The sequence below is a fragment of the Artemia sp. Qi Xiang Cuo genome, chromosome 10, assembly GCF_049724085.1.
Source record: "Artemia sp. Qi Xiang Cuo chromosome 10, ASM4972408v1, whole genome shotgun sequence".
Taxonomy (NCBI): domain Eukaryota; kingdom Metazoa; phylum Arthropoda; class Branchiopoda; order Anostraca; family Artemiidae; genus Artemia; species Artemia sp. Qi Xiang Cuo.
Genome location: NC_142803.1, coordinates 10,659,068 through 10,731,156, shown reverse-complemented (window position 1 = coordinate 10,731,156; position 72,089 = coordinate 10,659,068). Strand labels below are relative to the sequence as shown.

General features: G+C 37.5%; 2 protein-coding genes across 2 annotated transcripts; one reads left to right on the top strand and one right to left on the bottom strand.

Annotated features, from left to right (window-relative positions):
* Nucleotides 1-34,933: 34,933 nt before the first annotated feature.
* On the bottom strand, nt 34,934-35,800 carry LOC148947457 (protein CFDP2-like). Its single transcript, XM_089095890.1, has one exon. It carries the CDS (start codon nt 35,798-35,800, stop codon nt 34,934-34,936), a length of 867 nt encoding a protein of 288 aa, XP_088952016.1.
* Nucleotides 35,801-36,989: 1,189 nt separating this feature from the next.
* Nucleotides 36,990-41,586, top strand: LOC148947456 (uncharacterized). The gene is made up of 3 exons (XM_089095888.1): nt 36,990-37,055; nt 38,720-38,900; nt 41,417-41,586. Exons 1-3 carry the CDS (start codon nt 36,990-36,992, stop codon nt 41,584-41,586), a joined length of 417 nt encoding a protein of 138 aa, XP_088952014.1.
* Nucleotides 41,587-72,089: the final 30,503 nt, after the last annotated feature.

The window sequence follows — 72,089 nt, the reverse complement described above, 5'->3', positions numbered from 1 at the left end:
GAAGAGTACCTCAGAAAAGTCCGAAATAGTAAACCATACATCCCAAATCATAGGTTTGAGAAAACACACACCTACGAAAGGCTAAGAAACCTAGCTCAGAAAAGTCCAAAATAGTAAACTAGACATCCCAAATCATAGGTTTCAGATAACATATACATAAGAAAGATTACGAAACCTAGCTCAGAAAAGCCCGAAATAGCAAACAATACATCCCAATTCATAAGTTCCATACAACACACACATACGAAAGGTTATGGAACGTAGCTCAGAAAAGTCCAAAATAGTAAACCAAACATCCGAAATCATAGGTTTCAGACAACACACACCGACGAAAGACTATGAAACCTAGCTCAGAAAAGCCCAAAATACCAAACTTTACATCCCAAATCGTAAGTTTCATGCAACACACACCTACGAAAGGCTAAGAAACCTAGCCCAGAAAAGTCTAAAATAGTAAACCAAACATCTGAAATCATAGGTTTCAGAAAACACACACCTAGGAAAGACTGGGAAACCTAGCTCAGAAAAGCCCGAAATAGCAAACCACACATCCCAAATCATAGGTTTCAGATAACACACACCTACGAAAGGCTAAGAAAACTTGTAATATTTTTGCAATGTCATGTCATGATTTACCTTGTCACAGTTACCCTCTCTTGATGTTTCAAGGTTCACCATGGAATTTTTTTTTCATTGAAGTGTAAGACTTGGAATATTTTTGTAGTGTTATGTTGCGATTTACCTGGTCACTGCTAAACTCTGCTGAAGTTTTAAAGTGCATTTTGGAATTATTTTCACAGAAACGTATGACTTGGAAAATTTGTGTAGCATTATGTTGTGAATATTTTTGTAGTGTTATGTTAGGATTTACCTGGTCCCTCCTAAACTCTGATGATGTTTTAAAGTTCATTTTGGAATTTTCTCGTTGAAACGTAAGGCTTGAAATTATTTTTCTAGTGTTATTTCATGATTTACCTTGTCTTTGATACACTTGCTGATGTTTGAAAGTTCATTTTGGGATTTCTGTCTCGGAATGTAAGACTTGGAATATTTTTGCACTGCTGTCTCGTGGTTTACCATATCACTGCTACATCCTGTCGGTGTTTAAACGTTCATCTCGGGATTTTTCATTGAAATGTAAGACTTGTAATATTTTTGTAGTATTGTGTCGTTGTTTACCATGTCACTGCTACATTCTGTCGGTGTTTCAAAGTTCAGTTTTGAATTTTTTTGTTGAGCTGTAAGACTTGGAATATCTTCTATAGTGTTACCTCATGATCTACTTTGTCTTCGTTACAATCTGTAGATGTTTCAAAGTTTCATCCCAAATCATAGGTTTCAGACAACACACACATACGAAAGACTAAGAAACCTAGCTAAGAAAAGCCCGAAATAGCAAACTACACATCCAAAAACACAAGTTTCATACAACACACCCGTTCGAAAGACTAAGAAACCTCCCTCTTTAAAGGCCAAAATAGTAAAGCAAACATCCCGTATCATAGGTTTCAGACAACACATACATACGAAAGACTAAGAAACCTACCTCAGAAAAGTCCGAAATAGCAAACTACACATCCCAAATCATAAGTTTCATGCAACACACACCTACGAAAGGCTAAGAAACCTAGCTCATAAAAGTCAAAAATAGTAAACAAAACATCTTATGTCATAAGTTTCAGATAAGACACACCTATGAAAGACTAAGAAACCCAGCTCAGAAAAGCTCGAGATAGCAAACTATACATCCCAAATCTTAAATTTCATACAAAAAGATATATTTCCCCTTTTTATAAACACCTCGTCAGAAACTGTCTCTGAAAAATCAATACTCTCCGGGGATTCGACTCTAATGATGCAGGTGCATTGAGAAATTAGGACGCTTGCTATGGCTTCCATAACGTTGAAAGGGCCTTTTGTTATTCATTAAAAGTATTTCTCTAATACAGAAATTTAGGAATGTTTTCTTAGTTCTTTCGGTTAGAGCGCTTTCCATCGGAAGGGAATGACCTTTAGAGTCCTGGCGGGGTCAAGAACTATAGAAAAAAATATGATAGGTGTTTCGAGCGGAAAAAATTAAACGCCGATAATAGAAAATGTCTTGAGGCTTTTGGGCGATAATGTCAAAATGACATCTTCTGGCAGTGATGGATGCGCCGTCCATGCGTAAGATGCGCTGATCTTACATAAAGTGTGTCGCCATTAACTTAATGAAAAACTCTTTGGGTATTTCGAGTGAAAACGAAAGTATGGGAACACTTGGCAACTGCGTTCCCTTTAATAGAACCGGTAACAAAATTGCCTAGGTGTGACGGCATGAGGGGTTGGTATATCCAGTTATCTGACCCTTTAAAGGCGAGGGTGTGTCGCTTGATATAACATGTGCTTCAAAGGGGTGTGTGTCACATGACGTCAGAGGGCTTGTCATAGAATAACAAAGGGGTGTGTTACATGACGTCAGAGGGTTTGTCATAAAAAAACAAAAGGGGGTGTACGGTGTCGATACATGCACTAGAAATCTTGCCTAGAAACAAGACGAGCGCTTGAAACGGGGGTGTGTCACATGAAGTCAGAGGGCTGTCCTGAGAACTTGATAGGGGTTTTGTGACGTCAGAGGGCTTGTCACAGAAATTCAAGGGGGTGTGCCACATTACATAGAAACAGGGGTGCATGACGTCAAAGGGCATGCGTTTGAAATATTGCCTAGAAACAGGTCTCCGGCAGGAACAGCTGACTGCATGGTACAGGTGCGAGAGTGTGACGTCAGAGGGTTCTCATAGGAAATGGGATAGGGCTCTTATAGAACCTTTTATGAGGCCCTCTGGTCACTTTCGACTAATAAAAAAGTCACTAGTCCTCTCAGTTCTCAATCGAATGAGCCCTTTTTGAAGCTCTGAGGACAAAATTTTCCAGAAAAACCTTATATGCCCCAATGGTATAACTTACATCCCTTGTCCTGAGGGCTATAGCGGGATGGTTTTAATCCTCAAAGATATAATTTCCAGACCTTTAAACTACTTTGAACAAAATGGCCATATCAATATATTGGTCGAAAATGTTTGGGGAAATGATGGCCATGGGGAAGGGGTGATTCACCCTCCGATTACTTTCGACTATTAAGAAGGACAATAGACCTCTCAGTTTCCAATCTATAAGGCCCTTTTTGAATTTTTTTACGACAACACTTTCTATAAAAACATTTAGCCCTAAGGGCTGGAAGGAGGGGGGGTGTTCTCATACTCATAAACATAATTTCTGGACCCTTAAACTACGTTCAACAAAATTGCAATATCAAAATGTTGATCGGATTTGGGGAAATGGTGGGCGTGGGGGGGCATTCACCCTCCGATCGCTTTTGACTATTAATAAGAGCACTAACCATCTCATTTCAAAATTGAATGAGCCCTTTTTGAAGTTTCTATGACAATGCATTCTATAAAAACCTTATATACCCTCAGGGCATAACTTACAACTTTTGCCCTGGGAGCTGTAAGGGGCCTGTCATCCTCAAAGACCTTTGAACTACGTTGGTCAAAATTGCTATCTCACAATTTTGGTTGAATGTGTTCTGGAAAATGGTGGGCATGAGAGGGGGGTTAGTTGTGCTCCAATCACTTTCAATTATTAATAAGGGCACTAACCCTTTCAATTTCCATTTTAATGAGCCCTTTTTGAAGTTTCTACGACAATACTTTCTATAAAAAACCTTATTTGCCCCCAGGGCATAACTTACAACCCTTGCTCTGAGGATTGTGGGGGGGGTCATCCTCAAAGACCTAATTTCCATAACTTTAAACTACGCTGAACAAAATGGCTATCTCAAGATTTTGATTGGATGTGTTTGCGGAAGTGGTGGGTGAGAGAGGTTAGTTTGTTGCCCTTCGATCACTTTCAACTAATAAAAAGATCACTAGCTCTCTCAATTTCCAATCGAAGGAGCCCTTTTTTAAGTTTCTACAACACCACTTTCTGTAAAAAACTTATATACCTCCAGGGCAAAATTTACAACCCTTACCCTGAGGGCTGTGGGGGGTTGTAATCCTTAAAAACCTAATTTCTTTCACTCTCAAATACGTTGAAAAAATGGTTATCTCAAAATTTTGATTGGATGTGCTTGGGGAAATGGTGTGCGTGAGAGGGGGAAAAGTTGCCCTCCAATCATTTTCTACTATTAGAAAGGGCACTAGCCCTTTCGATTTCGAATCGAATGAGCCCTTTTTTGAAGTTTCTACGACAACGCTTTCTATAAAAACAAATCCTTGCCCTGAGGGATGTGGGGGGAGGGGGGGGGTTATCATCCTCAAAGACCTAATTTCCAAAACTTTCAGCTGCATTGAACAAAATAGATATCTCAAAATTTGATTGCATGTGTTTGGGGAAATGGTAGGCTGAGAGGGGGGTTAGTTGCCCTCCAATTACTTTCGACTATTAAATAGGGCACTAGCCCTTTCAATTTCCAATTGAATGAACCCTTTTTGAAGTTTCTACGACAACACTTTTAATAAAAACCTATATGCTCCAAGGGCATAACTTACAACCCTTGTCCTGGAGGGGTATGAGGGGTTTTTCATCCTCAAAGACATAATTTCCAGAATTTTCAACTACGTTGCTCAAAGTGGCTGTCTCAAAATTATGAATGAATGTATTTGAGAAAATGGCGGGCTTGAGAGGAGGGTTAGCTACCCTCCAATCACTTTATAATCTTAAAGAGTGCACTAGCCCTTTAAATTTCCAATCAAATGAGCCCTTTTCGAAGTTTCTAAGACAACGCTTTCTATGAAAATCCTTATATGCCCCCAGGGCATAACTTACAATTGTATATCTCAAAATGTTGATTGCAGGTGTTTGGGAAAAGGATGGGCACGAAAGGGGAAAGGGGGGTACCAGCCCCACGATTCACCCCTGCTGCCACCTACAACTTTTTTTTACATAATTTATGCATGTTTTTATGGTTTTTGTCAGTGAGAATGAAAAAACAGGAACTTTCTCACATTTATGGATGGATGGATGGATGGATGGATGGATGGATGGATGGATGGATGGATGGATGGATGAATGGATGAATGGATGGATGGATGGATTTATGGATGGATGGATGGATGAATGGATTGATGGATGGATGAATGGATGTATGGATGGATGTATGGATGGATCTATGGATGTATGGATGGATGGATGGATGGATGAATGGATGAATGGATGGATGAATGGATGAATGGATGGATGGATGAATGGATGAATGGATGGATGGTTGGACTGATGGATGGATGGATGGATGAATGGATGGATGAATGGATGGATGAATGGATGGATGGATGGATGGATAGATGGATGGATGGATGAATGGATGGATGGATGGATGGATGGATGGATGGATGTATGGATGGATGGATGTATGGATGGATGGATGAATGGATGAATGGATGAATGGATGGATGGATGGATGGATGGATGGATGGATGGATGGATGGATGGATGGATGGATGGATGGATGGATGATTGAATGGATGGATGAATGGATGAATGGATAGATGGATGGATGGATGGATGGATGGATGGATGGATGGATGGATGGATGGATGAATGGATGGATGGATGAATGGATGAATGGATGGATGGATGAATGGATGGATGGATGGATGGATTGATGGATGGATGGATGGATGGATGGATGGATGTATGGATGGATGTATGAATGGATGAATGGATGGATGGATGGATGGATGGATGGATGGATGGCAGTGAGAATGGAAAAACAGAAACTTTCTCACTTTAATGGATTATTGAGTCTAATGGGGGCAGGTCAATGACACTTCCTTCATGTTGTTGCTCTCAGCGAATGTTATGAGTTTCCCGGAAACCGTTAGATCACGTGTTTCCTTCTCAGCCAATCAGAGGGCTTGCTTACATAACAATTCGACCTTGAGATTTCGTATATAACGGGCATGCAATGTAATTAAATTATCAGAAAGTATTTTGACACAATGGATAAATTTGATGAATTAGAAGCCATGCCAACTTCAATTTACCATGTAAGCTCCGTTTTTATTTTCAAAATAAAACTATTTTCCTTGGTAACCCTCCAGTATATTTAGGTAAGTACCCCCCCCCCCTCAAACCTAACCACCTTGCAATCTTTATACTCGATGGAAAACGTAAAATATATTCTTTTACCCTCAAAACCTAATCCCACCCCATTTTTTTTACAATCAAATTCTCGCAAATAGAATTAATTATCCTTTCGTTAAATTCTTGTTTTGTATTTTCAAATAGAATAATTTTCCTTGGTCACCCTCCAGTATATTCAGGTGGTCACCCCCTCCCCCCATACAATACAAACATCATTATACAATCTTTATACTCGGTGAAAAACGTAAAATATATTCTTTTACCCTCGAAATCTAACCCCCCCCCTTGTTTTACAACCAAATTCTCGTAAAAAGAAATAATTCTCATTTCGTTAAATTCCTTCCTTCTATATTTCCAGCTAAAGCGACCACTGACTTCTCTCATTTTTTAATGAAAATGCCGTTCTGTTTTGACACAAGACTCCAGTGCGAGGTTAAAATTAGCTGTCATCCCTTTTCCTATGTGTTTACGAACGCGGCAGCCATAGTCAAAAGGAACTATTTCTCCGTCAAAATTAAAACACTTTGAGGCAATTGTAATAATTAGGCGCAGACGCAATGCGCTATTTTGGAGAAGTGAAACAGATTATTTTCAAGCTTTCTTTCGATAAAGTTTCTTTTATATTCACAGGAGGGGAGCGTGAATCCAGGATTTTTTCTGGAGAGAGGGTTAGCGCTTTTATTACTGACAAAATAGAAATGAAAGATTGTTTTTACCTTAATTGTGTTCAACTTCAGTGTCTAATCATTTCTCTTTGATATTTTAGTGATTTTAGCTATAGCATATGAATAAAAGCTAGTAAGATATATTCTTTTTTTATATGCCTTTCGCTTGAATATATCGCAAGATTAACTCAATGAGAGGGATGGCTTAATTTTCCTAAATTTAGGGGGGGGGGCGTGAATCCAGGATTTTTGTTGGGGAGGGGGTTAGCGCTTTTATTAGTGACAAAATAGAAATGAAAAGATAATTGTTTCTTACTTCAGTGTCTAACCATTTCTCTTCGAAATTTAGCGATTTTAGCTATAACAATTTTCCTAAATTTAGGGGGGGGGCGTGAATCCGTGATTTTTGTTGGGGAGGGGGTTAACGCTTTTAATGGTGACAAAATAGAAATGAAAGATTGTTTTTATCATAATTGTTTTCTACTTCGTTGTGCGAACCATTTCTCTTTGACATTTTAGCGATTTTAACTATAGCATTTGATTAAAAGGTAGTAAGATATATTCGTTATTGATCTGGCATGCGCTTGAATAAAAAACTGAACGTTCGTATAATAATGCTTTGAGTTATTTCTGAGAAAAGTTGAATTTATTATAATCAATCTATGATTTTCAGAGATTATGTTTCTTTTGACAAAGAATTCTCTTTACATACGGTAAAGATCCATATTGTGATTGATCCATGGTCTTTCCAAATATGATAAAAGCTACTACACCATGCTTCAATCTCTTTTTACGTATTTAAACTGAATATTCGTGTAACAATGATTTGAGTTATTCCTCAGAAAATTGACCCCTCCAAATATTTACTCAGAGGGGCGGTTGTTGAAATGTAAAACGTTACTTATTTGCCAATCATTTTCACAGTTTTCAAGTTGGGATCTTTGAAGACACTCCCTCCTTCTCAGTTTATTCTATGAAAGTGAGCTGTATTTGTTAGAGTTTCATAAACATTACATATTTATTTAATTTAAACACTTTTTTTTCAGATATAATAATGTTTGGTGTGATTGACACGGAAAATATTGGTCTTAAATATTCCTCAACTGGCATTATTTTCGAAGCAGCTTTCTTACTCACATACAATCAACGACGTGAAATTCATTTCTATAAATGGAACATCAGATACAATATGTATAAGTACGAGAAAAACAGATGGGGTCCAACACTAAATTTTATAAATCGAAATCGCTTTTACGCTAAAACCATACGACCACATAATGAAAATGGCTATGAAATAAAACACGTACAAGAGGAAATTCAGGAAATAAGCAGTTTTTTCTGTGGGCAAGCTGTTTATGTTAAGGGAAACGTGCCAACTGATAAACTCTTACTAGAAAAATGTGATAAAGACAGCGTTATTCAATTTAGAAGACTTCAAATGTGAGAAATACCTGCATTCAGTCCATGACCCAGAAGATGAAGTTAGATATTTCGCTCAATGGATACCGGAAAAGATACCTGACATGGAAAAATGCATCAGATATCCAAAATCCTAAACTTGCTCCTCGTCATATCAAATGGATTAAGCTTCTTTTTTTAAATATGTCATTATTTTTTTCAAATGTTTTTAAATATGTTTAAGCAATAAATATTTTAAGCCTCAACCGTTTTATTCCCTACAATAGTCTATCGCAATGAAAAGTATACTTTCAGATTCAACATGTCAGGGACCACACTTTAAAGTTCAGCATGCGGGAGAACCCTAAATACTCACCCCTAAAAAGGTAAGTTAACCCTAAAAGGTTAAAGAATATCCCTGAAATTACACTTTCAGATCCAACAGATCAGGGTATAAACTTTTAGGTTCAGCATGTAGGAGAACCCTAAATGCTCATCCCTAAAAAGGTAAGTTAACCCTAAACGCTTAAAGAATTTCTCTGAAATCACACTTTCAGATTCAGCATGTAGGAGAACCCTAAATGCTCATCCCTAAAAAAGGTAAGTTAACCCTAAACGCTTAAAGAATTGCTCTGAAATCACACTTTCAGGTTAGGTAGGACCCCGACCCACGCTACCCCAACCCCGAAGTAACCCCCCGGCCCCAAACCCCCCCGGGCCCCCCAACACCCTCCCGACCCCCCCATACTTTTAAAAAGGCTTTATTATATCTTTTCAGAACAAGTTCTTTTCTTAATATCCTTCCCAAACCTATTTTACAAGTTGAAGTACCCATAATTTTCACCCACAACTTTACTTTACAGCTTTTGAATGCTCCAACACCAAGCAATACTTTTCAAATGGCATTTCAGAACAAGTTATTTTCTTAATGTCCTTCCTAAACCCATTTTACAAGTTGAAGTACCCATCCTTTTCACCCACAACTTTACTTTACAGCTTTTTGAATGCCCCAACACCAAGCAATACTTTTCAAAAGGCAATTCAGAACCAGTTCCTTTCTTAATGTCCCTCATAAAACCTTTTTACAAGTTGAAGTACCCATCCTTTTCACACACAAAATTACTTTACAGCTCTTGAAGACCACAACATCAAGCAATACTTTTCAATGCATTTCACAACAAGTTCTTTTCTTAATGTCCCTCCTAAACCCATTTTACAAGTTGAGGTACCAATCCTTTTCAACCCACAACTTTACTTTACAGCTTTAGAATGCCCCCAACACCTAACAATACTTTTCAAAAGGCATTTCAGAACCAGTTCCTTTCTTAATGCCCCTCCTAAACCCATTTTACAAGTTGAAGCACCCATACTTTTCACCCACGACTTTACTATACTGCATTTTTCAATGCTCCAACACCAAGCAATACTTTTCAAATGGCATTTCAGAACAAGTTATTTTCTCAATGTCCTTCCTAAACCCATTTTAAAAGTTAAAGTTCCCATCCTTTTCACCAACAACTTTACTTTACAGTCTTTTGAATGCGCCAACACCAAGCAATACTTTTCAAAAGGCATTTCAGAACCAGTTCCTTTTCTTAATGTCCATCATAAAACCTTTTTACAAATTGAAGTACCCATCCTTTTCACACAAAACTTTACTTTACAGTCTTTTGAATGCGCCAATACCAAGAAATACTTTTCAAATACATTTCAGAACAAGTTTTTTTTCATAATGTCCATCCTAAACCCATTTTACAAGTTGAAGTGCCCATCCTTTTCACCCACAACTGTACTTTACAGCTTTTTGAATACCCAACATCAAGCAATACTTTTCATAGGCATTTCAGAACTAGTTTGTTTCATAGTTACCGTCCTAAACGCATTTTACAAATTGAAGTACCCATCCTTTTTCACCCACAACTTTACTTTACAGCTTTTGAATGCTCCATCACCAAGCAATACTTTGCAAAGGTATTTCAGAACAAGTTCTTTTCTTAATGTTCCTCCTAAACCCATTTTACAAGTTGAAGTACTCGTCCTTTTCACCATAACTTTAGTATACTACTTTTTGAATGCTCCAAACACCATGCAATACTTCTCAAATGACATTTCAGGAGCTAATTTTCTCATTTGAGTTAATAAAAATTCAAGTTCTTTTCCTAAATATCCCTATGAAAAGAAATAAGTTACAGATCAATTTTTTTTTTCAAGAAAAATTAACAATTTCCACTCCAGTTCAAATAGTTCTCAAAGAGATGAAAAAATTTAAAATTAATGTTCTGAATTTTTCATAGAAGATAGAAAAAGTTATACGTTGATCATGGAAAGTTAACTCAAGTCTGAATTTTATTAAAGAACTTACAGTTCAATTCTAATTTCTCCAGAGAAAAATAAAAATCTTCCTCTGCAGTTCTTTATTTCACAAAGACACAAAGAAATTTAAATTTCTCTTCTGAATTTTCGTAGAGAAAAGAAAAAGTTATAGTTCAATTCTATTTTTTTTCAAAGAAAATGAAAAATCTCCAACTTTTTAATAAACATTCTAAGCACTTAACATGCTAACGTTTCCTAAGATAATAGAAATATAACAAAGTAATGCATAAAATTTTTTTATTGAAGTAACAACATAAGAATATGTTACAGACATTATTTTACATTATTAACATCATCGAACAGCATTGAACATTCTGAATCTGTACCATAAAATAATTTATCAAGTTCTCTCTCTCTTGATACTAGAGTTACTCGCTTCTCTTAGTTCATAACCACTAGAATAATCATTCATCCATTTGAGTCATATACAATTTCCACTGGGAATGTCACCTACTGATTCAATACACGTTTCATCATAGGTATTATTTGATTCATTGACTATATGATCAATAGTAGTAATAATGCTCACTTGTGCTTCATTTTCCAATCAATTTGTCATTATATTCATTAGTAATATTGTCTACCAATGCTCTTTTTATTTTACCAGCAATTTCACTGTCTATTATCACATTATTTTTACAGAGGCAGCAGTTTTGGCACGTTGACAAGATATGATTTATAATGTTGGTGCAGCAGTAGGCTCTTCTTTTCTTTACTGATTTCATTCGAATGCTAACACCGGAAAGATGACAATAAGATCTATCAACAGCTAGCATGTTACCAGAACCATTAGCTAGAAGTTGCCCATCTTCATCGACTATTATTTTTAAGTTGGTATTCTCTTTGAGCACTAACTTCTCTGGAAATGATACTTTCACATATCCACCTTTTGAATGATGAAAATTCTTGACTACTCCAAAGGAATTTAACTCCTCACTGTCATGACAATGTAGGCACACATTCCCAATAAGATCTCCACTACTACTTGTCCCATAGTTCAAATATATCTCTTTGTCAGCATTCAAGGCAACAATGACTTTATCATGTGCACACACTTTCTTCGAATAATTCATTTTCACGTCTTTTTTTAAAATATGTTTAGGTGTTTATCCCTCCAATGGTAAAAAATGACTGATTTAACGCACGTAATAAACTCGATAGTCTCGATAACCTACCATGGGGTACCACTGGGAAAGCCGCTCCCATTATAAGAGCAACCATAGAGTACGTTTGCTACACCCGCAAGCATGCATAGTGAGAGAGAAATACAAAGTCGACCTGGGGGGATTTTCCGGCGAGTATGGTTAGGTTAGGTTAGGTTAGGTTAGACTAGATTAAGTTAGGTTAGATTAGGTTAGGTAAAGTCAGGTTAGGTAAGTTAGGTTAGGTTAGCTAAGTTAGGCTAGGTTAGCTAGTAAACATCTCTCCATGTTTAAGCTAGGTTAGGTTAGGCTAGATTAAGTTATGTTAGGTTAGGTTAGCCTACGTACGCGCGCGTACATAGGCTAACCTAACCTAACTTAACCTAACATAACTTAATCTAGCCTAACCTAACCTAACTTAAAAATGGAGAGATGTTTACTAGCTAACCTAGCCTAACTTAGCTAACCTAACTTACCTAACCTGACTTTACCTAACCTAATCTAACCTAACTTAATCTAGTCTAACCTAACCTAACCTAACCATACTCGCCGGAAAAGCCCCCCAGGTCGACTTTGTATTTTTCTTTCACTATGCATGCTTGCAGGTGTAGCAAACGTACTCTATGGCTGCTCTTACATTGGGAGCGGCTTTCCCAGTGGTACTCCATGGTAGGTTATCGAGACTATCGAGTTTATTACGTGTGTTAAATCAGTCATTTTTTACCATTGGATGGATAAACACCTAAACATATTTTAAAAAAGAGGTGAAACAGAATTATTCGCAGAAAGCGTGTGAAGATTTTAAAGTCAATGTTGCCTTGAATGCTGTCAAAGAGTTATATTAGAACTTTGGGACAAGTAGTAGTGGATACTTTATTGGGACTGTGTGCCTACGATGTCATGACAGTGAGGAGTTAAATTCCTTTGGAGTAGTCAAGAATTTTCATCATTCAAAAGGTGGATATGTGAAAGTATCATTTCCAGAGAAGTTAGTGCTCAAAGAGAATGCCAACTTAAAAATGATAGTCGATGAAGATGGGCAACTTCTAGCTAATGGTTCTGGTAACATGTTAGCTGTTGATAGATCTTATTGTCATCTTTCCGGTGTTAGCATTCGAATGAAATCAGTAAAGAAAAAAAGAGCCTACTGCTGCACCAACATTATAAATCATATCTTGTCAACGTGCCAAAACTGCTGCCTCTGTAAAAATAATGTGATAATAGACAGTGAAATTGCAGGTAAAATAAAAAGAGTATTGGCAGACAATATTACTAATGAATATAATGACAAATTGATTGGAAAATGAAGCACAAGTGTGTATTATTACCACTATTGATCATATAGTCAATGAATCAAATAATACCTATGATGAAACGTGTATTGAATCAGTAGGTGACATTCCCAGTGGAAGTTGTATATGACTCAAATGGATGAATGATTATTCTAGTGGTTATGAACTAAGAGAAGCGAGTAACTCTAGTATCAAGAGAGAGAGAACTTGATAAATTATTTTATGGTACAGATTCAGAATGTTCAATGCTGTTCGATGATGTTAATAATGTAAAAGAATGTCTGTAACATATTTTTATGTTGTCACTTCAATAAAAATATTTTATGCATTACTTTGTTATATTTCTATTATCTTAGGAAACGTTAGCATGTTAGGCGCTTAGAATGTTTATTAAAAAGTTGGAGATTTTTCATTTTCTTTGAAAAAAATAGAATTGAACTATAACTTTTTCTTTTCTCTACGAAAATTCAGAAGAGAAATTTAAATTTCTTTGTGTCTTTGTGAAATTAAGAACTGCAGAGGAAGATTTTTATTTTTCTCTGGAGAAATTAGAATTGAACTGTAAGTTCTTTAATAAAATTCATACTTGAGTTAACTTTTCATGATCAACGTATGACTTTTTGTATCTTCTATGAAAAATTTAGAACAGTAATTTAAAATTTTTCCATCTCTTTGAGAAAAATCTGAACTGAAGTGGAAAATTTTTAATCTTTCTTGAAAAATACAATTGATCTGTAACTTATTTCTTTTCATATGGATAGTTAGGAAAAGAACTTGAACTTTTCTTCACATCAATGAGAAAATTAGCTCCTGATATGTCATTTGAGAAGTATTGCATGGTGTTTGGAGCATTAAAAAAGTAGTATACTAAAGTTATGGTGAAAAGGATGAGTACTTCAACTTGTAAAATGGGTTTAGGAGGAACATTAAGAAAAGAACTTGTTCTGAAATGCCTTTGCAAAGTAATGCTTGGTGTTGGTGCATTCAAAAGCTGTAAAGTAAAGTTGTGGGTGAAAAAGGATGGGTACTTCAATTTGTAAAATGCGTTTAGGATGGACATTATGAAAAAAAACTTGTTCTGAAATGTATTTGAAAAGTATTGCTTGATGTTGGGTATTCAAAAAGCTGTAAAGTAAAGTTGTGGGTGAAAAGGATGGGCACTTCAACTTGTAAAATGGGTTTAGGAGGGAAATTATGAAAAAAAACTTGTTCTGGAATGCATTTGAAAAGTATTGCGTGGTATTGGCGCATTCAAAATACTGTAAAGTAGTGTTGTGTGTGAAAAGGATGGGTACTTCAATTTGTAAAAGGTTTTATGATGGAAATTAAGAAAAGGAACTGGTTCTGAAATGCCTTTTGAAAAGTATTGCTTGGAGTTGGGGCATTCAAAAGGCTGTAAAGTAAAGTTGTTGGTTAAAAGGATGTGAACTTCAACTTGTAAAATGGGTTTAGGAAGGACATTGAGAAAATAGCTTGTTCTGAAATTTCATTTGATAAGTATTGCTTTGTGTTGAAGCATTAAAAAATGCAGTAGAATAAAGTCGAGGGTGAAAAGTATGGGTGCTTCAACTTGTAAAATGGGTTTAGGAGGTTCATTCAGAAAAGAACTTGTTCTGAAATGCCTTTTGAAAAGTATTTCTAGGTCTTGGGGGCATTCTAAAGCTGTAAAGTAAAGTTTTGGGTTGAAACGGATGGGAACCTCAACTTATAAAATGGTTTTAGGAGGGACATTAAGAAATGAACTTGCTGTGAAATGCATTGAAAAGTATTGCTTGATGTTGTGGTCTTCAAGAGCTGTAAAGTAATTTTGTGTGTGAAAAGGATGGGTACTTCAGTTTGTAAAAAGGTTTTATGAGGGACATTAAGAAAGGAACTGGTTCTGAATTGACTTTTGAAAAGTATTGCTTGGTGTTGGGGCATTAAAAAATCTGTAAAGTAAAGTTGGGGGTGAAAAAGGTGGGTACTTCAATTTGTAAAATGGGTTTAGGAAGGAAATTAAGAAAATAACTTGTTCTGAAATGCCATTTGAAAAGTATTGCTTGGTGTTGGAGCATTCAAAAGCTGTAAAGTAAAGTTGTTGGTGAAAAGTATGGGTACTTCAACTTGTAAAATGGGTTTAGGAAGGATATTAAGAAAAGAACATGTTCTGAAAAGATATAATAAAGCCTTTTGAAAAGTATTGCGGGGTCCGGAGGGTCTTTGGGGTCCCTGGGGGCTTTGGGGCCGGGGGGTTACTTCGGGGTTGGGGTAGCGTGGGTCGGGGTCCTACCTAACCTGAAAGTGTGATTTCAGAGAAATTCTTTAAGCGTTTAGGGTTAACTTACCATTTTTAGGGATGAGCATTTAGGGTTCTCCTACATGCTGAATCTGAAAGTATGATTTCAGAGAAATTCTTTAAGCGTTTAGGGTTAACTTACCTTTTTAGGGATGAGCATTTAGGGTTCTCCTACATGCTGAACCTGAAAGTTTATACCCTGATCTGTTGGATCTGAAAGTGTAATTTCAGGGAAATTCTTTAACCTTTAAGGGTTAACTTACCTTTTTAGGGGTAACTATTTAGGGTTCTCCAACATGCTGAACTTGAAAGTGTGTGCCCTGACATGTTGAATCTGAAATTATAATTTTCATGGCGATAGACTATTCTAAAGAATAAAACGGTTGAGGCTTAAGATATTTATTGCTTAAACATATTTAAAAACATTTGAAAAAAAAAATAATAACATATTTAAAAAAAGAAGCTTAATCCATTTGATATGAGGAGGAGCAAGTTTAGGACTTTGGATATCTGATGCATTTTTCCATGTCAGGTATCTTTTCCGGTATCCATTGAGTGAAATATCTAACTTCATCTTCTGGGTCATGGACTGAATGCAGGTATTTCTCACATTTGAAGTCTTCTAAATTGAATAATACTATGTTTTTATCACATTTTTCTAGTAATAGTTTATCAGTTGGCACGTTTCCCTTAACATAAACAGCTTGCACACCAAACAAACTGCATATTTCCTGAATTTCCTCTTGTACTAGTTTTATTTCACAGCCATTTTCATTATGTGTTCGTATGGTTTTAGCGTAAAAGCCATTTCGATTTATAAAATTTAGTGTGGACTCCATCTGTTTTTCTTGTACTTATACATATTGTATCTGATGTTCCATTTATAGCAATGAATTTCACGTCGTTGATTGTCTAGGAGTAAGAAAGCTGCTTCGAAAATAATGCCAGTTGAGGAATATTTCAGACCAATATATTCTGTGTCAATCACACCAAACATTATTATATCTGAAAAAAAAGTGTTTAAATTAAATAAATATGTAATGTTTCTGAAACTCTAACAAATACAGCTCACTTTCATAGAATAGACCGAGAAGGAGGGAGTGTCTTCAAAGATCCCAACTTGAAAACTGTGAAAATGATTGGCAAATAAGTAACGTTTTACATTTCAGCACCCGTTCCTCTGAGTAAATATTTGGAGGGGTCAATTTTCTGAGGAATAACTCAAAGCATTGTTATACGAACATTCAGTTTGAATACGTAGAAAGAGATTGAAGCAGGGTGTAGTAGCTTCTATCATATTTAGAAGGGCCATGGATCAGTCACCATGTGGAAATTTGCCGTATGTAAAGAGAAATCTTTGTCGAAAGCAACCTAAACTCTGAAAATCATAGTTTGATTATAATAAATTCAACTTTTCTCAGAAATAACTAAATGCATTATTATACGACAGTTCAGTTTTTATTCAAGCGCATGCCAGATCAATAGAGAATATATCTTACTACCTTTTATTCAAATGTTACAGTTAAAATCACTAAAATATCAAAGAGAAATGGTTCGCACAACGAAGTAGAAAAAAATTATGATAGAAATAATCTTTCATTTCTATTTTGTCACCATTAAAAGCGTTAACCCCCTCCCCAACAAAAATCACGGATTCACGCCCTCCCCCCCCCCTAAATTTAGGAAAATTGTTATAGCTAAAATCGCTAAATTTCGAAGAGAAATGGTTAGACACTGAAGTAAGAAACAATTATCTTTTCATTTCTATTTTGTCACCATTAAAAGCGTTAACCCCCTCCCCAACAAAAATCCGGGATTCACGCCCCCCCTCTAAATTTAGGAAAATTAAGCCATCCCTCTCATTGAGTTAATCTTGCGATATATTCAAGCGAAAGGCATATCTTACTAGCTTTTATTCAAATGCTATAGCTAAAATCACTAAAATATCAAAGAGAAATGGTTAGACACTGAAGTTGAAAACAATTATGGTAAAAACAATCTTTCATTTCCATTTTATCACTATTAAAAGTGCTAACCCCCTCTCCAGAAAAAATCCTGGATTCACGCTCCCCTCCTGTGAATATAAAAGAAACTTTAACGAAAGAAAGCTTGAAAATAATCTGTTTCACTTCTCCAAAATAGCGCATTGCGTCTGCGCCTAATTATTACAATTGCCTCAAAGTGTTTTAATTTTGACGGAGAAATAGTTCCTTTTGACTTTGGCTGCCGCGTTCGTAAACACATTGGAAAGGGCTGACAGCTAATTTTAACCTCGCACTGGAGTCTTGTGTCAAAACAGAACGGCATTTTCATTAAAAATTGAGAGAAGTCAGTGGTCGCTTTAGCTGGAAATATAGAAGGACGGACGTTAACGAAATGATAATTATTTCTTTGTGCGAGAATTTGGTTGTAAAACATTGGCGGGGGGTTAGGTTTCGAGGGTAAAAGAATATATTTTACGTTTTTCACCGAGGATAAACATTGTATAGTGATGTTTGTATTGTATGGGGGGGGGGGGTGACCACCTGAATATACTGGAGGGTGACCAAGGAAGATAATTTTATTTGAAAATAAAAAACAATAATTTAACGAAAGGATAATTAATTCTATTTGCGAGAATTCGATTGTAAAAAAAATGGGGGGGGGTTAGGTTTTGAGGGTAAAAGAATATATTTTACTTTTTCCATCGAGTATAAAGATTGCAAGGTGGTTAGGTTTGAGGGGGGGGGTACTTACCTAAATATACTGGAGGGTGACCAAGGAAAATAATTTTATTTTGAAAATAAAACGGAGCTTACATGGTAAATTGAAGTTGGCATGGCTTCTAATTCATCAAATTTATCCATTGTGTCAAAATACTTTCTGATAATTTAATTACATTGCATGCCCGTTATATACGAAATCTCAAGGTCGAATTGTTATGTAAGCAAGCCCTCTGATTGGCTGAGAAGGAAGCACGTGATCTAACGGTTTCCGGGAAACTCATAACATTCGCTGAGAGCAACAACATGAAGGAAGTGTCATTGACCTGCCCCCATTAGACTCAATAATCCATTAAAGTGAGAAAGTTTCTGTTTTTCCATTCTCACTGCCATCCATCCATCCATCCATCCATTCATCCATTCATCCATCCATGCATCCATTCATCCATCCATCCATCCATCCATTCATCCATCCATTCATCCATCCATTCATCTATTCATCCATCCATCCATCCATCCATCTATCCATTCATCCATCCATCCATCCATACATCCATTCATCCATCCATCCATCCATCCATCCATCCATCCATCCATCCATCCATCCATCCATCCATAAATGTGAGAAAGTTCCTGTTTTTTCATTCTCACTGACAAAAACCATAAAAACATGCATAAATTATGTAAAAAAAGTTGTAGGTGGCAGCAGGGGTGAATCGTGGGGCTGGTACCCCCTTTTCTACTCCCAGGGCATAACTTGCTGCCCTCGCCTCCTCAAAAACATAATTTCTAAATGGAAATCAATTACGTAGAACAAAATGGCAATCTCAAATTTTGATTGGATGTGTTTGTGGAAATGGTTGGCCCCGAAGGGGTGTTAGTTGCCTTCCGTTCACCTTTGACCCTTAAAAACGGCACTAGAAAAGGGCTGTGAGGGGTTTGTCATCCTCAATGACCTAATTTCCAGATTTTCAACTACGTTGAACAAAATGGCTCTCTCAAAACTTTAATTGGATGTGTTTTGGGAAATGGTGGGCGTGAGTGGGGGGGTAGTTGCCCTCTAATCACTTTCTACTATAAAAAGGGCACTAGCCCTTTGAATTTCCAATTGAATGAGCCCTTTTTGAAGTTTCTACGACAACGCTTTCAACAAAAACCATATATACCTCCAGGGCATAAATTACATCCCTTGCCCTGAGGACTTAGGGGAGAGTGTCCTCCTCAAAGACACAATTTTTAGATCTTTCAACTACGTTGAACAAAATGCCTATCTCAAAATTTTGCTTGGATGTGTTTGTGGAAATGGTGGGAGTGGAAGGGATGTTAGTTGCCTTCAAATCTCTTTCGATCATTGAAAAGGGCACAAGCCACTCCAATTTCCAGTCAAATAAGCCCTTTTCAAATTTTCTACGATAACTCCTTCGATACGAAGTGCCCTGGTCTAAGACCAACAAAAATAAATAATACATTGTGCTAACATCGTTCTTTACTTTGGCAGCGCTATTGCGCTGCATATGATTAAAGGATTTTTTTCAACTGAAATTAAGGAGCAATATCAAAACTTAAAACGAACAGAAATTATTAAATACATGAGGGAGGATGCCCCTCCTCAATAACTCGCTCTTTACGGAAAGTTTGACTTTTTGCTCCAGTTCTTTAAGAACGATTCCTGAAACACAAAGGCCGTTTAATTAGAATAATAAGCTGTTTTAGAAGTCCAAAAATAATTTTAGTATAAAAAGTGAACTATTGAGGAGGAGGCAATTCTCCTCATTTACGTACAAGCTTCTGTTCGTTTTAAATTTTATTTTTAGTTATAAAAGTTTCAGTTCAGTCTCCTTACTTTCAGTTTTAAAACCTTTTTTTTTAATTCCATTTTTGATCGTATTTAAGTAATACCGAGAAATTCGGCTCCCCCACCATGGCAATTCCTCCCTCCAAGGAAAACCCCTCCATGGAAAGTTTTCCCAATTAAAATACCCCCCCCCCCCGTACACTGAAGTTTGATATGATTTCAAAAAAAGTTTGATATAACCAGAACCGTCTTTTTGCGGTATTCGTTTCAAAAGATTGGTGCTAAGTATGAAATATCCGGACAAAAAAAAAAATATTAAAAATTTACCGAAAACCAATCCAATTACACTTAGCGAGCCTTATGCATGTCTTTGCGTAAGCCGAGATACGCACAATATTTCTTCGACTGTAGCATAGAAAATTGCTGTGAAACACACAAATTTGGGCAATTTTGACACTTTAGGAACTGACCGTGTTAGCAACCTTGTTCTTACAGGATCTAGCGTATTTTTGGCGTGTTTACAAAGGGCCTGGCGGATGTTTTATTTCATCTTCTGGCAAATGAGTAGTTCTTGGCATCTGGCGAGCACTGAGTAGTGCTGTGTTGCCAGATGGGCTTGTTTTCCGCCCCGTGGGCTTGTTTTAGTCGTCAGGGGGGGGCAGAATTTTGGAGTGGGCTTGGGGATCATGGGGTGGGAACGTGGGCTTTTTTATAAATAACATGGGCTCATTTTGGGCTTATTTTGACTGAAAGTTTGGAACCAGACAAAAATTCCAAAATCACGCTGGCTCAGCCTTGGCTATGCACCAAAAAGACAAGAGCCCTCCTTTAGCGCGTGGAACGCTTTCTATTCTGTAACGCTTCCCCATTAGGAATTTATTTATGCATAGCTGAGATGGCTCTGCGTTAGGAGTCTTACAAGTAATTTTATTGCTGCTGAGATTAGTCAATCACTTCCCCAAACACATCCAATCAAAATTTTGAGATAGCGATTTTATTCAGCAGAGTTTAAAGGCCCAGAAATTATGACTTTGAGAATTCCACCCCCCCCCCCACCCCACCCCACCCCCCCCAACCCTCAGAGCAATAGTCCAAAGAGAATATAACAACATCCTCAGTAATCAAATACAAGAAATATTTAGGCAGACGTTGAACTAAATCAAAAAAAATATGAGCATGTGGACTTTCAAAAAGGTGACAAAGTAATATCTCAAGAATAACTTATATTAATTAGTTAGATCTTTAAGAGTACATTCTGGAGGATTTTGAACTATTCAGAAGGCACTATGTGTGTACTTTTAGTGCTGCAACTACAGTTACTGTAACTAATGATGCTAAGAGTACTAAGGTGAAGGCGCTCCCCCTTTGTTCTCCCTTATGGGCGCCAATGCAAATATATAGTCTGAATTATTTATTGTAAAATTCTAGACACGCTATTCGTTGCTATCTTGGGAAAGGGTCAGGTTAAAAAGATGAAGCCTTCTGGGATGGGCCTACAGACTAAATTATGTCCCTGGAATATATTTTGAAGCATCCAACCCGTATCTAATCCTTTACCCAATAGAGGGCACTAATGTTTGATTACCTTAACAAACTTTATTTTGTAAATGTGAAACCATTCAAAATAGATAGTCTGCTCAAAAAAATGTAAAAAAAAAGTGTTTTCAGCTTTACAACTTTGCTCAATCCAAATTTGAGAAGTTTCAAAGATCTGGAAATACATTTCCTAAATTTAGGAAAAAAGACCTTTGATGTGGCTTAAAATTCTACTCTAATAACAGGAATTGCATTTTCAAACTAAAACCAGAGAAAAAGAAACTTAAACTTAAGATATAATGTGTTTTTTTTTCAAAATTCCAAGACTTAGAAATCAGAAGGGGTTTAACATAGTAGAATGGCAATACCTTCCCAGAGTATGTTTTTGGTCCTGGATTCATCACTGAAAGCTTAGTTTTCCTAACCTAACTCTTCCCAGATATTAAAAAGCAGCTTGTCTATAATAGTGCTTCAGAGGCGGTCTGTGAACTCCCTTTGAACCTTGAGTTTATGATGTCCGAAACATATAAAGGTTTAATGTAAGCCTCCTTCAAAGGGAGACATATCAACATGTAACTAAGTTGATAAACGATGGAAATTCACCCTTACGTATTATTTCTCCCTCGAATACTCGCTGGCTCTCTCGGTACAATGCCTTGGTTCACATATATGAGCAGTACTTAGAGCTCACCACACACCTTAGTCTAGCCAAAGAGAAAGAACGTTGCTATACTGCCAGAGTGCTACACGCTATGTATCAAGATGAGCAAAACAGAATTTTCATTTTGTTCTTGAAGCCATTGCTGTCCGAATTTCAAAGGATCAACTTGCTGTTTCAGCACACACACGCCGACCAATTTTGTCTTTTTGAAGAGCTGCAGATTTTGATACTAAGTCTCCTGAGTAGGATACTCTGCTCATTTGCATTGTCTTTGATGGTTAATATGGACTTCGAAATCAATTATTTGCCGCCAGATCAAGTTGATTACGGACACGAGTTCCTGATAGAACTGGCCAAATCTAAACTTTCAGACACACAGAAAAGCGAAATCAAAATATGGTGTTTTGCGATCCTGAAAACTGCGTCTAAAGTGGTGCTTAAACGAATGCATCCTGCTCTGGATTCGCTCCTATAGCTGACAATTTTATCCCCTGTGATTTGCTTGTCTCAGTTTCAACCCCGATTTGGTGACTTGCCATTGAGAATTGCTGCTACCACTGATCTCAGTACCTCGGAGAATCAGTGGAGGAGACTGTTGGACGTTAACTGGTCATTTTTGTGTGGAGGAACAATCCCCAAAGACTCCTCTCAGTTCTGAATAGCTGTCCTACCTTATTTTGATGCTGTTGGGGCATTTCCTTTTCGTGAGTTAGCCAAGGGGGCATTGACCCTGTTGAGTTTTCCAATTAGCAATGCGATAGTGGAACGGTCCTTTTCTATAACTGTATGCTCTTGCTCATGTTGAACTCAATACTTGTGTTCTGGCTGTAGTTGTCAGCATGGGGCTCTTGTTGTTCGACATTTGAGCCTGCAAAGCGTATGCTGCTTTTCAATAGTGGTATTTATAAGGCTTGTTAAGTCGAAGAAACTGGCCAAACAACTGATCTAGTCGACCTAAATAATATCCTAGCCTCCTTTGAGTCTTAAATCTCTTAGTGCCTTATGGATCTAAGTGCCTTTCTCTTTTGTTTTGTTTTTTATCTGTCCGTATTATTTCTTCTTGGGATTCCGAAGCCTTTTATATTAACCACGTTCTCACGTATTTTTTTTTTCGTTTTTTTGGAGGCCTGAGTTTAATCATAAAGTTATCTTTAAATATTGTGTTACAACTGTACCTAATAACGTGTTCCCAAAATTTTTATGTGATAATAAACCAAAGATATTGTATATCTTCGGCTTGTGGTTGTTACTAGCATATTCATTGGAATAATTCATATTAAATTCTAAAAGTTAATAAAAAAAGTTCACAGCTGTTTAACCATTATGACGCATAAAACTGCAGCTAAAAACAGATGAATTTTGGCGGATCACATATGTCGTTGTTCTTCCGTGAAAGTGGAGCAGGGTGAACGAAGGGTAAGCAAGCAAGGTAAAAGTAGAATTAGATTAGGGGCAAAACTTTTTCTGACTTTAGCACGAAAGAACTATTTTAGCACTACTTCATCATGTGCACTGTAACACGTGCTTGAATTTGTAGCACTTTCGTAACACATTCTTTTAATATTGTCATGGACGAAATGACGAGGGTTTTGAAAAAGGTTAAAGAACTAACAAAAAGTTTGGACCGCATTTTTCCGTATTTGTTTTGAGAGATTTGTGCGAAGTTTGGTTTAACCACGACCACCTTTTGCCGTGTTTGTTTCGAAAGATTGGTGCTAAGTTTGAAATAACCGGACAAAAAAAATGATCTAGAACTAATCCAACTAAACTTATCGGGCCATGTGCGTGTCGCAGCGCAAGCTTCTTCTTCTTCTTCTATTTCACAGCAGGTGGGCTTTTCAGTAGATACTATTTAGCCCTTTTCCTTTTGCTTTACTCTGTGGGCTACAGAGCTACTGGCTTGGTTGTCTCTTATTTATTAGATATTCTCAGATATCTTTCAGTAGATCTTTCAACTCAAGGAGTTCAAATATAAGATGATAGATGTCGATTTCTATGCTCTGTGTGCAGTTTTAGTTGGCTAGGCTTTTGGCTGATAGTAAGATTTAGTGGTGTTTGAAGCACTTTGACAGTTTACAAAGCAAGGTATGCTGTGCAGACGTTAGCATATTACATTCGAATAGGCAGTTGTCAATTGTTTTATTATACATATTACAATACCTGCAAAGAGGAGACAGGGGAACATAACCACTTGAATTAGGAAACTGATAAGAGAATGTAAGAAAATGTAGTCCATTTGTTCCAGAACGAATTTGATGATACATTTTGGAAAAAATACTTCTTGGAAAATGGGGAAAGAATTGGATTATTCTTATTAAACATAATATCTGATACTCTCCAACGGCAAATATTTCTAATGGGGAGGGGTCTCCCACTTGGCTGGCCAATATTTCTAGAATTTTTTGCTATTTCATCAACCTTATGATTACCACTTATACCAAATGGGCTAGGAATATACTGAAGATAAATTCTTATGCCACTTGAGGCAAGATTATCTATAATACTAAGACAATGATAAGTGTCAATATCCAACTTACACTGAGGAGCTGAAGACAGCAACTCAGGGCTTGACAAAGAGTCAGAATAAACTATAATATTATTTGAATATATATATATATATATATATATATATATATATATATATATATATATATATATATATATATATATATATATATATATATATATATATATATATATATATATATATATATATATATATATATATATATATATATATATATATATATATATATATATATATATATATATATATATATATGTATATCCAAATTATTATATATGTCTGTACCTTGTCCGAATTATTTTCCCATGTCTTGCGCGAAGCGCAACACGCGGGTCGTTGGTTAAAAGGACATTACTATCTATGAAAATATAGTATCAACAATTTTCTTTCACTTTCTTTCTCCATTCCCTCGTTTTCTTTCTTTTCTAATACAGTAAACAGGCTCACGACACTTTTTGAAGGATTTCTTCGGAACGTATTACTTCCTGCCGAAAAAATCTCGTTCTAGCATCAGAAACACCTGAAACCAACCTGAAATTCCTCCTAAATAACGATTTTCATACAAATTTGGGGCTAAAGTTTTTTTAACCTTGTATTCTTAAAGAATTTACCCATGGTGAACCAAATTTCCACTAATCTTCTAGATCTTTAGTTTTGCTTAAGTTTTTTCTGTAAATAAAAACCTCTTTCGACTAGGCTAATACAACGCCACTGCCACAGTGGCGTTCTCCCTGTTAAGAATTTGCATACAAATCCCACTTTTCTGTTTTATGAGAAACTTGGGGACGGGGTTGTTCCTGTAGCCGCTCCCTATTAACGTGTTTTCAATAGTTTAATGTTGAAACGATATTTCTCTCAGAAATACCTTTAAAAGACCCTTCTCTCCCCTTGCAAGGGGGAGTTGGATGTAACCCCACATATAGAACAGTAGGGTCTTTGACTTTCACAGTATTTTAAATCACCTTAAGAATCTTATTAACGGCATCTTTTATTTTCAAAACTGGTTTTGGCTATAAAAATCAACGTTTTGCATAACCACAATGTTCAAATTGAGAAAATTTCTAATATTATTTTACATACAAGTACAACAAATAATTAGAATTATTTAAGAAACTTTGAGCTATTTGAAGCTACAACAGCACCACACTACAAAAAAAACCCATAAAAATTAAAAAAAATATATTATATTGAACATCAATGTGAGTTGGAAACCATGGTGGCACTCGCAGCTACAGATTTCATGTACCCTCTTCCAGTATTTTAACAGTTGGGGTGTGTCACCATGCTCATGGGGGGCTTCCAGTCCCTGGTAACGACTCGTTTAGCACACTTAAGAGCCTTAAGCGTAGTAAAGCCGAGTTTATTTCTCAATTTTGTTTTGTTTAAATTGACAGTCGAAGAGGCCCTCTTGGCACAAACAAAAGAATATAGTAGGATAATCATTGTCATCATGAATTCAACCAAGAATGAGACACTTTTGACTTGGGGACTATCATATCGTTATAGTGCTTTAAACTAGAAATAAATTGGGTCAGAATCTGCATATTTCTTGAGATCAGCACAAAAAGGCAGCTTTTTCCATTCTTTGGCAGTGTTTCCCACATCATTCTCCTTTGCCAGATTTGGAAACTGGGCAAGTAGTGGGACAACGCTAAAGTTTGAGTGGTCGGAAAACATAGTTATTTTTAAGCAATTTCCATTCTTTGGCAATTTTTTCTACGTCAGTCTCCTTTGCTAAATTTGGAAACTTGACAGTAGTGGGACAGTTTGAGTAGTCATGAGACATTGCTATCTTTGGATCAATTTTTATATTTTTATAATTGCTTTTTAATTTAATAGCTTATTATTTTATAATCAATTTTTGTAATAGTTATCATTTTCAATTTGAGTTTTTTTCCGCGCCTTCAGCTTAGTGCATACCATAAAGCTGATATGTTATGCCGCAGATAAATACTGCATTGCGTGCCAGGAATTGGTAGATGATAGTTACTCAATTGGAAAGAGGTAAGAGATAACATAAAACATAATAAAAATCTCTCGCTGCTCACCCAATCAGTAAGTTTTCCTTACATCAGTACAAAAATAACGAATCGCACCATATTTTGAGTAATTGTACCAGAAAGGTGACATGACCCAAAATGGTATATTTGTACCACTGTTGGCAATACTAGTTACGACGGGTTTATTTCACAAGTTTTGACTAACAATAACTTATTTTCATATGGTGGAGCGCTCATCGGAACCCCAACTAAGACGCTAGCACTAACTGGATCTCACTCAGTTCAGGAGCAGTGTTACCAACACCTCAAAACAAAATTTACCACAAGTTGCATGAAAAATGTAGCAAAGACAAAAAAATTGTACCATATCCAACAATTTTTCCGCGTGTTACGCTTCACGTAACACGCGGATCGTCCGTGATGTAAAGTACTATCTATGAAAATTTCGAATAAGACATTTTCATTCACTTTCTTTCTCCATTCCTTTGTTTTTCTTTCTCTTCTCATGCAGTACATTATTCCTGACAACACTTGAAGAAATTGTTCGGAGTAACATATATTACAAAAGAAATATTTTACCACAGGCTAACAAAAGTCGTGGTTTTTTGGCCATTTACGACCATTTATAAACTTGGCAAACTTTTTCAAACTCAAAACGAGCAGAAATTAACATGAGTAGGGCTCGAAACCCCAATGCCTTCACAAGGCCAAAACATAACTTGCACTTTACTGAAAAATATAAATGCTTTTACTTTAATAACTTTAATAAATCAAATATTATTAACATTTTGATTACTAAATATCGGTATATGTATATTAAACTGAAAATGCACATTCATTTGAATTTTTTTAGTAAAGTGTAAATTATGTTCTGACCTTGGGAAGGCATAGGGGTTTTGGGCCCTACTCATGTTAATTTCTGCTCGCTTTGAGTTTGACTCGCTTATTTATTGTAATTTCTGTTCGTTTTGGGTTTCATTTATTTATCAATGCTGATTTGTGGTAGTGTCACGCTTGGTAGATTATTTGATTTTATTTTTACTAGTTTTTGGTTTAATGGAGCTCTTTACTTTTCTTTGAAAACTTATTTTGTGGAAAAAGAGTTTTTTAATTAATTACAACAAACAACGGAATATTTACGATTGAACAAGCCCATGATCATACGTCTTGAATTCTCTTCGCATTGATCGGTGTAAATATCTAAAGAGCTATGTTGTTCATGCATGTAACGCATGAACAAGCGTTACATGCATGTTCATTCATGTAACGAAATGAATTCGTCGAAAATTTAGTTGTGAAACTAACTTACATCAAGCAACATTATAATAGATTTTAGTTGTGAAACACTTAACTAATAGATTAAAAAAGATTAACATGGATAGAAGATTTGCACAAACGGGAAGTGATGGGGTTACTTTCGAGAGAGCTATATTGCATGAAATGGCGGCAAGAAAGAGAAGGGACAGCGTATACACTATGACCGAGGTCTGGTCAGTGGTAATTAATGAAAGGGAACAGTTTTTTAGGGAAAATAAAAGGCCATCATTAATTAAGCTTGAACTGGAAAAAACTGAAATGGGAGCCAGGCCTGTTGATAGATGAACACCAGGTGGAAAAAACAGACAGAGTCTATGAGACATACCCCAAAGCCAATCTCAGTATGCACGAAACCATGAATTGTAGCTAAGATGCTACCATTATTTATTAGACCGAAAATAGCTAGGATCAAAGACAGCGAATTATGCAACGCATGTATGCGAAAAATGACAAGACCAATGAATTTAGCAAAAAATTTTCAAAAGCGGCAATAGCCCTGAGCTGCCTAACTACAGGGATAGCTCACGCTCTTCAAGAAATAGGAGAGGCTCCAAAATCATTCTGGAGGAGCTCATAGGTTTTATAAGAATTTTCTCCTTTCGATGCTGACATGCTTATAAAAACAATTTTCTTTTCAACTTCAAAAAAATTTACAGGATTGAACTTTGGAAAATTTTCGTTTTCTGAATATCAAATTTACTTATTCTTCAAGCTAGTTTTAATTTGTTTTTGTATGTTAGTTTATATATTATGCTTGTTTTTCTTAAAGATGATCTTTTTGCCTTAAATTTAGATATATATATATGTATATATATATATATATATATATATATATATATATATATATATATATATATATATATATATATATATATATATATATATATATATATATATATATATATATATATATATATATATATATATATATATATATATATATATATATATATATATATATATATATATATATATATATATATATATATATATATATATATATATATATATATATATATATATATATATATATATATATATATATATATATATAAGAAAAAGAACATCTTCCTAGTTCTATTTTGTCATAAAAACGGTAATTTTAGCAAAACCAGGGGACATGAGCGAAGATAGTCTTCCTCGTGATTCCCTTGTCAGCCGATGAGATCATACTCTCTTCAAAGTAATTGAGGGGGACTTGGGAGCTAGCTAAAACTACCAAAATATGAAAGCGTCTGCCCCCTCCGCAACCTTCGGTCTTTATGATAAAATCTTAATGTTCTCTAAAAATAAATTCATTAAAATTCTACGGTCCTTTTTTTTATCAATATCTCTTAAAGAATGGTGACAAAAAGTAAAACTTAAAAAGGAGGATTAAGTAAGGGAGCAGTCACCCTCATATACTGAATAATTTCTGTTCGTTTTAATTTTTAGTATTGCTCCTAACCCTTGAATCAAATTTTTTTTTTAATTTCTGACGATTAGTCAAATCATGCCAAGAAATACCTTTTCATTCCCCTGGGAACTTTTTCGCTACGAAAAATACCCCCCCCCCTCCCAAAAACATGTATATTTCCCAATAACAAATACTATGGCCTATATGAACTATGGGCAAATTACATAACTTACAGCCCTTGCCTCAGGGGGTCAATACCATCTCCAAAGGCATAGTTAAAGGACCTTTCATCTACAAATATTTTATTTCACCCTGATCTGTTCGGCATAGTCAAGATAATTTAAAAAAAAACAAAGTTTTTCCGAGGGAAGCAAAGAGCGAAGTTGAAACTTAAACGAACAAAAATTATTACTTCACAACCTATTTAATATATATTAATATAACTAGTACAAATAAACCAACTAATTATGTTTCCCTATACTTTTATGATTATACCAAACTAGCGCTTTACTGAAAACACAAAAGTCAAGTATAAAAAAAAGGATTATTGATTTAAGAGTCAAAAGTGAGTATTTAGCCCGATAACACTACACAAATCGATATAGCTTTTTATAGTCTTACACCAGTTGTGACATTAGTAGCTTTCAGTATACAATTAAAATTATCTTAAAAACATAAACGTAAAACTAAATATTTTTTAATAACCGCGAAGTAATTGAACAGAATACAGAAATATTAGATTGATTTATCGAACAGTATTTTGCTCTCACCAGCTATAATACCAATAGTGGGTAATATACAGTCTTAAATTGTAAGAAATGTGATTTAGTATCACTTGAAATGAAGATCAAATAAGACATAATATGTTACGGATAACTCTGGAAATCCGATTATTTCTCTATATACAAGAGTGAACTTCAAGCTATGATACAAGTTCTAAAGCTAGTCTATAGTCTTAATACTATCAATATGGTCTTACTTCGAACTTGTATACAAACTGATTATGACATGTCTTTTTAAGAACCAAAACGATATCCAGACATTCGAGTGAGCCACTGTGTAGAAGTGATATAGAATTAACCGTAAAAAAATTGAGAAAATTGTAGAGTTGATTGTTGCGTTATCCTATTATGGATTGATCCTAAGAGAAATTGACAATATTTTGATTTTATAAAAAGTATCCTTAATTGGTTTGCTTTTACTGTACTCAAACTCCTATATTGTTTTGTGTTTTCAGTTAAGCGCTAGTTTTTATAATCATAAAAGCATAGGGAAACATAATTAGTTGGTTTATTTGTACTAGTTATATTAATATATATTAAACAGGCTGTGAAGCAATAATTTTGGTCTTTTTTAAGTTTTAACTTTGCTCTCTACCTCCCTTGAGAAAACTTTGTTTTTTTAAATTAATCTTTGTTCGTTTTTGATTAAAATTTAATACAGAAAAAAGTTTTCTTTTGATTTAAATTAATTATAAAAATTATCCACAAAAATCGGAATTGAAAAGCTTTAATACCCTTTTTAAGTGACCAAAAAGATTCAAAATTGAAAGGTAACTAGGCCCCCTCACAGAACCCTCTTTTCCCGGAAGGCGTCCAGTCAAAATATTGAGATATATTTTTGAGTCAATATAGTTGAAAGGTCTTTTAACTATGCCTTTGGAGATGGTATTGACCCCAATAGTCAATATAGTCGAAAGGTCCTTTAACTATGCCTTTGGAGATGGTATTGACCCCCTGAGGAAAGGGCTGTAAGTTATGTAATTTGCCCATAGTTCATATAGGCTATAGTATTTATTATTGGGAAATATACATGTTTTTGGGAGGAGGGGGGGTATTTTTCGTGGCGAATCATAGTTTCTCTTATATTTTCAATATCCTTTTTTAATTTAAATATGTTTAAATTTTCCACTGAATTAATTGATTTTGAGATAAAATTTTACTAAATTAATTAATATCCACAGGAATATCAAGACTAAAAGACGAAGTTGTTATTTTTTTCGTTCCCTTATTTGACACTACACCAAACTGGGCTAGTGTTAGATTGTAAAAAAGGAAAAAGGGAGGCTTTGAATAGATTGGGGTGGAGGAGGAGCGTGCGTAGCTGTGTTGGCCTCAGGCGGCTTGGTGCTGCGATGAGTTGTTAGTAGTAAGTGTGTCTTTGTCACTTGACTGGCAGCACAAAACTAACTGGAAAATGGATTTCTAACTGGTGACATTTCAATAACATAGCCCCGGCGAAATGGAACCGAATTAAGTCCCTACTCTTTCCCAAATGGGACAGAATAGTGTCACATGAAATGGGACAGAATTAAGTGATTAACCTGGTTTCTATATATAATAAATGTGACCAGTAGCCAAACCAGCCTCAAAATATTTTGCTTCTCTAAAATATTAAGCTTCCACATCTAATTGTATTATACCTTCATGTTAGGCAATTAGCTGTTGATGTCTGGACCTAACAAATTTCCTTATTGTCTATGTCTTGTCTATAGTCTATGTCTTGCAAATGTTGGATTTAAAATATTGCCCTCAAGCGTTCTGCCAAAGTATTGGACCCTCTGCCGTGACTCTTTTGACTCCACTGTCAAATCTGAATTCGTCTCAAAGATGTTGAAGTCCGTCTACATTATTTCTGCTCTCGAGCCAGAAAATAGTCACACCAATATTAGCTCATACAAACTAGTTAGCCTCCTCTCTTGCATTAACAAGATCCATGAGTTAGTATTTTCACTATCCAGTTTTAAAATTTTTGGGAAAAAGTTAGAATTTTAGGGAGATGAACTGAAATTCATTTTTCAAAGATACATGAGAGTATAAAAAATAGGCGTGTGGCACCCTATTTAAATTGGAATCATAAAAAAATCTGAATCTTTATGTTTACAGTTACCGAACTAACAGCTAAACCATTCAAGTCAGAAATGTGTAAGTTTCAAATGACAATTTTGGAACCATGGGAAGAATTTAATCTATTAAGAACAAGTACTAAAAACTTCATTTGCAAACACAATTTCAGTAAGTTCAACTTGGAATGACGTTATGCTAAAGCTTGAAATGATATCACTATTTTTATGATAAATTTAGAACCATGACAATTGATGTAAATTGTAACAATGTAGAAAAACCTCCCTGGAAAAGAAAACTAAAAAAAAACTCAATTGGAATGAGGTCTTACAAGAGCCAGGTATTCAAAATATTACGTAATTTGACGTATGTTAGCCTGTATATTAAACTTGAATTTTAAAAATAACATTTATGTTTTATTAGCCTTAAGAATATAACCAAACAAATAAATGGCCGCAATTTATGGCTTTTCAACAATGAATTCACGCCAGAATTTTATAATCTAATTGAAGTTGGAGATTTTCGCCCTATGAATAACACGATAATTATTCTAACAATTTAGATATTCCAGAGGGCCTTTGTGGTGGGACATGCCTTGTTTTTACTGCATTAATTAAAGCAAAATATAATTACTGGGGAAAAGCTGGAAAAGAAAGTTTTGGTATCTATGATGTGATGCCAAATTATACAAGAACATGAATGAATCTTACTTACTTACTTACTTAAGTCCCATCCATCCTCATGGGACGTTTTAGGGCCACTCCTTTCAAAGAAATCTGATGAACTAGGGCTCGATATGCTGTTCTGTCAAGTGCGGTTCGGGATAGTTAGCCAATGGGTTCTCGGTCCAAGTTTTCGATCCACCTTTTGCACGGTCTTCCCCGTGGTCTAAGCCCTTCAGTTGTCCCTTCAGGCGCGATTTTGGGTAGGTGTTCGGTATTCATTCGTTTTACGTGGCCGAACCGGCGCAGCTACAGTTTTCAAATTTTGTTCCGGATAGTATCTTGGGACTTCACCCTTCTGCGGACTTCTTCGTTAGTGATATGGTCAGTATATTTGATCTTGGCTATCCGGCGCAGACATCTCATTTTGAACGCAAGGAGGTTGCGCTCGTTTTCATCTTTTAATGTCCAGGTTTCACACCCATCTAGAGCAATGGGTATGATCAGACTGTTGAATAGATGCACTTTGCGATGGCTCGAAAGGTGGTAGATTTCCAGATTTCTGATAGTCTTTTGAAACTAGAGCTAGCAAGACTGAGGCGGCGTTTAATATCGACAGTGTGGCAGTTGTCAGCTGTTAAGAGACTGCCGATGTAAAGGAATTGATCGACTCTTTCCACTTGTTCACTGTCTATTACTATCGAAGGGGGGTTTGTTATCTCCTGTCGTGATCTGTCCATGATTTTGGTCTTGTTTGCGTTAATTTACATACCAAACGGCTTTGTTTCTTGGGAGATACAGTCAGCATTTCTCCGGAGTTCTTGGGCGGTAGTGGACATCTGGACGATATCATCCGCATATGCTAGTCTGTCAATTAAGATTCCTCCCATTCTTGCTCCGTATTTGACGGGTATCAGGGAGATAATGTCATTTAGAAACAGGTTAAACAAGTGTGATGAGAAGATGCATCTTCGCAGGATTCTGAAAGTTGTTGAGTATTCACCACAGAGCCCATCAGTGGTCAGTATTTAACTTTTAATTTGGTTGTACAAGTCCTCAGTAATTCTGACTATTTTGTCTGGAACACCATAGTGTCTTAGAATATACCACAAGCCTTTCCTCCATATTAGGTCAAAGGCCTGTCGGAAGTCAATAAATAGCTGATAGAGGTCTCTGTGAAACTCGATGAACCGTTCCATCAGCTGAGGCACATTAAAGATTAGGTCAATAGTTGATTGTCCCAATCGAAAACCCGCATGATACTCTCCTAGAACAGAGGTGGTGATTGTTTGAATTCTGCGAAGCAGGATCTTGGTCAGGATTCTGGTTTGGTGGCTTGTGAGGCTAATGGGCCGGTAGTTGTCACATTGTTTCTTTGAGCCTTTTTTGTGTATTGGGACTATTGCTGCCTTGCACCACAGCTGTGGGACGTGTCCAGTAGAACAGTTGGCTGATAAAGGACTGTGGTATAGGTCGACAACGTCTTCTGAACCAACATTTATCAGTTCAGCAGTGATACCGTATGGCCCCGGAGCTTTTCCTCGCTTTAGGGATTCTATAGTCACTTTGGTGTCGCTTCTAAGCGGAGGTGGAGGGGGGTCTCGATCTATGATTGGGAAGGAGTTTAGGACATTTGGGTCGGTCATTACTTCAGGGTTCAGTTTCTGCTCAAAGTATTCCTTCCATCGTTCGAGCTTCATCTTGGCATCACTGATGTCATTCCCCTGTTTATCTAGGATTACGGAAGTTGAGGGATCTTTTTTTGATGCTAGCTCACTGACTATTTTGAAGAGCTTGTGGCTGTTGCCTCTCTTGAACTGGGTTTCACAGTCCTTGCACTTTTTGGCGATATGCCTGCAAAATGCCTTCCTCATTTCACGCTGAACTTTCCGTTTGAGATGTTTATAGGTGTCTCGGCTGCTTTAATCAGATTTGTTGTTATGTAGGTGTTTCTGGTGGCATAATCGAATTGTTTCTTCAGTGATCCAAGGCTTTTCAACTTTGGCTTTTCTACCAAGGATCTCGCTTGCAGTCTCGAGGATTGCAGAGGTAGCATGTTCAGCCAAGCGATCAATCTCTTTGGGAGTTGCGAGTGGATTGGATATACTCAGGATGTCACGGAATTTTGTAGACAGGCTAGAGTTATACGTGGCTTTTTTGGTGGGGTCTCGGAGGAGTTCCGTTCGGAATCTTGGGATTTTTGTGATTTTTGGAGACGTTTCAACCCCAACTTGATTTGGACATCAGGAGTGTGTGATCCGAGTCGAAATCTGCACCGGGTAGTGAGACAGTGTCCATTACAGATGACTTCCAACGTTTGGATATCAGGACGTAGTCAATCATATTTTCCGTGACTCCATCAGTGGATCTCCATGTTACCTTTCGGCGGTGTCTGTGCTTAAAAGCGGTATTAGTGATGTAGAGTTCATTCTCCCAGCAGAATTCAATAAGCCGTTCTCCCCTCGCATTAAGACGACCATGTCTGTGTGGGCCCATGACATCTTTTCGACCAGCATGGCAACTGCCAACTATCGCATTAAAGTCACCCAACACGATAAGTATATCTATTTTGGGGATCTGGTCAGCGACGCTTTGTAGCTGATAGTAGAATTGGTCGCACTCCTCTTCACTACGGGCTGAATCCGGGGCATATATCTGGACAACTGAGAGATTTTTGATGGGCCCTTTCAGGCGAATGGTCGCTATTCTCTCCGATACAGGAGTGAAGGTCATTAGTGACCTTTTGGCGGCCGGAGAGAGGTTGAAGCCGGCAGCCTGCTGATGGACACCATCACAACGTCCCGACAGTAGGAAAGTGGTTCCAAGGATGTTTTTTTCTCCGATTTGAGGAAGGTGCGTCTCAGACATACCGACTATATCCCACTTGTATCTATCAATCTCTTTCAACACCAGATCCATTCTGCCAGGTTTAGCTAAAGTCCGGGTATTTAGTGTACCAATATTGAGAGTGTTTCTCACCGATATTAAACTCTCATCCCGTCTGGGAGTCGTCCTAGGCCTATGATGGTTGTCAGCTTCCCCGTACGTGGTAGCAAATTCATCATCATTCTCATTCCTTGTGATCATCAAATCACAAGGGTCTTCAGTTTCCCCGGACGCGGTACCACTTTTTAGTTTGATCTTTTGAGCCTGTGTTCATAATTTGAAAAGATATAGTTTCTTAGCTGATTCATTGACGGCGGCAAGCCACTCCTCTCCGTAAACTTGCAGAGGCCGTTGTCCAAGTCTGGATCTTCCACCCTTTCGCAGTTGTCCTCCTGGAGAGGATCCTCCCACGATGGCATCCTGCAGTACCATACAATTTAACCCATCGCTGGAAGTAATTTCGCAACTGGTAGGATGTGTCCACACGCCGATGTACCCGACTCAGTGTTCATCAGAGGGGCTTTCTTCCTCTTCCACGAGTATATATGCCCCCGGATAAGAGTAATATGGTTTCAATTATGGACCCCCAGGGGGTAGGTCTCACCATCGGTTCGTGCCTCTCTTTATGGAGGTACCCAACACATCTGCAGGATATTCCCCTCTCCGCCACCTGGGGACGTGCTGAGTGGCCTGAGGAGGGCCCCTACTGAGAAGGTGACTCAGGGGGCCACCTGAATCCGAATGAATCCGAACAGCTAAAGTAAAAGGAATGGCAAAACCGTCTGTAGTGATGATGTGTGAAAACGAAGCTCAACGATAACTGTGTTTAAAATTGACGTGACAAAAAGTATCACGACGAATCAACAAACGAAAATGATGGGCAACAAAATTAGCGGTTAGAAGATAAGCGACAGCAATGATCATATCTAATCGTAAACGAAATAGCCCATGGGCTTTCTCTAGCCTCACTTCGCTTGCTATTGTTGATAGCTTAGACATTTGGGTCCTACCTGCTTTAGACTTAGCTCTTTGGCCCTTGTAAATACAGCCTGCTTTACTTTGTCCGCCCGCTTACTTTGGCACCTCAAGCCTTTTACCTTCGCTTGCTAGTTACCATTTACTCATTTTTTTTTTTTTTTTTTTTTTTTTTTTTTTTTTAGTTCTTGGTTGTTGTTTTTTTCTTAAGATCTGTCTTTGTTAAGAAAATGGACACATTATAGAAGCTCATAGTTTTTAATCATCCCTGCCTCGTTTTTCTCTTTAGAAACTTTTTTGTTTCCGCTATCTTGAATTAATCAATGAAACTTTATAGCCTTTGGAGGAGATATTAATCAAAAACAAAGAAAACTTTTCGGAAGAGCTTGTTGAAGTTGCTATTACTTATAAGAAGATGGAAAACTTCTCACGAGCGATTTGGATGCTGAAGGAAGCTATAACCATCGAGAAAGAAAACATGGTAATGGTTTTTATTATTGCGCTGAAAGTTACAGGGTTAGTGCTAAAATAATAACAAATTTTGAAAAATATCTTTGAACCGGCAATAGATTGGCTCAAACTATTGATCGAAGTAAAATATTCAATTAAAAATGTTCTTGTCATACATTCGATTTTATTTAACCATGAATTATGAAATAATGGTGTTTTGGAGCTGAAATTTGTCGTTTTTTTTTTGTTGGCACGATTTATGCCATTGCCAATTTTTGAAATTATACACAAACAGAAGAAGACATGCTAGAGCAAAAGAGAGACATTTTTAGATTGCTTATTTTATGTTCATTTTTATGGGTTTTTTTTCGCGTTTTTGACCATTCTTCCCTAGCCCCTCTAATCGTCTCATATAGTCCTAGCAAAAATATTTTTACGTATTACGTTGTAATGTGTCTTTTAAATTTAGCAAAATTTCACTCACTTACAGCAAAATTTATTATGACAATATCATGTATAAGTAACGTTATTCACATAAAAAGTATTTTTTCTAAAATTAAGGCCCTAAACGTCTAGGCCAAATTATAGCCTAGGCCCTAACCTATGTAAAAAAAAAAAAAACTAACCAAAATATGATGGAATCCTCACTTCATATTATGCAGCAAGCATCAGTGAATCATATTTCCTTGTTTTTTCTCATTTTTATCTGCTTTGAATAAATTTTTCTTTACATAGCCTATAGCTATATGAAACCATTCGAGGGGCTAGGGATGTATTACCAAAAACGCAAACAAAACCATAAAAGTGAACATAAAATTAGTAATTTAAAAGTGTCTCTTTTTGTTCTAGCATATCTCCTTCTGAAGACCTGCTGTTGCAGACCTTTACCTGTTTCCTGAGCTGAGGGTAGCTAATTATATGGGTGGCATGCTACCAGATTAATAAGGTGCAAGTGCTTATCTCACCCAGGGTTAATTTGATTGTCATAAGTCGAGATTTATGATCCCTAAAAAGCCGCTTGGGTAAAAGTGATGGTAGTGTGGTTCGTTCTTTGCTAGGATTTTTACTCTTAGATTAATAATTGAGGAGTGCTTGTAACTCATATAACACATTGTGTTGTAGTTACACACTTTGCAGGACTAGTAAAGAACGACTAGCGTTGTCATCGCTACCCTTGGCACCCTTTAAAGTATTTTACTATAACGTCACTTATGGCTTTAAAGTGGGCTTATGACGTCATGAGTTGTAGGGTTCAACCATAAATGACGTTAGCCTGTAGTAAAAATATAAGGTGTCGTCATTTTGCAATTACGACACGTACTAATATAAAAAGATGACAGGTCAAGTTGCCTTAACAGTGAAAGTTGATAATTAGTATTTCTAAATAAGACATGGGTTCAAGAATAAGGTACTGAACCAAATCTCATTCACGATTTCTTTGAGTGACATGTATGGCAGTAAAGGTATTTTGTCTTTGTAGTTTAGAACTCTTATGTTAAACTTTAAGATTCATTTGGAATGGGAGCTTTTAGTATAAGTGCCCAATTAATGATCACGGTTAAGTACCTCAAATTTTATGCTAATAATGCTCTGTAATAGCTGAGTTGCCTGTGAATTTGTATCTTTTTCTTTTCGTTTCTTATTCCTTCTCCTGTATTCCTTTTCTGTTAAGAGCGTCATGTTCTCTGACTATAGGTTAAAAATCAGATGCTTTTAGCTGAATGCTATGAAGGAGAAGAAAGTATAGAAGAAGCCACTGAAACTTATAAAACGGCCATAAAACGAGATAATGGAAATATAGGAAATAAGCTTGCATTCGCCAAATTTCTAGAAAGAAATGGAAATATTAAGGAAGCAATATCAATTATTACTCCAGGTATATGACTTTTGATACTTTTAGTGCCATGCAGAAAACCAAAAGGTGTATTTAAACCGTCTAAAATGTATTAATAGAGTTTTCAGAATTCTCTAATGATTTTCTATCTCTAGATTCATTTGCAGTTTATTAAGGTTTATTTAATGCATCATTGTTTTCAGGTAAAGAAATATCTGACGTAATTCTACTATCGATATAATACGGTTCGTTGTAACGAACCGTGGTAAAGATTTTTTTTTAGTTGCTAGGATTTCTCTAAAAAAAAAATTAGCAGCCTAAAGAGAAAGAACTAGAAAGACAAAAAAAATGAGATTTTGTGTTATTTTCTTTTTGTTTTTTGTTTAGAGTTTGTTCATATTTCTCATATTTTTATGTACTTGGTCCTTTGTTTAATTTTGATTGTTTTTTCCTTCCTTTTTCCTGTTGACAAAGGGCTCCAGATGCAAAGCTGCAATATTCAAACTTATTGATATTTGTACGAAAAAGTATTTTGTTTTTGCAAAGTTAACTGTCTTATTAAAAAAAAGTTTTACCAGTTTTGAATATTTTACGTTTATTTGTATTGTGAATAGAAAGGTAGTGTGGGCTAAAGAATTATTGATGTAGACAAAATTGTCAGCCACTTATGACTTAACACTAGAAACAGTGTCTACTATAGACTATATGAGACTAGAAATAAATAAAATTAGTGTTTTTAAAATGAAAGTAAAGAGCGACAATAAAACTTAGAATGAACGTAAATTATTCTGTATATGGGGGTAGGGTGCTTTTACCTTCATTACACCTCCCCACCCCTTCGCTCTTTACGCTAATGCTTTATAGTCCTGAAAATATACTTTAAGTTCACATTCAATGGCGTTTGTATTTGAGGATCATTCTTAAGGAATTGGGACAAAAAGTCCGACTTTTGTGTAAAGAGCAGGGGATTAAAGAGGGGATAGCCTCCTGATAATAGAATAATTTTGTTCATTCTTAGTTGTAATATCACTTTTTACTTTCACTATCATTTACTTAAACTTTTTTTTTACTTTCTGTTCGTTTTTAACATCATACCTGGGGTTGACTTAAATTTTAAGAAGAGTGGTACCACCTCCTTAAACCCAACTATCTAAATCAAAATGTACCTTCTGTGCAGCAATGCTTATTTAGAGAAAAAGCGCTTATTTAGTGTGTTTTTACTTAGCCCGAGTGTCTTATTTGTGACAAGCTGACCAAGGATAGAATCTTTTGACTGCTGCTTGTGCGAACAGTGAGTGCATGTGGCCTGCACAGGAATTTCCACCGAAATATTCCTCGCTGTGCGAAAGTCCTCATAATAATTTTTCCAGTAGACTTGTGAAGTGTGTGTTCCAGGTAAATAATACTGTATTGAGCTGGGAAATGTAGGATATTGGTAAATAAGATCAAGTTCCTGTAGAATCAAGCTGATCAATCCAAACTACAGTACCGCCAACCCCTAACTACATATATACAGATCCCTTAACCTGTGTATGAACCGTTCGTTTGCAGGTTCTATGTAAGTGGTGGGTTCAATAAGGTGAAAAATGCACTTTTTTTGCCTTTAATTTTGAAGTTTCAGTATATCTTCACAGAATTTGCACCCTGACACAGAGATCCTTTGTAAACAATTCGTGCAGGGTCTTTGTTTTACGAATTTTTAGCCAAATTTTCATCCACTTTCTGCGGAAAAAAACTACAGTTAATTGTTGTGTATCGTGAAGTTCCTAAGATTAAATACCATTCCTAAGAGGATTAAGGAAAAGCAACGCATTTGGTGCAAAGCCACCGAAAACAGCCATGTGTTGTCTCGTTTGTGAATCAGAAGGCCTCTTCCTTTTCTATCCGCGAACCCTGTTGTCTCCAATTTTTTGTCTCCGAACCCTGTTGGAACCGGCAAATATTAATGCCAATCAACGTCCCTTCGAGTGCGCAAGCTGTGCAGACGTGTTCAGTTGAAATTAGAAACAAGCTCGTACCGTCAACAGAGTTAAACTAGCCCCCCCCCCCACGCTGTTTTTTCCCTAAACCAGTCCGCTACAAATTTTGAGATAGCCAGTGTTTTTGAAATTGTCCTTTTCTATCTGTGAACCCTGTTGTCTCCAATTTTTTGTCTCCGAACCTTGTTGGAACCGGCAAATATTAATGCCAATCAACGTCCGTTTGAGTGTGCAAGCTGTGCAGACGTGTTCAGTTGAAATTAGAAACAAGTTCGTACCGTCAAGGGGATCTAAGATACAGCCACCCTTCCAAGTGAATTTTCTAAGTGTCTACTTGGATCCAATTCTGCGGTCAGACTAGCAAATTTAAAACCACTGTTTGAAGCACTTGGTGTCATTTTCCAAATTACTACTGTATTTTGATTTAGTTTGAGGAACAGGTTTAATGGTTTTGTAGTTGATTTAAGATAGATAAAACTGACGGATTGTGATACTAAGAGCTTTTTCTTCCTAAGAACTGATGCAGTTAGCGTTTTACTGATCTTATATTCTCTCCTTTTAAGATCTTATTAATTACAGATCCGGATACAGATCTCAAAATAGATACAAACGTCCAGTATGAATTGTGCTTACTCTGTGAAAGGCACATGAAACTGCCATCTGCTGACTGCAAAGCTGAATACCTGGAAGAATTTATTAAGGCTGTTCAAAAGACATTGCTACCAATTCAAGTCACGAACAGAATTTGAAGGTAGATGGTGCATATTATTTCTCATTGCTATTTTGAAGCATTCATTCTTGAGTCAGACTGAAGGGTCAGTAGTGCCTTTTCTTATCTTTTGCTGAAAAATTTACAAAAAAAATAAAACAGAAATACGGGTATGATGTAAATAAAGCCGTGGAGCACAAACTTACAAAAAACAACAAAACTTTAAATAATTCGGCTCCGAATATTTCGGCTCCACGTCCGGGGGCCTTTTTCAACGGTAAAAAAAACTTTAATGAAAAAGGAAAAAAATTTTTTTATAAGTAAAACCATCTAAAAAACTTCAAGTAACACACAAGAGAAAAAAGAACAACACAAAATCAACAAATATAAACTCAATATAAACTCACATTTTGAACACTTCCAGAATTGCAATTACTGTAACCACTGACAAGACAAACGAATGTTTATGGTTTATCTTGTCAGTGATTACAGTAACTCCAGTTCTGGAAGTCTTTAAAATGTGAGTTATATTTATTTTTTGATTTTATGGCTTTTTTTCTTGTGTTTTAGTTGTCGTTTTTTTATAGATGGTTTTATTTAGAAAAAATGTCGTTTCTTTTTACTTAGTTTCTTCGTTGAAAAAGGCTTTCGGACGTGGAGTCAAAATATTTGATTTTTGTATTATTTAAAGTTTATTATTTAAAGTATTTCTTTGTGTTTTGTTCCACTAATTTATTTAAAATAAACCCGTTTTTCCCTTGTAATTTTTTTTTTGTAAATGGAAAAACAATGTGGTCTAAGAAATTATTCGCAAAAAAATTGAAGTTCTATGATCCTTGAGACTATAAGGGAGATCCGCTTTGCTCGGCATGAATTTCCTAAAGACCACTGAGATAAGCTATTATATTAAACATGAAAAGCGTTCTTTTCAATTCTGTTATGACACGATAGAAATGTTGTCAGCTGCTTGTGAAATTACTGAAAAACTTCGAGCCGTTTCTTGTTTTCTTTTTGTTTTTCTTTCATGCCGAATTTGCAAATTAGATCGGCAAAATATATTTCTTTGCAGCTTAAAGATAAAATATATTTTTAACAGATATTTGTATTCATTTTTAGTTGAAAAAACGATAGAGGTATATTATAGACTGTATTTTATTTTAACTAACCAGAATGCACTGAATGAATGTAACCGAATGAAAGGGGTACTCTTTCATTCAAAATCTATCTAGTCGCGTTATTTGGCAGTATGGTTGAAGTTGCATGTGCCAACACTGCCGAAAGTGTGTTAGTATGGAATACTGAGGAAGATAACAATTTTGTAATACGCTAATACATATTATAACTTTGGATTTTTGTGTAGCCCAAATTTTCAATTATATTGCCAGCTATTTCTTATTAATTTTTCAAAATCTATATCTTAGATACTAAAGATGTGGTGACACCAGTGGCCAATCAAAATTGCTAACTGTTTATTTGTTTCTAGAAACTTCCCACCATGCAGATACATTATTATTGCACAACTGTCAATTATTGGATTCAGAGAGCTGAATAATCTCTTTTTTATAGAAATATTTTATAGAAAATATTTCTAGAAAGCACTTTTTTATAGAAAGCACAACATGAAAAATATTTTTTGGCCGCTACTTAATTGTTTGACACAGCTTTTGCCAGAAAGTATGAGACTACTCTTAGTGAGCTAATTCACGATTCTGTAATTGTCTCAAAAACTGATATCAGGAAAAAAAGGTAAAGGATACGGCACTAGACCCTTAAAGTCCAAACCAACGGGGCTTATCTCCGTTTCAAGAATCTTCAGCCAGTGCAATGGGGGTTGCAATGGGGGGGGTGCAATGGGGGGTTGAGGGCCAGTCACCCTGTGCTTTCGCACCTCCGTCCTGCTTACCTTTCCCACATTTCTCCAGACACCCAATTAGAGCTGGGTCGACTCTGGCTGGGCTTTCAGATTCACACCACTGACAGTCGTTCTAGCCCAAATAACCGGCCACATCAGGAATCGAACCCCCGCCCTTCGGACTAAGGATTCAAAATCTAGCGCGCCGACCACTCAGGTGGGACGGCCTATATCTCTATAATCTATATTTGGAGAGACTGAGGGTTTGACGCCCTTTGATGAATATATCGAATTCAAGAATAGGTGATATCTGAAAGCCGCTTTTAGATAATTGAGAGAAAAAGAGGAACATTACGAATGTTGACGATTGTGCCTGAAAATTGCAGAAAGTTACAGTGTGTTTGCTGTTCCCATTTCTCAGCAATTTATTGATAATGATGCATGTAGTGATTAACAACCTGACTGTAAATTAGTTTAAAATTTACTTCGAGATTATAAATTAGATATAATTTCAAATAAAAGCTTGTTAACATAAAATTTGTCAGTCTTTCTTTGGCAGTTTTATCGGGTGACGATCGGTTATATGTTGGAATAGAAGCATTTACCTGAGCTCGATACATTTACCAGTAAACACATTTACCGGGTAAATAAATTTACCTGAACTCGATGCAATTTTTCTTATGATGCTTAAACCGAATACACCATTATACACCGCTAGGATGCTTAACCAAAGCATTGAATTTTCAACAATAAACTATTTATTTAAATCAGTATGAATCTAGCTCCCTTACTGTGAAGATCAATATATGCAATAAATAGCTATAGTAATTACATTTGAGTGAAAAAAAAAAAGGATTATAGTTGTGCAACGTTTGGATTATAAAACTTGGAATATAAAGTATTATAAAATAGCATGTTTTTTTGGATTTTCGGGGGGTAGTCAAACACCCCCTTGCGAGTAAGTCTCATTTAATGTTTAGAATTATCATATGTTCTTGCCCGAGTAACAGCATAATTCACGCGAGGGTGCTTGTTATCAGTGGTCAGTGGCGGAGTTGGATTACTTCACGGATTTTTGAAGCCCATATTCCCCTGTTGCCGTTTCTATCACCCAAATTTGATATTTAGCCATTATTGAGGCCTACCTGTCCTGGTTACATTTTTAGCCGTGCCAGTAATTAACGGCCAAAGCGAACAGCACGTTAAGATCAGAGTGTGTAAATAAATAATTGATCTTATCTTATTTGAAGTAGGCGAAGTCTGTTTTTTTAATTGGTATGGGTCATAATCGAAAACGTAATCGTCCCACTGATGACTCAGGACACCCGTTGAATTCTACAACTACTAGTACCAGAAGTTCTCTCACCCAAATTACCGTGGATATTTTATCACAGAATTTTAAGAAAGTACTTGAAGCTGTCCAAGAAAATGATAGAAAACTTGACATGGTGAACGATAAGTTAAAAACACTAGACTATTGTGTTTCTAAATTAGAGGTGACCCAGTCAGACCAGTGTTCTCAAGTTGCTATTCCCGACAGTAGAATCGAAGTTCTAACATATGAGAACTCATTCTCGAAATCACAATTATCAGTTCTTGTTGATGAAGCTAAGGTCCCGGGTAATGCAGTTTTGGAATGTCGGATAGGCTTATTAAACTGGAAATTGAACAGAGGGGTAAAAACATAATTGTTTGGAATGCAGGTTGCGAAAGTGAAAATGTTGCTGTTGCTTTGTTCCAAGATATTGTTTAAGTGGGTTTAGAACAGTCTACAGCACCACCATTCAAAGTTATTGAGTGCAAGAAGGATGCCAAATTTTTCAAAGTTGAACTGAGTGACAAGGAAACAAAAATTGTCCTATTATGCAGTGCAAAAAAACTAAAGAATAAGAATATTGACCCATTCAAGGAATTGTTTCTTAGTGATGATGCTACCCCTGAGTTACGTCGGGCTAGAAAAATTTTATTTGATTAGCGAGCCCAGTTACGAGATGCAGGTTTTGATGCATGGGTTTCCAAATTTTTCCCACCTTGTGTTCAATTCAAACGCCCTGACGGATCGATCGCTAAGTATTTTCACAATGATGTAATTACTGAACTTGTTAGACCGGTTATTAGCCATGAATTGGAGAGCGTAGTCAAAGAGGACGATTTGGAAAGCAGAAGTGAATGTTTTGCTTGTATGTAGTTAATCAAGAAAAAATATATTTGTTTTTATAGTTTGTGATGTAAAGTTAAGTAATTTTAATTGGCTGTTAGAGTTTAGATTGGATACCCTCGTGTGTGATTGTATTGTGCTCCTTGGTGATTAATAATGATTGTTTTCTTCGTTTGGCTTTATTTAGAATGTATACCTTATTTCTTTTTGTGTTTTTTCTTTTCATTTTTTCTTTTGATTATTTTTGTTTCATTTTTTGTTGTGAGAATTGAGAGATTAAATATCTTTAATTGTGATTGGTACATGCCCTATTCGTCACCACTGGTCATTTGGATCTTTAATAGATAGTGATTAGAGATCTGGTTCTACCCCTGGGGGCTCGTAGTATAACTGATTTGGAAAATAAGAAGGTAACTTTTTAAAATTATTTTAATGAATGTATTAATAGAAGTTTGAACTTTGTGGATCCAGCTTCTGACCCCCCTGAGGATACTAAATTTGTTTTTAGTTATGATTTTCAGGATTTTGAGTGTTGGCACGGTGTATCGAGACATTTTTAATTTCAATTGCCAGGGCCTAAATACAACATTTGATTTTTAGTGAATTTAGTTAAATTTAATCTTTTCCATGTGCTTGCTTTGACGGAGATCTGGTTGAGGGACCACAATTCTACTCTTTTAGATATACCTGGATATACTTTGTTTACTCGGAACCGGGAGTTACGTCAACACGGGGCTCTTGCGACTTATGTTCGTGAAGATCTCCATGTTAGAGTCCGAGATGATCTAAGTGAATATAAGGAAATGGTGTGTGAAACACTAGTATTACAAGCTAAATTGAACAATGTTGATACATATTTAGTAATTGTATATAGGCCTCCTTCTTACTTACTTGTACTTTTGGCGGGAATCAGGCGTTTCCCCCTTGCCCGGCATTGATGAACTTGGAGACCTTCTTGGACCATGTTGAGCGATCTTCTGCCAGCTGCTCTGCAAAAGTAAGCCACTGAGTTGACCATCTGTGTCCGAACTTTCTGAATCCCCCGATAGGTTCAAGGTCTGATTTGGCCAGGTTCCACCAGTTTTCCTCTGTCCTCCTTGGCGTCTCTTCCAGGAGCTAATAGGCTCGACTAGAAGTATTTGGCGAGGCAAGTATTCTGGTGGCTTCCGTAAAAACATGACCCAACCATTTCAAACGGCGTTCTTTAATAGTGAGCGCAACATCTCTCTGAATATTGCACATTCGACGTAGATCCGCGCTGGAGATACGGTCACGCAGCTGTATTCTGAGAATTCTTTGCAGACAGGTATGCTCAAACACCTTCAGTGTATTCTCATGCTGTAGTTTTACCGACCATGTTTCGCATCCGTAAAGGAGAACGGTATGGACTAGTGCCATTTAGATTCGAAATTTCGTTCGGACACTGACTTCGCGGCAATTCCATAAGGGTTTCCGAAGGGAGGCAAAGACTGTCTGCACTTTCTGTATTCTCTGTTGGATATCAGCGTCGGAGGATCCGTCAATACATATTTGGGAGCCTAAGTATGTGAAACAGTTGACTTTTTCCAGTTGAACTTGATTGACAGTTAGTGTGAATGGTCCTTTGTCGTGGTTAATTGCCATGAATTTCGTTTTCTCTGTGCTGACTTTCAAGCCGATCAGGTCTGCCCAGGCCACCACGTTGTCAAGCATGTTTTGAGCTTCTACGGGTTCTGACAGGAGGCCAACATCATCCGCATAATCGAGGTCAGTCAGTGAGAGATTCTGTCCGATCTGAACTCCTGGATAGGACGACAGTGCATTTTCAAGCACCCAATCGACGCAATAATTGAACAGAGTCGGAGAGAGGATACACCCTTGTTTTACTCCGAACTCAACCAGGAATTCTTCAGTTTCTTCACCATAGACTCGAACTCGGCTCACTGACGCGTCATAGTATGCCTTCATCAGTTCAACAAACTTCAGTGGCATTCTGTCATTCTTTAGGATCTTCCAAAGTTTCTGGCGAGTTACAGAGTCGAAGGCGGCAATGAAGTCCAGGAACATCAAGATCAGGGGTAGATTGTACCTTTCAAACTGCTGGATAATGAGGCGAAAAACGAAGATATTATCAGTACAGCCTCGACCTGGCCGAAAGCCGGCTTGATTTTCTCGGGTTCTTTCCTCCCTTGCCCCTTTGAAGCGGTTCAAGAGTATAATCCCGAATATTTTGACCGCAATGTCTATAAGACTTATTCCACGGTAATTTTTGCATTCGGTTTTATCTCCTTTCTTAGAGAAGGGGAGAATGACTGATGTCTTCCAATCTTTTGGGAAAGAATTGGTCCTCCACACTTCTTCGAGAATGCCATGGAGCTGTTCAGCAGTGACCTCAGGGAATTGTTAGTACACTTCCGGGGGGAGGCCGTCTTCACCTGGGGCTTTGTGGTTCTTCAGGATCTTGATCGCTTTTAGTATTTCGGCTCTGGTCGGTGTATCCAGCTCGACGTCGTAGGGCTCTTTAGAAACAGCAGGTGGGAAAACATCAGGGGCGGATGATGGGGATGGGTTTAGGAGGATCTGAAAGTGATCCTTCCATCTTGCTAAGCGCTCCTTCTGACAACTGATGATTTTTCCTGATCTGTCTTTGACTATTTCTGAGACAGCAGCTTTCTTACCATCGGACTCTTTCAGGATCTGGTAATGCTTGCGGGTATCATGTGAGCCTGCTGCTTTCTCTAACGACACGGTAGCATCTTCCCACATTTGGTGGCGGTCCAGACGAACAGAGCGTTTTACCTGTCTGCGCAGCTCTTTTGTTTCTTCTTTAGGGCCGCTCATCTTTTGTCTTCGCTCACCGACTATTAACAGGGTCCTAGCGGTAATCCACTGCTGTCGTTTGATTTTTTATCGGCCTAGGAGCTCAACGGCAGTCTGTCATCACTGTTTTAAAGGTATCCCAACTATTCTCGGGGGTTGGGTTTTCATCAGAACTGAGGGCGTCAAATCGGTTAGTCAGTTCCAAATTGAGGGCCTGCCGAACTTCTTTGTCTTGGAGCTTACCGATGTTGAATCCGGCCTTGGGTTTGTTTTTCCTCCGAGTTGCAAGACGTAGCAAAATTTTTGCAGCAACAAGCCTGTGGTCAGACCCAGACTGCAAGCCTGTGTCCGCGCCCTTTTAAGAGCGAGAGTCCTGTACGGAGCTTCTCCAGCGCTGGCGTACGAGAATGAAGTCTATTTGAGCCTTAGTGACACCGTCATTTGAATGCCAAGTTAAAAGGTGGCTAGGTTTGTGCTGAAATATGGTATTGGTGACAACAAAGTGGTTCATCAAGGCATAGTTTAACAACCTTTGCCCATTCTTGCATCTGTGACCTTGTCCAAATTTTCCCAGGACTTGTCTTGTGGTTTGGTCAGACGGACCAACTCTTGCGTTGAAGTCTCCAGCAACAATCAAGTAATCACGTGCTGCAACAGAAGAAGACAGCTGCTGTAGCTCGCCGTAGAAATCATCCTTGGTCGTATCAGCAGCGTCACGGGTGGGGGCATATGTAGAAATTATCGATATATTTGCTGGGTTTTCTTTTAGTCTGATTCTGGCAAGTCTACAGGAGACTGGTTCCCATTCTAGGAGAGCATTTCTGGTTCTTTTGTTAATGATGAAACCAACTCCGTGGAGTCCCGAATTATCCTCTACTCCGGAGTAGAAAAAATGGAATTGATGTAGCGTTTCAGGAGCTGTAATAACTATGGACCCAGAACCGGAAATTCTGGTCTCGGATATGCAAAGTATGTCTATGTTGTACTTCTCCATCTCATGGACAAGAAAAACTTGAGTGGCTTCTTGTTTGACGGATCTTACATTCCAGCATCCCACATTTATGCTAGATTTTGCCTGTTTAATGACTGTAGTTGGTTTTCCTAGATTCATGGCATGAAAAGGATTTTTCGACTTCACCGCCATATTCAAAGTCGTGTCACCTACCGGGAACGCCGTAGTATGGTTGGCTTGTTTACTTCTTGACACCCTCGCCAATACGGGGGCCGCATCGCTTGCCGTGGACGCCGTAGCCGTTACAACTTTTCTTCTAGGTTTCATATTCATCGATATGTCTTGGGGATAGAGTTGACCGCAAGGTCCCCAGTCTTGCGGGTCACCCAGAGTGCGTCGGCCACCAAATCGCTCGGCGTGGAGCTCAGTGGTGTTTACACCCTTCCACCACTTTGAGGTGCGCTGACGGATTTCCTCTGCTGCCCAGGGACGGAAGATCGAGCCTCATTGCCTGTAACTACCATCACTGCCATGGAGGTATACAAGCTTAGCTTGACTTGACTAGGCTTAGCTTCTAGGTGACTTCAATATTAACATGCTGGATATGGAGTCTTTAGTGAATTCTCAGTTATTAAATTTGTGTATGTCTTATGGTCTGTTCCCAACGATTAACATCCCAACTAGAGCTTCTAGGACGTCTGCAAAGCTTTTGGATAATATTTTTACCCTCAACCAGGAATATAACCTTTCAATAGCATCTTTCATCGATGTCTGAAGTAATTCTTCTGTGTTCGCGGTACTAACAGCAATTGTGTCATCAGCAAATAATGATACCGTCTCATTCCTGGGATTTTTGGCCATATCACTAACATTAAAACAACAACTTGGGATACAATTAGGTATATCATTAATATACAATAAAACAAGAATCGGACCAAGAACTGACCCCCGCGGGACACTACTATTCACTGGGCGGGGTCCTGATTGTATACAAGTCATCTCTACAAACTGGTACCGGTTACTAAAGAAACTCCATATAAGGTCAAGAGCTTAACCTCGGATCCCATAGACCTCGCATTTTTCCAGGAGTAGGCCATGGTCAACTGTATCAAAAGCCTTCTGTACGTCTAGAAACACTGCACCAACCTTAAATCCTTCATCTAAAGCTATGTTAATTATACTAGTCAAAAATATCAATGCATCCTCTGTCTTCCTATCTTTTTTGAAACCGAACTGATTATTATTAAACAAATTAAACTTCTCTAAAAAATAGGTCAACCGATTACTAAAACATTTTTCAATAAGACGAGAAATAACTGGCAAGACGGATATTGGGCAATAATTACCCAAATCATTTCTATCACCCCCTTTATAAACCGGTGTCACTTTTGCTTTTTTTAAACAATCTGGAAACATTCCTTGACGGAAGCAATCATTAATCAGTGATGTCAAAACACCAGATATACAAGAGAAAATGCATTTTAGAATTTTTAGGCTCACTAGGTCACTACCGGACGAACTATTTTTCATACTATAGATAATATCCCTTAACTCATCTAATGTAATCATCTTTAGATGTAGTGATACATTTGCAGGAGATGGTAGAGTAGATCCAAAGGGCGGGTTTTCTGGAGACGAGGAAATCATCTCGGCTAGTTGTATGCCTACTGAACAAAAATGATTTAGAAACTCATTACATATCCCAGTACCATCTGCAATTATAACCTCATTAACAGTCACTTCAGTTGGTAGAATATTAGACCGCTGATCTATAACATTACGGATTATTTGCCAAGTTTTTAACAGGTTACCTTTAACATCCTTAAACTTCATACTAAAATATTTTTGTTTAGCCTCACAGTGGAGATTATTCAAACCATTACGAAAAGCATGGATATCGCTCTTTATTCTCATCCACAGGTTTTAAAGCTTGTGACTTAAACAGTCTATCTCTTACATTTATTTTTCGAAGAAAGTCATGCGTTATCCATGGCTTGCTCCCATAATGTTTTTGACCTTTCGAATTCTTCACTGCTCCCACTTCCTTAACCTTTTCTAAAAGCTTACTGTAAAAGATTAAAAATTTAGTATTTACATCACTCTCATTTCCAAACAGAGATACCCAATCAATTTGATCCATATTATTTTTTAGTTTCAATAGTGCACTACGATCAAAAACTACAACTCTTTTACTCTGTTCAGGAGTTTCTCGCTTAGGGATAGATACCTCAAATTCTGCAAAAACACCAAAGTGGTCAGATTCCACATTTACAAGAACTCTTGGCGATCTAAAAGGTGCATTGGAAAAAATATTATCCAAAAGCTTTGACGTCCTAGAAGCTCTAGTTGGGATGTTAATCGTTGGGAACAGACCATAAGACATACACAAATTTAATAACTGAGAATTCACTAAAGACTCCATATCCAGCATGTTAATATTGAAGTCACCTAGAAGCTAAGCCTAGTCAAGTCAAGCTAAGCTTGTATACCTCCATGGCAGTGATGGTAGTTACAGGCAATGAGGCTCGATCTTCCGTCCCTGGGCAGCAGAGGAAATCCGTCAGTGTACCTCAGAGTGGTGGAAGGGTGTAAACACCACTGAGCTCCACGCCGAGCGATTTGGTGGCCGACGCACTCCGGGTGACCCGCACGACTGGTGACCTTGCGGTCAACTCTATCCCCAAGAAACATCGATGGATCGGAGACCTAGAAGAAAAGTTGTAACGGCTACGGTGTCCACGGCAAGCGACGCGGCCCCCGTATTGGCGAGGGTGTCGAGAAGTAAACAAGCCAACCATACTACGGCGTTCCCGGCAGGCGACGCGACTTCGAATATAGCGGCGAAGTCGAAAAATCCTTTTCATGCCATAAATCTAGGAAAACCCACTACAGTCATTAAACAGGCAAAATCTAGCATAAATGTGGGATGCTGGAATGTAAGATCCGTCAAACAAGAAGCAACGCAAGTTTTCCTTGTCCATGAGATGGAGAAGTACAACATAGACATACTTTGCATATCCGAGACCAGAATTTCCGGTTCTGGGTCCATAGTTATTACAGCTCCTGAAACGCTACATCAATTCCATTTTTTCTACTCCGGAGTAGAGGATAATTCGGGACTCCACGGAGTTGATTTCATCATGAACCAAAGAACCAGAAATGCTCTCCTAGAATGGGAACCAGTCTCCTGTAGACTTGCCAGAATCAGACTAAAAGAAAACTCCGCAAATGTGTCGATAATTTCTACCTATCCCCCCACCCGTGACGCTGCTGATACGACCAAGGATGATTTCTACGGCGAGCTACAGCAGCTGTCTCCTTCTGTTGCCGCACGTGATTACTTGATTGTTGCTGGAGACTTCAACGCAAGAGTTGGTCCGTCTGACCAAACCACAAGACAAGTCCTGGGAAAATTTGGACAAGGTCACAGATGCAAGAATGGGCAAAGGTTGTTAAACTATGCCTTGATGAACAACCTTGTTGTCACCAATACCATATTTCAGCACAAACCTAGCCACCTTTTAACTTGGCATTCAAATGACGGTGTCACTAAGGCTCAAATAGACTTCATTCTCGTACGCCAGCGCTGGAGAAGCTCCGTACAGGACTCTCGCTCTTACAACGGCGCGGAAACAGGCTCGCAGTCTGGGTCTGACCACAGGCTTGTTGCTGCAAAAATTTGGCTACGTCTTGCAACTCAGAGGAAAAACAAGCCCAAGGCCGGATTCGACATCGGTAAGCTCCAAGACAAAGAAGTTCGGCAGGCCCTCACTTTGGAACTGACTTACCAATTTGACGCCCTCAGTTCTGATTAATACCCAACCCCCAAGAAGAGATGGGATACCTTTAAAACTGTGATTACAGACTGCTGTTGAGCTCCTCGGCCGACAAAAAATCAAACGACAGCACTGGATTACCGCTAGGGCCCTATCAATAGTCGGTGAGCGAAGACAAAAGATGAGCGGCCCTAAAGAAGAAACAAAAGAGCTGCGCAGACAGGTAAAACGCTCTGTTTGTCTGGACCGCCACCAAATGTGGGAAGATGCTACCGTGTCGTTAGAGAAAGCAGCAGGCTCACATGATACCCGCAAGCATTACCAGATCCTGAAAGAGTCCGATGGTAAGAAAGCTGCTGTCTCAGAAATAGTCAAAGACAGATCAGGAAAAATCATCAGTTGTCAGAAGGAGCGTTTAGCAAGATGGAAGGATCTCTTTCAGATCCTCCTAAACCCATCCCCGTCATCCGCCCCTGATACTTTCCCACCTGGCGTTTCTAAAGAGCCCTACGACGTCGATCTGGATACACCGACCAGAGCCGAAATACTAAAAGCGATCAAGACCCTGAAGAACCACAAAGCCCCAGGTGAAGACGGCCTCCCCCGGAAGTGTACAAACAATGCCCTGAGGTCACTGCTGAACAGCTCCATGGCATTCTCGAAGAAGTGTGGAGGACCAATTCTTTCCCAAAAGATTGGAAGACATCAGTCATTCTCCCCTTCTATAAGAAAGGAGATAAAACCGAATGCAAAAATTACCGCGGAATAAGTCTTATAGACATTGCGGTCAAAATATTCAGGGTTATACTCTTGAACCGCTTCAAAAGGGCAAGGGAGGAAAGAACCCGAGAAAATCAAGCCGGCTTTCGGCCAGGTAGAGGCTGTACTGATAATTCGTTTTTCGCCTCATTATCCAGCAGTTTGAAAGGTAAAATCTACCCCTGATCTTGATGTTCCTGGACTTCATTGCCGCCTTCGACTCTGTCACTCGCCAGAAACTTTGGAAGATCCTAGAGAATGACGGAATGCCGCTGAAGTTTGTTGAACTGATGAAGGCATACTATGACGCGTCAGTGAGCCAAGTTCGAGTCTATGGTGAAGAAACTGAAGAATTCCTGGTTGAGTTCGGAGTAAAACAAGGGTGTATCCTCTCTCCGACTCTGTTCAATTATTGCGTCGATTGGGTGCTTGAAAATGCACTGTCGTCCTATCCAGGAGTTCAGATCGGACAGAATCTCTCACTGACTGACCTCGATTATGCGGATGATGTTGGCCTCCTGTCAGAACCCGTAGAAGCTCAAAACATGCTTGACAACATGGTGGCCTGGGCAGACCTGATCGGCTTGAAAGTCAGCACAGAGAAAACGAAATTCATGGCAATTAACCACGACAAAGGACCATTCACACTAACTGTCAATCAAGTTCAACTGGAAAAAGTCAACTGTTTCACATACTTAGGCTCCCAAATATGTATTGACGGATCCTCCGACGCTGATATCCAACAGAGAATACAGAAAGTGCAGACAGTCTTTGCCTCCCTTCGGAAACCCTTATGGAATCGCCGCGAAGTCAGTGTCCGAACGAAAGTTCGAATCTACATGGCACTAGTCCATACCGTTCTCCTTTACGGATGCGAAACATGGTCGGTAAAACTACAGCATGAGAATACGCTGAAGGTGTTTGAGCATACCTGTCTGCGAAGAATTCTCAGAATACAGCTGCGTGACTGTATCTCCAGCGCGGATCTACGTCGAATGTGCAATATTCAGAGAGATGTTGCGCTCACTATTAAAGAACGCCGTTTGAAATGGTTGGGCCATGTTTTTACGGAAGCCGCCAGAATACTTGCCTCGCCAAATACTTCTAGTCGAGCCTATTAGCTCCTGGAAGAGACGCCAAGGAGGACAGAGGAAAAACTGGTGGAACCTGGCCAAATCAGACCTTGAACCTATCGGGGGATTCAGAAAGTTCGGACACAGATGATCAACTCAGTGGCTTACTTTTGCAGAGCAGCTGGCAGAAGATCGCTCAAAATGGACCAAGAAGGTCTCCAAGATCATCGATGCCGGGCGAGGTGGAAACGCCTGATTCCCGCCACAAGTACAAGTAAGTAAGAAGGAGGCCTATATACAATTACTAAATATGTATCAACATTGTTCAATTTAGCTTGTAATACTAGTGTTTCACACACCATTTCCTTATATTCACTTAGATCATCTCGGACTCTAACATGGAGATCTTCACGAACATAAGTCGCAAGAGCCCCGTGTTGACGTAACTCCCGGTTCCGAGTAAACAAAGTATATCCAGGTATATCTAAAAGAGTAGAATTGTGGTCCCTCAACCAGATCTCCGTCAAAGCAATCACATGGAAAAGATTAAGTTTAGCTAAATTCGCTAAAAAATCAAATGTCGTATTTAGGCCCTGACAATTGAAATTAAAAATCTCAAAATCTTCCAATCCACCATGCCAACACTCAACATCCTGAAAATCATAACTAAAAACAAATTTAGAATCCTCAGGGGGGTCAGAAGCTGGAACCACAAAGTCCAAATTTCTATTAATACATTCATTAAAATAATTATAAAAATTTACCTTCTGATTTTCTAAATCAATTATACTACAAGCCCCCAGGGGTAGAACCAGATCTCTAATCACTATCTATTAAAGATCCAAATGACCAGTGGTGACGAATAGGGCATGTACCAATCACAATTAAAGATATTTAATCTCTCAATTCTCACAACAAAAAATGAAACAAAAATAATCAAAAGAAAAAATGAAAAGAAAAAACACAAAAAGAAATTAGGTATAAATTCTAAATAAAGGCAAACGAAGAAAACAATCATTATTAATCACCAAGGAGCACAATACAATCACACACGAGGGTATCCAATCTAAACTCTAACAGCCAATTAAAATTACTTAACTTTACATCACAAACTATAAAAACAAATATAATTTTTTCTTGATTAACTACATACAAGCAAAACATTCACTTCTGCTTTCCGAATCGTCCTCTTTGACTACGCTCTCTAAGTCATGGCTAATAACCGGCCTAACAAGTTCAGTAATTACATCATTGTGAAAATACTTAGCGATCGATCCGTCAGGGCGTTTGAATTGAACACAAGGTGGGAAAAATTTGGAAACCCATGCATCAAAACCTGCATCTCGTAACTGGGCTCGCTTATCAAATAAAATTTTTCTAGCCCGACGTAACTCAGGGGTAGCATCATCACTAAGAAACAATTCCTTGAATGGGCCAATATTCTTATTCTTTAGTTTATTTGCACTGCGTAATAGACCAATTTTGTTTCTTTGTCACTCAGTTCAACTTTGAAAAATTTGGCATCCTTCTTGCACTGAATAACTTTGAATGGTGGTACTGTAGACTGTTCTAAACCCACTTTAACAATATCTTGGAACAAAGCAACAGCAACATTTTCACTTTCGCAACCTGCATTCCAAAAAATTATGTTTTTTCCCCTCTGTTTAATTTCCAGTTTAATAAGCCTATCTGACATTCAAATTCTGCATTACCCGGAGCCTTAGCTTCATCAACTAGAACTGATAATTGTGTTTTCGAGAATATGATCTCATTTGTTAGAACTTTGATTCTACTATCATGAAAAGCAATTTAAGAACACTGGTCTGACTGGGTCACCTCTTATTTGGAAACACGATCGTCTAGTGTTTTTAACTTATCGTTCATCATGCCAAGTTTTCTATCATTTTCTTGGACAGCTTCAAGTACTTTGTTAAAATTCTGTGATAAAGTTTCCACGGTAATTTGGGTGATAGAACTTCCGGTACTAGTAGCTGTAGAATTCAACAGGTTTTCTGAGTCCTCAGCGGGACGATTACGTTTGCGATTACGACCCATTCCAATTAAAAAAAAGAGACTTCGCCTACTTCAAATAAGATAAGATCAATTATTTATTTACACACTCTGATCTTAACGTGCTGTTCGCTTTGGCCGTTAATTACTGGCACGGCTAAAAATGTAACCAGGACAGGTAGGCCTCAATAATGGCTAAATATCAAACTTGGGTGATAGAAACGGCAACAGGGGAATATGGCCTTCAAAAATCCGTGAAGTAATCCAACTCCGCCACTGAACACTGATAACAAGCACCCTCGTGTAAACTATGCTGTTACTCGGGCAACAGCATAATGATAACTCTAAACATTAAACGAGACTTACTCGCAAGGGGGGTGTTTGACTACCCCCCGAAAATCCAAAAAAACGTGCTGCTTTATAATCCTTTATATTCCAAGTTTTATAATCCAAACGTTGCGCAATTATAATCCTTTTTTTTTTCACTCAAATGTAATTACTATAGCTATTTATTGCATATATTGATCTTCACAGTAAGGGAGCTAGATTCATACTGATTTAAATAAATAGTTTATTGTTGAAAATTCAATGCTTTGGTTAAGCATCCTAGCGGTGTATAATGGTGTATTCGGTTTAAGCATCATAAGAAAAATTGCATCGAGTTCAGGTAAATTTATTTACCCGGTAAATGTGTTTACTGGTAAATGTATCGAGCTCAGGTAAATGCTTCTATTCCAACATATAACCGATCGTCACCCGATAAAACTGCCAAAGAAAGACTGACAAATTTTATGTTAACAAGCTTTTATTTGAAATTATATCTAATTTATAATCTCGAAGTAAATTTTAAACTAATTTACAGTCAGGTTGTTAATCACTACATGCATCATTATCAATAAATTGCTGAGAAATGGGAACAGCAAACACACTGTAACTTTCTGCAATTTTCAGGCACAATCGTCAACATTCGTAATGTTCCTCTTTTTCTCTCATTTATCTAAAAGCGGCTTTCAGATATCACCTATTCTTGAATTCGATATATTCATCAAAGGGCGTCAAACCCTCAGTCTCTCCAAATATAGATTATAGAGATATAGGCCGTCCCACCTGAGTGGTCGGCGCGCTAGATTTTGAATCCTTAGTCCGAAGGGCGGGGGTTCGATTCCTGATGTGGCCGGTTATTTGGGCTAGAACGACTGTCAGTGGTGTGAATCTGAAAGCCCAGCCAGAGTCGACCCAGCTCTAATTGGGTGTCTGGAGAAATGTGGGAAAGGTAAGCAGGACGGAGGTGCGAAAGCACAGGGTGACTGGCCCTCAACCCCCCATTGCACCCCCCCCCCCCCCATTGCAACCCCCCATTGCACTGGCTGAAGATTCTTGAAACGGAGATAAGCCCCGTTGGTTTGGACTTTAAGGGTCTAGTGCCGTATCCTTTACCTTTTTTTCCTGATATCAGTTTTTGAGACAATTACAGAATCGTGAATTAGCTCACTAAGAGTAGTCTCATACTTTCTGGCAAAAGCTGTGTCAAACAATTAAGTAGCGGCCAAAAAATATTTTTCATGTTGTGCTTTCTATAAAAAAGTGCTTTCTAGAAATATTTTCTATAAAATATTTCTATAAAAAAGAGATTATTCAGCTCTCTGAATCCAATAATTGACAGTTGTGCAATAATAATGTATCTGCATGGTGGGAAGTTTCTAGAAACAAATAAACAGTTAGCAATTTTGATTGGCCACTGGTGTCACCACATCTTTAGTATCTAAGATATAGATTTTGAAAAATTAATAAGAAATAGCTGGCAATATAATTGAAAATTTGGGCTACACAAAAATCCAAAGTTATAATATGTATTAGCGTATTACAAAATTGTTATCTTCCTCAGTATTCCATACTAACACACTTTCGGCAGTGTTGGCACATGCAACTTCAACCATACTGCCAAATAACGCGACTAGATAGATTTTGAATGAAAGAGTACCCCTTTCATTCGGTTACATTCATTCAGTGCATTCTGGTTAGTTAAAATAAAATACAGTCTATAATATACCTCTATCGGTTTTTCAACGAAAAATGAATACAAATATCTGTTAAAACTATCTTTTATCTTTAAGCTGCAAAGCAATATATTTTGCCTATATATTTTGGAAATTCGGCATGAAAGAAAAACAAAAAGAAAACAAGAAACGGCTCGAAGTTTTTCAGTAATTTCACAAGCAGCTGACAACATTTCTATCGTGTCATAACAGAATTGAAAAGAACGCTTTTCATGTTTAATATAATAGCTTATCTTTCACACCACCCTCGAGTACATAGACTTTATCCGATATGGTGGACATGGCATTTTTTCCGCTCGAACTGAATAGTTTTTATATTTTAAAGAGCGAATGGCCATGATACTCACCCTTGGAACTAAAGTATGATCTGTACAGGTCCTATAAACACTCATGTTGAAATGTTTCTTTATATAGTATGCAGGCACCCCCTTATAGCCTTTTTTGGTAGTCTCATTGGGCGTTTCCACGCATTACACCGTCGGACCGGGAAACACCCCCTGCGATACCATGTCACTTACCGTCTCTGATTTTAATTTTAACAACTGATTTGGGGCCTGGCGTTTCACAAACTCCGGATAGCGGTACTCATCCCAGTTTGTTTAATCCATCCGAGAGCTGATGTTCTCTCCATTTTCCAAATCTTCCACTAAATTATCGGTATTAACTTTTAACAATAATTAATCTTTATCTCCATAATAAAATTGAACTTGTCCCTTTCTCGGTCATCGGAACTTACACACATTGTAGTAAAATTCCAACATGAGTTTCTTTGAAATTTCTAAAATGGCAGTGCCAGAGGCAATGTTTTTATTTGAAACCATGTTTCTTTTTTTCTATATAAAAGGATCATTCGATTCTATGATCGTTAATGATGTTAAGTTTGGATCCGCAATGATTTGTGCACATTCCTTTGGGTCAGTCACAAAACCACAACGACTCCTGTTACGCGTACTCTCACACGTCTTACCAAAGGCCGAATTTAAAGTGAGTTTAAAGATTATCTTTTTCGACCTTTGTTTTTGCTTGAGACCATTTGTTGACAAAAATGTCAACAAACATCTTAATGTAAGGTTTCTGATCAGACTGGAGGGATCTATGAATCTTTGTGACACTGAAACCGGTAGCAGGCATAAACCGCAAAAGAACGTGGTGTACAACAATATTCCCTTTCGGATCCAGGTCGGCAATGAGCTTTTGTTTTGATTGATTGTAAAGGTGTCCAATGAACACCTTTATTCTCTACTAATGCCTAGGGAGTAAAAGAGTCCCTAGGCCCCGGTCAATTGATGCAGGGGACCTATTTCTGCATTACTGAGTTCAAGAATTAGGTCATCACCAAATGAGGAGAAGAAAAATAATAACCCAAAGCCAACCCGAATTCTTTATGAATTTTATCCTTGTTTTTACAGACAATATCAAACAACGCCAGAACATCACTTGCCAGGTATATTTTACAATGAACCCACCCATATTAACGTCCTCCCTTTGTCCAAACCCTCTTGGCAAATTCATAATCGCCAGTGGCGCATTGATGATCGTGAAGTGAATCATAAACCTCTGCGATGGGCTGCAATTTTTACTCACTTAGCTTCGAGGCGGAGCTGTAGTACTCGTACGGGTATATGCTCTTACACGTTTCTTAATCATACAGCTCCTCATCTGGAAAAAGCTGTTTGAGGAGGGGAAAACTATTAAAATCGTCGCTTTTCTGTACTTGAATCAATTGACTTACTGATTTGGGGAAAAAACTAAAGGAATTAAGGAGACAGATTTTATTCAAAAAAGTATTACCATTATCAATTGCTTGTCATTTAAATCCCAATACTAGAAGCTTCCCAGATTATTTTGGAATTATGTTATAAGAGAAATAACTATCTACCCATGTACTATCCACAATTTTCCCGTTCAGCAATCGTGCCAGCGCTAGTAATATGAATTTCAAATCATAGTTGGAATTGTGCATGTAAACCGGTAAAAAGTATTGCTGCTTGGCATTTAGATTAGACGATTTGTGTGCGGTCCCCCGAAAGTTACATCCCCTTGATGAAATTTTCTGCCATAAATGATCATGATTAAGGGTTTTCGCATCCCCCTCATTAAGTTTTTTCTTGCAAACCCAACAAATGTCTTGATTTTTAAAAGCCAACTCGTCTTCCGGTGATAGATTCAGTGGATAGTGTGTATGGCGCAGCCGTGAAATTGCCTCATTTGCTGTTTTAATAAGAGCAACCATAGTTGTGCCAACACATATCTTCTCCACCCAACATCTCACAAAAATCTACCAATTGTATGATCTTACTTGAATCTCTTCGCGCGTGCGCAAAAGAGATCGTAATGTCTTCATTTTTTTTCACATGATTCAAATTTGACGGATCCGACACATCCATGAGAGCAGCCTCAATGTCCAATGATACCTTGTCACTCTGCAACAGTGGGTTCTAAAAGCTTTTGAACCGCAAGGTAGCATTTTCCCCTGAAACCGTTCACAGACACTGGTACCCATGACGCTTGCAGTGTCTCAAATGATTATTTGATTTTAACTCGATGTGAAACCTAGATAGACACATTGGGCAGTAATGACGTGAACTTTGCTCCATACCTTCACTTCAAACTCTTCTAATATGGAGGATAGGAAAGAAATGTCCAATTGATTCAAGATATTTGTTAGGTTCGTAAAGAAACCATACCCAGTGTTTCACTGGTACAATGAACGGTGCCCTTACGGAATAAATTACCCCTTTTTATCACTAAGTTCCCCACCTTCAAATTCTTCATCAAATTGTAAAACTGTAACCACAACTTTCAAATGCTCATTAGCCCTTTCAAAAATATCAATCCCCTTGAGCGTTTTTGGATACTGTCCCTTTAAATAAGTAAAATCTACTTTAGGAAAATTTGACCCCCTCCCCCTCCAATTACTGCCCAATCGTCCAACATTATCTTACTAGCGTCCTTTTGCAGGGGCTTACATCCCGCGACAAGGACGGAATATTTGAAACATTCCAAGCCCTTGTCAAAAGAGAATCATTGTACACCTTTTGTGGCTTTTAAATTACTATTATATTTCGCATCCCCTTTCCCATTGCTCCCACCTCTTAAAGAAAACTCCCTTTTAAATTTAGTTATATTAACTTCTAATTTTTCTATACATAAAACTGATAGCCCACTCCCACTCTCATTATACCCCTCCATCCTATTAAAAATTTCACCCACCCAATCCAAGAACACACCCACATAATTATGCAAGTCAGGGTGTAGCGTCTGCATCTTTCTTTGTATATGATGGTCACTCAAAACATACAAACTTGCATTAAAATTTTTTTTTAATGTAATGGATGCTTTTAAAGAATCCCGTCCTCCCGCCTGCCGTAAATGTTTTTTGAGAAGTGCCCGAATCATGCTGACGTAGGAATGTGCAGTTTCCATAAGATCCGTTTGAATACTACCACATGATAGGGAATTAAATGGGTCACAAAACTTGGCTCTATACACGTGAATATTGCGCAAAGTGGTATCGGCTAAATACACATTAGGTAACAGTAGGGGCGAGCCAGCTCCACTTTGTCCCATATCACTCTCAATGTGAGGGGTTGTCTCGACCTTGCTTACTGGTAACTGCTCTAATAAATTTCCAAAAGGTCATTACTGAGTCCGAGGTCACTCACGAAACTATCTAAATCAAAGGGAGGCACACTAGCCGGACTCGCCCCTAAACTTAAACCCCCCTCATATTCACTTTCTTGTACATTATCGCGAAATTGAGGAGGCGGTGGCAAATTGTTTTCCAGCGATGCTGTGTGAGCCTAGAAGAATAGTAAAACATATTAGATCACTGGAAAGTATTGCCCTATGAAAAAGAAAAAACGGTTATAAGAGGGTAGCATGCCCTCTTGGAACTGTAGGCACTCTACTACTCGTTGAAATGCAAAGGCGTCCTATGCACTCACTACTGGTATAAATGGAATGTCCCTTCCATAGGTTACCTTTTCTTTGTATTATGAAAGGGTACCATGCCCTCTTGGAAGTGTAGCCCCCTTTAATGCTGAATATATGCCTACACTACTGCTATAAATGTTACCAAGGCTCTAAAAGATTTTTTTTTGTTGTATTTAAAAAAAAGTCATGGAAAACTTACCGAGGGGGAATTATGTCAAGCATATCGTCGATCCATGCTGGTATTTTATAAGTGGAATGGTCATCCTCTGGTACTGCTTCTCCAATAAATTGTGCTACTAGCTGATCGATCTCGTTATCGGCCTGGAAAAAAGAAACTAGCACAGGCTCTCTAAATTCTTTGAGTCATATTCTTAGCTATGAAATGAAGTCCCCCATTATTAAAAACCTTGAAATAAGCCCTTTTAATCTCTCTGACAAGCGAAACATTGGCCTAAAAAGTTGAAAAATGATGAAAATTCCCTTCAAGGGCTGGAAGAGGCGAGGAGAATATCTTTACTAGGCAAAGAATATAAGGTAGGAGATAATTGGCCTTAAAAAGTTGAAAAACAGCCTTATTTAGAGTATTTTAAACCAAATTTGACGTAAATAAGCTGAAATGGCAAAAGAAGACATTTAAATATTATAAAGAAGTTAAAAACGACATGATTTCAGGGGTGAGGGCGTAAATTAGTAGACACTTAAAAGAGGAAGACAGGCCAATTCAGCTACTTCTATAACCTGGTCCTGGTAGAAAAAGAATCTCTGAGAGGTAAAAATACTGACCTCTTCAAATTCAGACTACACTTGGGTGTGGGCTCTTGAGGCCCTCGCCAACTCATGATGGTGGATGGAGGGACTGGTGACGTAACGGACTTGGGTACCCATGTCAGCGACGTAACGCTCTTGCAAAGATGGGGTTGTGGCTTTGAGATCGGTCGCCAATTCTCATTTCAATTTTCTGCTAGGTGGGGCAGAAGCGTGAGCGGGGGTTGCCTTACAGGCTTGCAATGAAAATGCAGCTTGTGCAGGCAGTGTGGCAGCTGGATGGCTGGGAGCTTGGGTTGCATTGGGCTTGGAAGGAGCTTAAGGCTATGGCCAACGCCCACATTGGACAACTGAGGTCCTTACTGGAGTTGCCTCATTGCGCCTTGCCCTCTTGTTCGGAAGAAGGAGGGCTGGGAAATTCTACAAAGAGAAAATATTTAGTATGAAATAACATCTCCCTTTACAGAAGAAACAATAGTACCACCTTCTAGAGAAGAAAATAGAATCCTTTTTCATGGTATAAATATTCAAACATTGTTCAGCCTTTAAATAAGTCAATCCCCTTTCAATAAAGCACAAAATAAAATCAACTTATCAAATAATAGGCAGTGTTTTAAAGCTTAAAAAATCTAAGACCATTTAATTAGATCTCACCCTCAAAATATCCACCCTGTGTCATTCCAGGAAGGCAAAACTTGATAAATAGACTTGTGAAAACCTTATTAGAAGCCATAGTTTTGCTATAAGGCAACTGCCCCAAAAAACACCCTTCTACCTTTAAATAAGTCAAGCCTTTTCAAGAAAGCATAAAGTAGAATTTTTGAGAAAAACACCCCAGCCAGTAAGCATAGAAATACCCTTATTCTAGTGTTTAGAAAACAAAATTAAAATACACTCCATGCAAGAAATAAACCCAAAAACAAGTAAGCATAGAAATAACCCCTATTTTTTTACCTTCTAGGAAACAAATTATATAAAAAGAGACAACACATTTAAAGAGCTGTATTTTAGATCTTATAAACTATCATTGTTCCTGTAGGGTCAAAAGGTCTACCAATTTAGTTCGCTTATATGCTTCGAACTACCTTCTCAGGTGTAAGGATGTAATGCTCCCCCCTCCCCCCGTAAAATAGTGAGCACTCGTAATCGAACCAACTACCATATGAAATATTAACCATAACTAACACCTGCCCCCCTATTGCAATTCATAAGATTTACCATAGAAAATATGTCGCTAATTTGGCTGAAAAAAGCATCTTTTTCAGTGAAACCTTTGCTAAGCTTAATCTCTCTTTAAAACAAGATTTAGCATACATGATGTGTATTTGACAGGATTCAATAATTACAACAAGTTTACCAAGCTGATTAAGTCAGCCATTAATGGCTTAGCGTCATAAGGGGAGCGATATACTTAGACCGCAAAGAAAGACGATTCTATTTTGATGGTTTTTAACTATGAAAGAAAAATTCACTTTTTTTAGTAAAAGAATTTTTTTTGAAAGGATTAAATGGTAACGGTCGGGGTTTATATACAGTGAAATGAGAATGTCTTATGCTCTAAAATGAGCATAGTTGGAAGGATTTTTTTGGGGGGATAGGTCCCGGTTAGCGGAAACCCGGAGACAGGGAAAAGTTCTAATGAAGTGACTTACTTGTTCGTATGAATTATCCATTGTTTTATAGTTGTGTTGTCTTCAATTGCTTATATAAGACTGATGAGGAATTGTTCCCTCAGTAGAGTATTTATACAATTCCCCGCGTACGGAGATACATGTTTTTGTATAGTGGATCAATAAAATGGCTTCCATGCGAGGGCTTGTCATAGAAAAACAACGGGGTTATGTCATAAGGTACCGTTCGAAACCCAACACTATGGTTATCGTGATGTCACAGAAAAACAAACGGAGTGTATCACAGAAAAACAAAGAGAGCGTCATAAGGTACCGTTAGAAATCCAATACTATGGCTGAGGTGATCTCATAGAAAAACAAAGGGAGTGTATCACAGAAAAACAAGGGTGTGTGTCATAGGGTACCAATAGAAATCCCATACTATGGCTGTCGTGATGTCACTGAAAAACAAACAACATCAAATCACATAACCCGCAAACAACATAACCATCAAATCCCATAACACACATAACCATCAAATCGCATAACCAACAAACAACATAACCATCATAGCCAACAAACAACATAACCAACAAACATAACCATCAAACAACAACCAACAAACAACAAACACAACCAAGAAACGTCAAACATCAAACAATGTAACATTAAACAACATAACCATCAAACATATCCATCAACCATAACCAACAACCAGCAAACATCAACATAACCAACATAACCATCAAACCACAAAACCATCAAACAACATAAACCATAGCATATGCAACAACCAATAACCAACAACCTAACCAAGAAAAAACATAACCATCAAATCACATGACCAACAAACATCAAACAACACAACCATCAAACATATGTTAATTCCCTGCGTTAATCTGCTATTTGGCCGCTTGAATAAATGGAGGGGTACTACTTATGTCAATATAAAATGAAAGGAAATGAAAATAAAAAACTTTTTCAACAAATAAAGAAGTTTTAAGACTATAAGGAATAGATATCAGTATATTATATCAAACTGGCAATACATGTTTTTTTTTGTTTTTTTAAGTAAAGTGTAAATATGTTCTGGTCTGAAGAAGACATGGGTGTTGTCGGCCATACTGCTTACTGCACAAATGTATTCTTTCTTGACTTGACGGACGAGACCCAAGATCTAGAAGTTCAGATGGTTGATCTAGAATATTCAGCACATGACGAACTGGCATCCCTAGTGAGTTCGAATCTGGATATCTCGCAGTTGGAAGTTAAGAAGCTATGTTACAGCTAGGGAATTTTACAAAGAGGCTATACTTCAAATACAAAACCGCTTTTCTTTTGATTCTGATGTGTACGAGTACACAAGAATGCTCGAGCCTGTCAATGGCCCGAAATTTGAATCCTGCCAGCCTAGCTGATTTTCTGAGATCACGGGGATTGCCGTCACGGAATAAGGCTTTAATTGATAGAGAGTTGCGGGAACAAGCACGGTTTTGTTGAAAGATATTGACACTCACATGGTGACTGTTTAAGAATATTGGAAACTTATTTTCAAACATACCTACCCTTGCGGAAAGCCGATGTTTGAAAATCTAAGAAAAGTTTTGGAATGCACGCATTCATTACCATTCTCAAAAGTGACTTCAGAACGCTTGTTTAGTGTTCTCAGTGACGTGAAAACAGAAATACGAAGCTTTTTATCAAATATTTCAGTGGCATCCATTTTGCAAACCCGAATGGGAATAAAGCGATTGGATGCGAATTCCTCCTCTCTTATCATGAGTTTAGAAATGGCAAAAATGTTGTCAAGTGTTAAGGCTAATGCGACTGCCGAAGAAGCAGCTACGATTATTTCTAGATCTCCAATTTAATAGTAAGCCAATTTTGTCCCACTCTTCTAATTTTTCTAGTTGTTTATCGTTCTTAAATCGCTCATTTCTATTTTGGTTTCGGCACACCAAAAACAAAATACTTTGAAGAGATTTTCATTACTTTATTTTATGTGATAATAAACCAAATATCTGACGATTTTATCTCTATCCAACATTTAATTTTATATCTAAATATGGCAGTCATCAAACAATTCATGGTAACGAACGGTAAGCAAGGAGCAACGCGGCTCAATAGTAACCGAAAATTAAAAAAATAACTGATGTATCAAAAGGATTGGCTTAGTATGCTGGTACCAAATATATAACATTCCTTAAGTTCAGTTTTATACTCTTCAAAGAATACGAGCCTGAGAAAATTTGCTTGATTTTTGAAAAAAGGGGAAAACACTCCCTAAGAATCTCAAAAAACTTTAACGGAAAATAACACCATCAGATTCAGCGTATCAGAGAACACAACTGTAGAGGGTTAAAACTCCTATCTGCAAAAATGTGAACTTTCCCAGAAGATGCATTTTTTCCATGTGGATGGCAACTATGCCCCCTTCCACGCCCTTTTCTCCCTAAAATCGTTTGCTTAAAAATGTAGAGCTACCTTAGCCATTTTGTTCAGCATAGTTGAGAGACCAAATAACTTTGCCTTTGGAGTTAATTTAACCTCCCAAGCCCCATGGCAAAGGTCTTGAAAATATAAAATTTGCCTATTGTTTACGTATAACATCTGTTATTGGGAAGTATGCATACTTTTCTCAGGTAAAGGATTGAATTTTCTGCTGGAGGATTTTCCACAGAGAGAACTTTTCACGGGGAAGGAGGTTTCCAAGGGATAAAACTTTGAGGAGAAATTACACTGTGGAATTTCCCAGAATTTCTAAACAAAATGTTTTTATTTGTTTTAACTTTCTCTTTGTCGACCCAATCTTACGCTTGGAGATGTAACCTAACCAAAACTAGGTACCTTTTTTTGCCCCTTCAACCCCAAAAAACTAAAGTTTAAACATGTTTTACGGAGTGAGCAATACCTCACTAGGCAGCGGGAACCTGTTTTTCATTAGAATTTCATTAGATTCTAGATGCGGTTCTTCGCGTGTTTACTGAATTCTTAACAAGTACCCCGGTTTTTTTCTTGCGGGGGGATTTTCCAGAGGGGGGGGGGTTAAACACCTAAAACCTTAGAATCAGTATGAAAAACCAATAACGTGTCAATTGTCGTTAAAATTCCCTTTTTAATTTTAGTTCAAATTTACTTGTTTAATTTAATTGTTGTTTGTTTTTAAGTTTTAATGTTGCCCCATACTCATAGGTTGAATTTTTTCTGTTTAATTTACCTATCTAGAAACCGCAAACAATATTTGTTTTTAATTATTATTAATGAATTACTGAGATTAATGACTTAATGAAAAACTGCTACTGGTATTTACAGTTCACTATTTTTCTTAAACAATTTTGAAGTTTGTGCCGCAATATCACCAGTAAGTGTTTTCAGCTACGGTTTCCAATCCCGTGCTCTGGCTCTACAACTAACTCTGTAAAAGACTTTACTTACTACGCGGATCCAAGCCCAACTTGAGCCTGAAAGCGAAGCTAAAACCATTTTGGCTGCATTACCTTTTTTGATCAAGTAACTATCATCTACCAATTCTTGGCACGCAATGTAGCACTTATCTGCAGCATAACATAAAAGCTTCATGGTATGCACTAAGCTGAAGACGCGAAAAAAAAAATGAAAAGTAAAGAGAAATGTGACAAACTGATCAAGACAATCATCCAAGTTTTCTAATAGCTAAATGAGCCATCGCATAAATAAATGGGCAAGGTAGGAAACAATCTCAAATAGGTATGCTAGTGTAAATTCTGTTCACAGACAGGGCTATACAGGAGTGTTAAAAAAAAGGTGCCCCTCTAAATACCATTCATATCTATTACTAGCGCTACCAGGGGCGGATCCAGGATTTTTTTTAGGGGGAGGGGGTGCAAAATAGGTTGATCCATTAAACTTGTGTTAGGAGTAAGTTTAATTAACACGAATTTGCTTTAATTAATTAAATTACACTAATATAAGATATGTTAGGGGGCGCGCGCCCCCCTCCCCCTTCCCTGGATCTGCCACTGAGCACTAACTAGACTATAATAACGATGAATTTTTTATTGCTCCTCATAACATAGAGTACACTCTGGGAAGTAGTATTGAAATTTAGTCGATTTCGAAACGATTCAATTCTTCTTCGGATAGCATCTAAGGGGCTATGTGTCCTCTCCAGCAAACAATTGTGTTCACTTTGAAAATTCTTTTAGAGTGAAACCTTCAAGAAGGAAACTAGCCAGTTGAAGCTACAGCTAAACTCAAGAAATTGCAGTCACCTATCTTCAAAGCTTATTTTGCTTTTCTCGCATATATCAGACTATTTGTTAATGACCTTAATCGGCTGTTACAGCCAAATGATACCCAGATTCATATTCTGTATGGTCAAGTTAGTGAGCTGTATAAAGCGATTATCAGCCATTTTATGAGACCAAGCTACGTGGAGAAGACAGATACACCTTTGATACAGCTCAAAGGCCCACACCACTTTCGAGACTTCAAAGAAGTAGACTTTGGCAGTCGTGTAGAGGTTATATTCATCACCAAAAAAATGTTGGTGCTTGTTTAGTATCCAGTAAACGCGCGAGAAAGACCGCATCCAAATATCTAAGATGCTATACGAAAAACACATTTTGCTGCCTAGTGAGGCATTGCTCACTCCGTGACAAAAATCTAAACTTTAGTTCCTGGGGTTGAAGGGAAAAAGCCTAGATTAGGTTAGGTTACGTATTTAATATATGCTATCCTTTACCCCCGCCCCCTAATGTGTAAATATATAGCCCAAATTTGTTTCTTAACTATTATATATTTTTTATCATACTTTGCTTTATTTCATTAGCATTAACGAAACTTCACTTCTCGCGTGTTTACTGGATACTAAATAAGTACCAAAATTCTTTCCCAGCTGCACCTTTCTTCAAAACAGTCTGTGCGAAATACATGATAGAATTGAGCGACGAAATAAGGAAAAGGATATTCAGCTCAAGTTACTAGTCAGCTAAAAACCCAGACAGACTGGACCCAAAGATAGCAATGTCTACCGACTGCTCAAACATGAGCATTGTTCCACTACTTGCGCAGTTTCCAAATCTGGCAAAGGAGAGTGATGTGGGAAACACTGCCAAAGAAAGGAAAAAGATGCCATTTTGCGCTGATCTCAAGAAATATACAGATTCTGACCCATTTTATTTCTGGTTCAAAGTACTATAACGATGTGAATCCTTGATGAAAATGCGTATCCTTATCACATTCTTCTGTTTGTGCCAAGAGGGACTATTCAGATGTCATTTAAATAAAACGAAATTGTAAAATTAACCTGGCTTTACTATGCTTAATGCTCTTCAGGGTGCTAAACAAGTTGTTACCAGGGACTGGAAGCCCCCCACGACTATGGTGACACACCCCAACTGTCAAAGTAATGGAAGAGGGTACATAAAAATATGTAGCTACGAGTGACACCATGGTTTCCAACTCACATTAATGTGTAATATTACATTTTTTTTGTACTTTTTTATGCGTATTTCTTGTAGTGTGGTGCTGGTGTAGCTTCAAATAACTCAAAGTTTCTTAAATAGTCCTAATTTGGGGTTGTAATTATATGTAATACAACATTAGAAACTTTATCAATTTGAAACATTTTGGTTGTGCAGAACGTTGATTTTAATAGCCAAAACCAGTCTTAAAAATAAAAGATGCCTTTAATAAGATTATTAATGTGATTTAAAAGATAGTGAAAGTCAAAGCCTCTACTGTGCTATTTGTGGGGTTACATCCAACTCGACCTTTCAAGGGGAGAGAAGGGTCTTTAGATGGCATTTGAGAGAAAAATATTGTTTCAATATTAAAATCAGGAAAACGCGTTAAAAAGTAACCCCCAGGTTCACTTCTTTGATCAGTTTAATTTCAAAACAATTTTTTTTTAGTATTGTTTGTAGGCTGTAGCACAGGAAGGGGCAAGAGGAGAGATCCCCTCCTCGAAATCCTCATAAAACAGAAAAGTAGGATTTGTATGCAAATTCTTAACGAAGAAAACGCGGCAGCCTCAATTGAGAGAGTTGCGTTGCATCAATCTAATTGAAAAGGGTTTTTTACAGCAAAAACGTAAGCAAAAATAAAGATCTTGAAGATCAGTAGAAATAAGGTTCATCATGGGTATATAACAGTTTTAACATTGTATTCTGTAAGAATACAATGTTAAAATTTGATTTTTGTTGAAAATTTGATTTGGAAGGAATGTCTGCTCGGTTTTAGGTATTTCTGGTGCTAAAAAGAGTTATAAGTCATGCAAAGAAAACGACATTTTTTTGGCAGGAAGTAATATGTTCCGAAAAAATCCTTCAAGAAGTGTCATGAGTCAATGTACTGTATTAGAAGGAAAAGGAAAACGAGGGATGGAGAAAGAAAGTGAAAGAAAATATTTGATGCAATATTTTCATAGATAGTAATGTACTTAACCAACGACGCGCGTGTTGCGCTTCACGCAAAACATGGGAAAATAATTCGGACATGGTACATCATTTTGGTTATTGGTACATTTTTTGGGTGATTTGTGGTACTTTTTGTTTTGAAGTGTTGACAATACTGGTCGTAAATGGAAAAAAATATAACACTTTTCCTGCCAAGAGCAATCTGTTTAGGTTTTGTTTCCTGGTAAGATACAAGGCAGTATCTAGAGTGATTTGAACCCCCCTGAATTTTTGTCCGACTGTAAAAATGTGTATTGACAAATTTCTGATGCGGTTTTTTCTTCAAACACGCCCAACAACAAAAGTCCTGTTTACGTCCTGGGTAATATCTAATTATACTATCCCCCAGCACTAATTAC

Coding starts and splice junctions, on each gene's coding strand:
- LOC148947457 (XM_089095890.1), bottom strand. CDS start 35,800: ATGATCACAAGGAATGAGAATGATGATGAATTTGCTACCACGTACGGG.
- LOC148947456 (XM_089095888.1), top strand. CDS start 36,990: ATGGAAAACTTCTCACGAGCGATTTGGATGCTGAAGGAAGCTATAACC. Junction 37,056..38,719: donor CCATCGAGAAAGAAAACATG/GTAATGGTTTTT, acceptor CTCTGACTATAG/GTTAAAAATCAGATGCTTTT. Junction 38,901..41,416: donor AATATCAATTATTACTCCAG/GTATATGACTTT, acceptor TATTAATTACAG/ATCCGGATACAGATCTCAAA.